The 67,616-nt window shown below is 32.7% G+C and overlaps 12 protein-coding genes and 2 non-coding genes across 16 annotated transcripts; 6 read left to right on the top strand and 8 right to left on the bottom strand.

Moving 5' to 3' along the window:
• Positions 1-294: 294 nt before the first annotated feature.
• LOC102600348 (protein FAR1-RELATED SEQUENCE 5) lies at positions 295-5,269 on the top strand. Its single transcript, XM_015308763.1, has 3 exons — positions 295-1,221; positions 1,971-2,530; positions 4,760-5,269. Exons 1-3 carry the CDS (start codon positions 1,191-1,193, stop codon positions 4,952-4,954), a joined length of 786 nt encoding a protein of 261 aa, XP_015164249.1. The 5' UTR covers positions 295-1,190; the 3' UTR covers positions 4,955-5,269.
• Positions 5,270-6,327: 1,058 nt separating this feature from the next.
• Positions 6,328-10,398, top strand: LOC102600025 (protein FAR1-RELATED SEQUENCE 2-like). The gene is made up of 4 exons (XM_006347238.2): positions 6,328-6,410; positions 7,389-7,825; positions 9,021-9,237; positions 9,786-10,398. Exons 1-3 carry the CDS (start codon positions 6,404-6,406, stop codon positions 9,234-9,236), a joined length of 660 nt encoding a protein of 219 aa, XP_006347300.1. The 5' UTR covers positions 6,328-6,403; the 3' UTR covers position 9,237; positions 9,786-10,398.
• A 2,740-nt stretch (positions 10,399-13,138) lies between these two features.
• LOC102597306 (stigma-specific STIG1-like protein 1) lies at positions 13,139-13,648 on the top strand. The gene has a single exon (XM_006347402.2). The coding sequence runs from the start codon at positions 13,165-13,167 to the stop codon at positions 13,636-13,638; it is 474 nt and encodes a 157-aa protein (XP_006347464.2). The 5' UTR covers positions 13,139-13,164; the 3' UTR covers positions 13,639-13,648.
• A 5,355-nt stretch (positions 13,649-19,003) lies between these two features.
• Positions 19,004-27,305, top strand: LOC102599476 (tRNA-dihydrouridine(20) synthase [NAD(P)+]-like). 2 transcript variants are annotated; one of them, XM_006347237.2, is made up of 10 exons: positions 19,004-19,149; positions 20,106-20,154; positions 20,341-20,446; positions 21,329-21,467; positions 23,123-23,231; positions 23,334-23,470; positions 24,250-24,386; positions 25,185-25,291; positions 25,494-25,621; positions 26,863-27,305. In XM_006347237.2, the coding sequence occupies exons 2-10, from the start codon at positions 20,107-20,109 to the stop codon at positions 26,927-26,929; spliced, it is 978 nt and encodes a 325-aa protein (XP_006347299.1). In that variant the 5' UTR covers positions 19,004-19,149; position 20,106; the 3' UTR covers positions 26,930-27,305. The 2 variants fall into 2 exon arrangements, with proteins under 2 accessions (XP_006347299.1, XP_006347298.1); XM_006347236.2 differs by having other exon boundaries at positions 20,077-20,154.
• A 425-nt stretch (positions 27,306-27,730) lies between these two features.
• LOC102599150 (probable carbohydrate esterase At4g34215) lies at positions 27,731-30,186 on the bottom strand. Of its 2 annotated transcripts, none has more exons than XM_015308762.1 (3): positions 30,039-30,186; positions 28,511-29,192; positions 27,731-28,122 (listed from the first exon to the last, which is right to left on the bottom strand). In XM_015308762.1, exons 2-3 carry the CDS (start codon positions 29,045-29,047, stop codon positions 27,901-27,903), a joined length of 759 nt encoding a protein of 252 aa, XP_015164248.1. In that variant the 5' UTR covers positions 29,048-29,192; positions 30,039-30,186; the 3' UTR covers positions 27,731-27,900. The 2 variants fall into 2 exon arrangements, with proteins under 2 accessions (XP_015164248.1, XP_006347297.1); XM_006347235.2 differs by having other exon boundaries at positions 28,511-29,104.
• A 1,194-nt stretch (positions 30,187-31,380) lies between these two features.
• Positions 31,381-32,419, bottom strand: LOC102598823 (calmodulin-like protein 3). The gene has a single exon (XM_006347234.2). It carries the CDS (start codon positions 32,321-32,323, stop codon positions 31,664-31,666), a length of 660 nt encoding a protein of 219 aa, XP_006347296.1. The 5' UTR covers positions 32,324-32,419; the 3' UTR covers positions 31,381-31,663.
• A 3,014-nt stretch (positions 32,420-35,433) lies between these two features.
• Positions 35,434-39,390, bottom strand: LOC102598488 (chloroplast stem-loop binding protein of 41 kDa b, chloroplastic). The gene is made up of 10 exons (XM_006347233.2): positions 39,079-39,390; positions 38,321-38,455; positions 38,063-38,149; positions 37,880-37,970; positions 37,685-37,739; positions 37,381-37,441; positions 36,723-36,944; positions 36,293-36,409; positions 36,118-36,207; positions 35,434-35,761 (listed from the first exon to the last, which is right to left on the bottom strand). The coding sequence occupies exons 1-10, from the start codon at positions 39,178-39,180 to the stop codon at positions 35,582-35,584; spliced, it is 1,140 nt and encodes a 379-aa protein (XP_006347295.1). The 5' UTR covers positions 39,181-39,390; the 3' UTR covers positions 35,434-35,581.
• Positions 39,391-40,753: 1,363 nt separating this feature from the next.
• LOC102598155 (Golgi apparatus membrane protein-like protein ECHIDNA) lies at positions 40,754-44,495 on the bottom strand. Its single transcript, XM_006347232.2, has 6 exons — positions 44,389-44,495; positions 42,471-42,527; positions 42,184-42,387; positions 41,984-42,043; positions 41,544-41,670; positions 40,754-41,182 (listed from the first exon to the last, which is right to left on the bottom strand). Exons 1-6 carry the CDS (start codon positions 44,401-44,403, stop codon positions 41,094-41,096), a joined length of 552 nt encoding a protein of 183 aa, XP_006347294.1. The 5' UTR covers positions 44,404-44,495; the 3' UTR covers positions 40,754-41,093.
• A 466-nt stretch (positions 44,496-44,961) lies between these two features.
• Positions 44,962-45,033, bottom strand: TRNAT-UGU (transfer RNA threonine (anticodon UGU)). Its single transcript has one exon. It is a non-coding gene; the product is annotated as a tRNA-Thr (tRNA).
• A 942-nt stretch (positions 45,034-45,975) lies between these two features.
• On the top strand, positions 45,976-52,770 carry LOC102597847 (LL-diaminopimelate aminotransferase, chloroplastic). Its single transcript, XM_006347231.2, has 10 exons — positions 45,976-46,144; positions 46,827-46,903; positions 47,807-47,874; positions 48,248-48,364; positions 48,688-48,750; positions 49,328-49,432; positions 49,520-49,570; positions 49,977-50,297; positions 52,006-52,212; positions 52,300-52,770. The coding sequence occupies exons 1-10, from the start codon at positions 46,062-46,064 to the stop codon at positions 52,591-52,593; spliced, it is 1,386 nt and encodes a 461-aa protein (XP_006347293.1). The 5' UTR covers positions 45,976-46,061; the 3' UTR covers positions 52,594-52,770.
• A 432-nt stretch (positions 52,771-53,202) lies between these two features.
• On the bottom strand, positions 53,203-53,274 carry TRNAT-UGU (transfer RNA threonine (anticodon UGU)). Its single transcript has one exon. It is a non-coding gene; the product is annotated as a tRNA-Thr (tRNA).
• A 993-nt stretch (positions 53,275-54,267) lies between these two features.
• Positions 54,268-55,177, top strand: LOC102597536 (tetrapyrrole-binding protein, chloroplastic). Its single transcript, XM_006347230.2, has one exon. The coding sequence runs from the start codon at positions 54,306-54,308 to the stop codon at positions 55,098-55,100; it is 795 nt and encodes a 264-aa protein (XP_006347292.1). The 5' UTR covers positions 54,268-54,305; the 3' UTR covers positions 55,101-55,177.
• A 2,681-nt stretch (positions 55,178-57,858) lies between these two features.
• Positions 57,859-58,503, bottom strand: LOC102597208 (60S ribosomal protein L27). Its single transcript, NM_001425390.1, has one exon. The coding sequence runs from the start codon at positions 58,446-58,448 to the stop codon at positions 58,041-58,043; it is 408 nt and encodes a 135-aa protein (NP_001412319.1). The 5' UTR covers positions 58,449-58,503; the 3' UTR covers positions 57,859-58,040.
• A 3,001-nt stretch (positions 58,504-61,504) lies between these two features.
• LOC102596885 (60S ribosomal protein L9-1-like) lies at positions 61,505-63,290 on the bottom strand. The gene is given in 3 exon segments (NM_001287900.1): positions 61,505-61,785; positions 61,890-62,012; positions 62,859-63,290. Coding segments are annotated over 3 exon segments (585 nt in total). The 5' UTR covers positions 63,234-63,290; the 3' UTR covers positions 61,505-61,698.
• Positions 63,291-67,616: the final 4,326 nt, after the last annotated feature.

Raw genomic sequence — 67,616 nt, 5'->3', positions numbered from 1 at the left:
CCCCCACCCCCACCCCCACCTTCTGTCCGTTCCTGCGAAACCTTCACAACGTGGATTCATTTCGTCATTTGTACGATTTTGAGTAAGTTTTTCGTTTCCGATTCTTTGTTTGGTGGAATCCACAGAAAGTTTGAATTTGTATTAAAAAAAATTGCTCTTTTTGTTCTTTTTTTTCTGTTGGAATTGAGTCCGGGAGAAAATTTTCAAATATTTTTGTGGTGGTTATTGAAGCTGAACTCTAACAAGGGAATAAAACCCTTTTGGGTAATGAACAGAATTTTCTCTGGGGATTATTGGTTTCCCCTGTATTTGGGTATTTTTTTTTAATTCTCTGTATACTGAGTGCTGGAGTTTATGTTTTAGGCTGAAAGTTACAGCTTCTTATGTGTTTGGGACAGTATTAATTTGGAATTTGTCTTTTGAATTTTGAATCAGTTATGCTTTTGGTTACCAATTATTTAAGTTATTGAAAAGATATGATTTTTTTTTGCCCCATTAGCTTTTTAACTGTGATGCTTAGAGAACTCCTAGCTTTTAAGAAGCCTTTGGACATATTAGCAAACATTGGAGTGAAATGGACCTAGATGGAGTGGGATGAGTTTTGAGGATTTGTATGGCAATTCTGAACTAGTTTAGGATTGAGGCATAATTATTGTTTTTGTTGTATAAAGAAGGGAGTATTTGTTTAGTTGGGGATTTGCTGCTGCAAGAGTGAATGATCTTCATCAAGGATAACTTAATCCAAAAGAAGTAAAACCATAGAGGATAAACTAACGTATAAGGCTGACTATGGAGATATAAGTCAAGAGGAGGACTCTTTATGGAGAAGAATTATCACAGCAAAATATGGAAAAAGTGATTGCTGGTGCACTAACCGAGTTAGTTCTCCACATGGTTATGGACTGCGGAGATATATTACAAGTTTATTGCCTAAGTTTCGAATACATACTTTTCTGTAGGTTTTGGATGGCCAGAAATTAGGTTCTGGAAGGATATTTGGTTGGGAGATCTTTCGATTGGCGATTCATCCTGATGTAACTATAGTTCATTGTAGAGCTTGAAAGAGTTTGGAGCATCTCATTTAGAAGGAATTGCCAAGGCCCGAGAGTTTAGAGGACTTGATTAAGCTTATCACCAGATTAGAAGGTAGCAACTGGCTGACCAGCGGGAAAGATTTTTTGAGATGGCTCATGATAGAAAGGCCTTATAGGTTAAATCAAGGTATGAAATTTATTCATAAATGGAGAATATGGTTGTCCTTGGAGAAGAATTTTGAAAAGTGCAGCCTCCCTATGGTGTCATTGCTTTGGTTGAATTGTTTCAAAGGAAGTACCACATCCCATGAGAATCCTAAGAAAAGGGGGATTTATTTGTGCACCTGATGCTTCGTGTGCAACATGGAAACAGAAGTGTATAGTGTATACCATTTATTTATAAATTGCAGAATAACGGCAAAATTTTAGGACATGTTTTTGAACATTTTTGGCATTGAATGGATAATTCCCAAGTCCATACTTTAAAAAGCTGGAAAAGGATATAAAAGTTATCTGGGAAATTGCACCAGTGTTTTGAGGGTAAAAGCAGATCACTTCATCAACTAAAATATCACTGTATTCATTTTTTTATTATTGGTGCAAGTTAAATGATGGAAATAATTCTACAAATCCCGTAGAGTCTATTAGCTCTTTACATCTATGTATAGATTAGTCTACAGTAAGCTCTTCTATTGTAAAATATGGCAACCTCTTGGTACTTTTATTCTTCTTCTTTTAGCTTAAGCTTGTTACATAACTTGTTAGTTGGCATGGGAACTGTAGTCTGATACCGCCCACATCATCTGTTTCTGCTGTTCGAATTGTGACGTATCTGTTTTCTAATTTGGACATCCTTGGCCGTTTGGTTTTTCTATAACCGTTTTATCTGTTGAATTTTATGGTATTAGCAAATTACTGACATAATTGATTCAACAGTGGACTTTGTGGTTGATGATCACGTCAGTGGTGATGAGGAAGAGGGAACAGTTGTGGAACTCAGAACAGTAGATGAAAATTTGATTGGAGGAAGTTCCAGTGAGGAGGCACTTCATCAGGTGCATGATGTCAAGGTGGATGAAGACCTTCCTGAAAGGGAAGACCTTTTATTAGAAGAAGCACAATCTCTGGATAATTCAACTTCAGATGAACCTTTCGTTGGCCTGGAGTTTGAATCTGAAGCTGCTGCACATGCATTTTATAATGCATATGCAACAAGGGTGGGTTTTATCATCCGGGTTAGCAAGCTTTCACGATCTAGGCGCGATGGCTCCGCCATTGGTCGAGCACTTGTTTGCAACAAGGAGGGTTTTAGAATGCCTGATAAGCGGGAAAAGATTGTGCGACAGAGAGCAGAAACTAGGGTTGGTTGCAGAGCAATGATATTAGTTAGAAAAATTAGCTCTGGAAAATGGGTTGTCACAAAATTTGTCAAGGAGCACTCTCATCCATTGTGCCCAGGCAAAGGTCGTAGGGACTTGATCTATGATCAATATCCGGTTAGTTTTTTGCCTTATCTTTATTAAGGTCTTGCAACATAAGGTATCCTACTTTTTTTTGTTCATAGAAGTCATTTAATTTTCTAGACTGTATCATCCTAATATTGCCTTTGATTAAACATCTTTTGTTTGTACCGTTTGATGGAACCTGAAATTTTAAGGAGGCACCATGTATGTTATATGTACTAGTTTTTGGATACCGGCTTTGCTTGTGTACCTCATTTAATGAGTAAATGATTTTTAAAACTCATATAGATCTTATTAAACAATGTGTTTTAGTTTTCAAATAAAATTTAAAGAGAGAAGTGGAAGTTTATGAAAATGATGAATATTAAACTCATTTAGCTAGCTCAATAAAGGAAGACATCTTGCGCCATGAAGGTCTTCAAATGCCTTATTGCAAAATAGAGACACATATGGGGACAAACGTTTCTTCTAAATTGTAATCTTAGTTGATCTCAAAACCTAATTATTAGAGAAAATCATAATTTTTACAAATTTGCCGATTATAGAATTATTTATTTGATGAAATGAATTAATTCTTAAGGGTATAAAAGGCAAAAAAGAGAACATGTTTAGGACTACCAAATGCCGAATACAAATATTATGAAAAATGTGGTTAATAATGCTATTGTCGAGTTACTTATCTGGCGTTAAAAGACAAATAGCAAGGCATGTTGGCAAATGATTTTCAATGATTTGCCGCTTAAGAAATTTTAATTCTATAACTTAAATTTAAAAGCCAAATGATGATATGAAACAGAGGGAAGATGGCTGGCTCTTACTAAAATCACATTAGCATTCAAACTACAGTTACTCTGAGAAACTACAAAGGGTCCTTTATTAGTAAACAAAATTTTAGTTGAATGCAAAGTCATAAAACACCTAGGGTGTGGCCTAGTGGTCAATGAAGTTAGAGGAGAACTGTTTTTGCAATATGTACTAATCATTATATTTCGCACCCCCAATTATTTTATATATTACCATTTTTTATAAGTTCAAATATTTTGTATAATACTAGTGAATAGTGACTGAAGATTATTTTATAAGCTGTTTTCTTTTTATTTTCTTTCATTTTTAGTGCTAGTGTTGCCTATAAGTGAATGATTTCATGGATATATCAAGTGGATGTCAACATAATATGTGCTTTTACAGTCCACCTTCTCACTGTTTTCCTCACAAAGGCAACACCAGCTAAACATTATCCTTCTCCTTTTCAAACTTTATACTGTTAGTATGCTGTGGGAAAATGGTATAAAGGATAGTTCCATTTTGGTACGAGGAACTTACAGTTATGAGAACAAAATGTTGTGGTAAACAAAAAAGGAACAACAGAATATCTTACCTCTATAAGTGCAACCTCTATTTTGCTGGGGGGAAAAGCGTCATAGCTTTTGCCACACTGCAAATATTTGCCCATTTTGCTTTCTTTTATAGCACCATTATCCTGCTGTTCTCTCAGAGCTACCATTTATGGTGGATTGCTAATTGAATTTTAAGAGAAATTCGACAAGAGAAAAATCATTACAAAGGAAAAGGGAGAAATTCGGCAAGATATATCCTTCTATGTTGTTTGGACTCATTATTCCTTGATTGCAAATACTAATAAATGGTAGTCCATCTTTCCATTTTAGGAGTAGTTCTGTAGAAGTGACGCCTTGTTACTTGTGCAAATTTATTCTGTTAACACTCTGTTATGTGGATAAAAGATGATATAAACTGTTTTCATTTGTGTCTGTGGACAGGTTATATATTCGTGAGTCACCTTATCCTTCAATTTCCGTCATCCTTCATAATGATGTTACATGAACCTAGAAATGTAATCCTTTTTGGCTTTTTTGGTGTGCGAGAAGAAGTGTTTATAGAAGTCATGATCGTTGTGTTTTTGGTTGTAATATGCACTTAAAATACTGATCAAGTGGAAGTATCAAATTCAAATTTGAAAACGTTATCTCTAATACTACAATACTTGGAGATGGTAAATCTGTCATAAAGTACATATTATTGTCATCGTGAAGACATTTAAACTAGAAACTAGATCATATAAACTGGAGTGGGGGAAATTAGTCGATTTATCAATTGCCACTTGTAGCAGTAGTTTTAAAATTATTGATTTTCTCTGTCGATGCATGTAAAACTGAGATCTTATGCCTAACGTTCATCTTCAAAGAACTAACTTTACCCGATTTCAGCTAACTCTTGTTTTGGTTTCTCAACTTCTTCCTGCAGAACGAGCATGACAAAATCCGGGAGCTATCTCAACAACTGGCAGCTGAGAAAAAGCGATCTGCAACATATAAGAGGCATTTGGAAATGATATTCGAGCACATTGAGGAGCACAATCAATCTTTGTCCAAGAAGATCCAAGATATTGTACACAATGTAAGGGAGTTGGAGTCCAGAGATCAACATCATCATAGATAGTTTTAGCTTAATTTGCCTTTGTTGATATTAGTGTAGAACCTAAGTTCAGTAAAGATCATAATGATTATTGTCTTGGCTTGCCTTTTTCTCTCTCTGTTATCCTTTTCATTTTCTTTGGGAAGAGTATGAAAAATTTAAGATCAGATCATATCTTATTTTCACTTTTTTCTTTTCCTTTTCCTTTTGGGTAGAATTGTGGAAATGTAGGAAAAATTGGCACAGAATGTCTACTTCTGGTGCTTCCATTGTAACATTCTTTTGGAAAGTTGGAGTCATTTTTTTCCATTTTTGTAAAATCTCAAGTCCATTTCATTAGGTCTTTCCAGTTCTTTTAGATAATAGTAAACTGTATTTCATCTTTCTTTGGATGCTTCAAGGATTACTTTGAGACATATTCCAAAAGGTTTGCGTACACTCTAGACTCCATTTGTGGAATTATATCGAGTATGTAATTGTTGGCTATTCTTTTATGCCCAACTTTTTAAGATTATGTTGGAGTGCTTATGGATGGCATAGTTACATTTGTCAGTCCTATAAGTGGTATCTGCTGGCTCGATTATTCCGAACCAAGAATTTCTTCACGCAGAGATTGAACTCAAGATAATGGTGAAGGAATCTCATCCATCTCGCCATATCGAGAACCAGAGGAGTTGGTAATTTTGTTAAATTTTAACTAAAAAATATATCCAAAAAACTGGAGCAGTCAAACTAAAAATTCTAGTCTTCTTGTACACATTTTGGATCTTTAGTTATATTAAATTTGGTGTGTTGCGCTTCCATCTAAACAATTATATAGTCCACTCAACCAGTAGTGGTTTCAATGCATTAGCTGTAGTTGCTAATTCAGAAATAACTATAATGCATATAGTAGGTATATAATGGTAGAACGTAACAAAATATTACGATTGTCTAAGATAAGGGGATGGAAATATGATAAACTCGGCCATACGCATATTAAAAATTACTAATGATTAAAAAATCAAACTGCAGTGCTAGTAATTTTCATGATTGTATAGTTCAACTTCATTATTTGGACAAAAATGAACAAAAAAAAAACTTAACTAACATAAGTCTAAAATTAATTAGTCTGTAGCCAAACTTTTAGAATCTTTTTTTTTTCAAAAGTCCTTTTAAGAAAAATGAAATGCCTTTAGGTGAGAATCAGTTTGTGTTTGACTAATCAATTTGAAAAGTATTGTGGAGCAATAATTAATATTTGACCGATTTTCTTTTTATAGTTCCTTCCGAGTATATTTTCTCATTGTACTTTTGAGAAAAGAAAAACTTTTTTAAATTTTGAAAAATAATTTTTGCATACTCCAAAACATGCTAAACCTTTTTGTCCATTTTACCTTTTATTTTAGGGCCAAAGTTTTACCTAGAGTATTTGTTCTTTCTTCAGAAACAGAGGAAAATGTTACCTCCAAAACACTCATTTTTCCTCAAGGGATGACTAGTAAGTCCTCTTTCTTTCATTTTTGTTTTTGGGTTTTGGTAAAGATCACTGCTTTTTGTTTACATGAATGCAATTATGTATAAAACTAGCTCAATAACAGAATAAAATTGTTTCTTTTGGCATTGCAATTTCTTCAGCAAGATTAAAGCTTTCTGTTCCTGCAATTTCTCTATTTATTTTCAGTTTTTCCACCATTGATTTAAGAATTTTAGTTGGGTATTGAGTTCGTGAGGATTATTTATTTTCCCATGAAAACTTTTCTGGAATTTGTGTTCTTCCTAATTGCTGCTAAACTTAAGGCAAGTAAGGGAGTTTTCTTGATAGGGCAAAAGTAGGTATATGATGCGTGATTTTGATATAATTTGGTCCATTTTATAATCTGAATTAGTTGTACAAATTTGCTTTCTTGTGTGCATATATTGCTGACACACCCCTTTTCTATTCGGTCTAAATTTGTTTGTCTGGTTTGAATTGAAACGAAGTTCTAAAAAGTAGATAAAGGCTTTTAAATCTTGGGGTCATAATCTAAAGATATGTAAAATGTGCCAAAATTCCCCTTAATTTTGTGGTCTTAAACATGTCACGTGAAAAGTTAGAAGAGTTGCCAAAAAAGGAAAGAGACTCACTTTTTGTAACGGACTAAAATGGGAAATAAGACAAACTAATTGAAATGGGGGAGTTCAATTTTTATGTTTGAATGTATAGTGAAGAAGCAAGTATTTGCTTCATACTGTCACGCATTATCCTGTTTTGATTGATGCTACCAGCTCCAAATACCTTTGAAAGCTGTTTTTAGACCAATTTCCCACCTTTTGTGATGTTGTAAGGCTTGTTTGTGAAAGTTCAAAATTTAAAAATTGTTTCTTTTTGTGGGATTACACTGGGTATGTTGTTGTTGTTGTTTCTTTTTGTTTTACTGTCAATCTTTGTGAGAAAGTCTGCCAACTGAAAGTTCACTTATTTGTTTGTTTATCTCAGTGGATGTGCAAGTTTTAGAGGATAATGGTGCTAGAAGAGTAGAATCGTCTGCAGAAGGACAAGTTAGTACATCTGAAGCTGATAGAAGTCATAGAACCCAAGAACCAAATGAAGGTATGACATTTGAATCTGAAGAAGCTGCCAGAGCGTACTACGATGAGTATGCTGGAATGACAGGATTTATAACCCGTGTTCTGTCATCTCGCAAGTCAGAGCGTGATGGGTCAATTATATCACGTGGACTTGGTTGTAGAGGGATACCAGATAATCAAAGGCCAGCAAGTTTAGCCAATCAAAAGCGAGATAGACAACGTGATGGTTGTACAGCAATGATCCTAGTCAAAAGAGAGAAGCCTGGTACGTGGGTGGTCAGAAAATTTGTTAGGGACCACAATCATCCTTTAGTTATGTCACCTTCCAAGAGACGTCCAACTTTCGTAAGCTTTCTTAGTCTTACCTTTGTATTAACATGTAATAAAAGTTTTTATTTCAGTTTCCCTAACTTTAACCCCTCTCTTTTATCTTCTTTAGGCTCCTTATTTGCTAATTTTCGTAGCTACACAACTAGATATCCACTTTGGATGTGTGTGTTTGCATGCATGAGGCATTGCAAAAATTGTTTACTTGTCTGCACAGCCTCTTTTATGACTGCCTGATTTGTTTGTAGTACTTTAGTCAATATACCCAGAGGTCCCAACTCTCTTGCTAATTGTTTCAAATAAGTAATCCCCGGTAAAACCTAACTATTCAAGAATGCTTGATTTGGTATGCTCAATAGACTGCCGATGGTTATCCACAGTAGTATTACAGTATTAAACTTTCCATTTTTACACATAGAGTTATTTGGCTTGGGTTGTCAAAATTGTATGTAGGATGTGCCACCTCTGGACTCTGGTACTACTCATTGTTGCTTAAGCAGTGGTCATTTTGCTTGGAATCCAGTTTAACGCAGAAAGAGATATATTAAATGCATTAATAAGTGGTCTCATCTAGACTGTGCAATATAACACGAGAAAGATTCACTCTTAAACTTCTAATTAGTACATGAGATTGTGGTGCATCTTGGTTGTTCGTGATAGTGGATAAAAGTGAGTATCTGTGACAGTAGAATCTAAATGTACAGGCTGCCTTATGCTTCCATCACTTTTTGATTATCTCTAATTATTGTCCTGCAATTTTTATGAACTTCTCACCCTGCCCATCCTTTTTGGCAGGAAAAGAGAACATTAAGTGCATGAGAACATATGATTGTAGGAAAAGAAGAATTAAAGTTAGGGAAAAAGGAAAAGCTGCTTTTAGATTATTAAGTGCATTCGTAGTATCGATTCTGCTAGTTTGCAGGGTTTAGTTTTAGAGAGGAAGTTGGTGGTTGTTTCTATGCATAGTATATGACTATGTACATTATTACGCCGAGTTTGACAAGACATTAGTTGGATACTTGGATTAGTACAAAGCATAGATTGACTAATAGGAACTTATGTAAAGATTGTTCTAAGCTTTAAGCAGTCAGGCTACTTGGAGCCAACTTTTGCAATAACCAATTGCTGATGATTTCCCATTTTATACTTGGAGCCAACTGAGGTTTGTTTATGGGACTGTCATAAACTGATACCTTTTGTGTAATTCTTGTAGGATGAGAAAGATAAAAGAATTCAGGAATTAACAGCAGAACTTCGGATCAAGAAACGACTAACTGCAGCATACCGAGAACATCTCCTTAGTCTCATGAAAGACGTGGAAAGCCATAGTGAACATCTGTCTACAAAAGTTCAAGCTGTTCAGAGCATTCTTATAGAACTTGAAGCTAAAAGACAGGAGCTTTCCAATCATAGTAGACACCATAAGTAGGGTAAGCATTTTTTTTTTTTAATTGATATTTCTCTTTTAAGTTTGTAGCATATGTGCTGATTTTCAATGCAACTCCACCTTTATGAGTTTTGCAAAGTATGCCTATTGCAAAGATTTAATTGTGTGGGTTCGATGAATCTTGAAAATTTTGTCCATTTTGCCAGCATCTATTGGTGATGCCACTGGATTTCAATTGCACTAGACATTTGCTGCCTATTAGGATAAACCGTATCATTTCCATGGGTGTGTATAATGGTGCTCTGTAGGAAAGTATAGAAACATTAATTAGTTTCTGATGCATTGTGAGGAATAAGTGGAATGGTAGATTATCAACATGAAACGCAATGCTATTCTTTATTTGTTTGTTTGTTTTGGTTGAATCTTTTGTTTTCAGCTTCATCCTCGAAATATTTGTTGCCGTTAGCAGACTTGCAAATAATGCTTTCAGTATCTTACATGTGTAAAGACCTATACATGTTTACCTTTTTTCAAAAACTTCCACAACTACCTGAATTTTGATTTGACTTGCTCATCTTCTTGCAAATGTAGAAACTCTAGAGTTTATTCCCCTGTCGAAAGTGATTATGACGGACTGATTAGAGCCAAAGATGTCTAACTGAAGGTCATGAGTTGCAAGCTGATACAAGCTTGTGCTTTTGGCTGGGCAGCGGCTACATTAAGTTTAATGAAGCGGATGGGTGCGGCCACCAATCAATATAAGAGGGAGGAAGATCTTTTCGAAGAAATTTGCACAACTTTTTCGCGTAAATATGATGTGGGAATCTCTAGATTGAACCCCTGGTACATGTTATATGTATTTAGGAGCCTGTTCAGAAGTTGTACTAACCATATGCATTTGCTAGGATGGTTGATTCTTGTTTCTTAGATTTCTTAAAGTTAGCATTTGGAATGGAATTGAGGTTTCCAAATTTTAGTTCCTCAACTATTATTTAATGAGAAAAGGGGGCTTCGACCCGCATTGAATGCTGGGCTACTCGTTGAAGATAAAAGTACTTCAAACCCATATGAAGTTTTACCATGAGCGGGTTGTATCCACTGAACAAATATAGGTTCAGTCAAGATTTGCTTCTTCTGATAGGGACGGAGCTACAGTGTATCAAAGGATGGTCAAACAAACACCTTTCATCGGAAAATTATACTATGATATGTGTAAAATGACACTTTATGTGGTTAAATGATATATTGTGGACACCCTTGCCCAGTGTTACCTTTTTCAAACATTTGTAAAAGAGCTCCTAAATTAGCAATTTTGTGGTATAATAATTAATAAATTTGTAATTTATGAAATAATTCAAAATTAGTGGTGCTTATTAAAAATTAGAAACCTACAACTAATTAGATTCCCAATAGATTTATCTTCGACTTTCCGTTTCTTTTCATTAAATTTTTTAAATAAAACTTAAAAGTAATGATATAATTTAAAGTTAATAAGCAAATTCTAAAAGCTCGCTATAGCCCAACTCAAATATTAAAAATCTCCACAAGGAATTCATTTTTGTGTCTTCTTGTTATAGTCACCATATATAGGTCGTGAAAGCTTTGATGAAGCGTAAAAGTAATTTTATTTTAGTGAGTTTTCTCCTCTCTTTCTCTTTTTTTCTTCTTCTGGCTTTATTCGTTCACTTCATTAGATTAAACATGAACTCATTAAGGCTAGATAACACAGCTTGATTTTAAAATTTTTGATATATTTATTCATAATAAAAATCAATTATTAATATTACGTAGTTTGATTTTAAAAGTTTTGGCGCACCCATTCATCAAAATTTTTTTTACTTATATACAATTTCTGACTCCGCCACTAATTTCCTAGCCTTAATTATTCAAAACTCAAAGAGTGTAAGTAAGTTCATTCAAAAATAAAAATAAAAATAAAAATGAGAAAGGGAAGTTTGACCTTTGAAACAGTAGAAAGTGTCTAGGTACATAGAGTAGATTTATATATACATGAACACCTTTGTTTCAGTTCCTTCCTTCATGGAGAGGTAAAACATTATTAAAAAATTCTTAGACATGGTTTTCTTGTTTCTTTCCCTACTCAATTTATAATAACAAAAACATATTCAATGTAATTTCTGATTGATAAAGTATATACAAACTTTATCCTACCTCGTCAAGATAAAAGGATTGTTTTTACATACAATTATGTTTTAAGTGTTATAATATTCAAATTATAAGTTTTACATAAACTCTATATATTTAATATGCATAAGGACACGAATTTAGGAGTGTGACCTATAAACCAAAAAAGGCTATTCATTATATGAAAAATGAAATATGATGTAAAGTTTGTGTAACTTAAAATTAAATATCCAAATTTTAAGTTAAGTGTGTAAATAAATATATCCTAATTAATTGGGAGAAGACATATACTATAACTAGAACATGGCCAAAACAATTTTTTGGAAGCTGCTTTAAATTTTGAAATAAGGAAACTTGCCCATGTTCATCAATTGTTCGAATTCAATGAACTTTTTTTAAAAATTCAACTTTACTCCAAATATTTGATCTCTACTTAATAATATGTACCCCCTACATTTAGCATGTCACCAAATTAAAGGTGTGGTTACATACATAACTAAGGTATTCAATGAAATAGTCAAGATACGAGCAAACTGACTCGGACATAATTTTTATTATTATGGTCGAAAGATTACTTGGAGTCAAAATTCAAAATGTTGAAGCTACACTCAATATGAGTTAAGTTCCAAGAACATGCATGCATTTTGCTTTAGTTTCTTTTCAAATCCTTGATTACTAAGATGTTATAAAAAAAATTAATATTCAAAAAGGTCCTAAAAGTCAAATATTTGTTATCAAATAAATACTTTTCTTGCTTCATACAATAGCCAAGAAACAAAGGCTTTTCCTTTACTTTTTGTACCCATTCAATTTTCAAGGTTCATAAAAAAAAAAAAAAAAAAAAATGTTAACTTCACTCCTCAATAATATACGTAAACGAGTAATATTCCTTTTGCCACTTTATAAACATTTCAAGCAAATTAAACCTCAAGTCCACGCTAATTTAGTGGTGATTTCTAATTAACGACATCATTAACGCCTAAATTACTACTTATGTTTTTACTTGGAAATTAACTATACTCTAATATATTTAATATTGGGAAAATTATATGAAATAACAAACTATTAATTCAAATTAAATGCTATAGTCATAGTTTATTTTAATTGTAATTCGCAGCAAACATCTCTTTTTTTTGCCATCTGATTCGGTATACAATTAGTCATTTTATACATTTTGGTATAAAATGTATTTGTGTTTGTATAAAGCGAGAGAAAGGTGTATATACAAATACAAATACATATATTTTCGTCCTATACACTTATAATTATACAAATACAGATCTTATTATACAAATTACAATGTGTAAATGATTTATACAAAACTGAACAATTTGTATAAAATTGGATTTTTGTAGCGAATTATACAAATCAAAAAGCTCCATAACAAATTTTATATTTGTTATGGAGCGCAATTATGCAAACTATAGTTATAACATACAAATATGATTTTTATATTTGCTATATGAAAGTTGCTCTTTAATATTTTCTTCACAATAATCAACTTCAACTCCGCCATTTAACAAGCAAATATATGCAATTATTAATTCATTAATTCATTTAATATCTTTCATAATTAAGTCAATCTATTTAATTTTTTGCTTCTTCTTCACATTCCTCCCTTTCTTTCTAAAGTCAACTCTCCCATTTTCCCACTCTATTACGAAGTATAAAACCCCTCTCTATATATATGTCTCACATCTTATATCATTCACAAAACCAAAAAACTTCTCCTCCTAGTCAATAACGAAAACCAAGATCGATTTCATCATACCATTTAATATTATCGATAGACCATTAATATTATCAATCAGTTTCACATTCGAAAATGATGAAGTTTATCAAACTCATAGTTATTCTAGCCATTACAATGGCCCTCACCATCTCTCTACTCACCATGCAGCACAAATCGAACAACCCTGAAAATTCAGGATTTCAGGAGGATGAGAAACTTTCAGACGTGGAAGAACCACAAGTGATAACAAAGAGGGTGAAAATAAGTCGATTTCTTGCTCAACAAGAAATCAAGAACCCTAGGGCCGCGGATCACTGCCATAAAGACAACGAAATATGCCACGTGTTGGAAGGTGGTCGAAATTCGACATGTTGTAACAACAAATGCATGGATTTAGGGTACGATGATCACAATTGTGGTGCTTGCAAGAAAAAATGTCCTTTCACAGAGACTTGTTGTAGAGGTCAATGTGTCAATTTGTCTTATGACAAAAGGCATTGTGGCTATTGCAATAATAGGTGCATGACAGGAGGATATTGTTTCTATGGCATTTGTGATTATGCCTAAATATACATCGATGAAGAACTTAGTTGCGCAGATTCTTTCCTTTTGATGCTGTATTCGTGTCAAATTCATCAAAAACACCATTTTTAGTGAATTCGACACGCACCGACATTTTTACGAAGAAAAAGCAATTTATACATATAAAATATTCATTTTTACCAATAAAAGTAATTCACCACATTTAATTTTGTGGTTTAATTAATTACTCCAAAGAAAGATGAGATACGTATATATATATGGTGTAACAATTTTATACAGATTATTTATTAAGAGTGTATATTGATAAGTATTTTTGTAAACAATTTCTTGTAATAGATAGGGATATGCTCATAAACTTGATGCGATTGGTTCAACTTTATTAAACCATTAATTGCTTCTTCTTCCTCCTTTTCTCGTTTTAGTGAGTCGTTTCGAGCGAATAATATATTAAAATACTTAAATTTTCCTGTTAACTATTTCTCCTCCTTTTCCTTCTTCTTAATTTAGCCCAATAAATCACAAAAAATTAGTTCAATAAATATACAAGGTATATACTTCATGTATAGTTAAGCAATATTCAGCTTTTTGAGTGTATCATAATGTATAGTCAGTGTAAAGCTCATTTAGAGATAAGTTACATTTAACTTTTTGTGTGTATCACAATGTATAGTCGTTGTATACTTTCTATAACTTTTGACTATTTTTTATGTACATAAAACATGGCCATGTTTGTTTTAATCCAATAATTACTTTTATTGTATATATTTAAGATTATCCTAAAGTTGAGGGTGCTAATTAGTGTATTTTTATTTTATTTTTAAAACATCATTTACAATGATATGAGTGCTTAATTAGAAGATTTGATCCTGAAGTAGAAAAGCGACGCTAACCAAATAATCAATATTAAAATATTGGAAAAATCGTATGAAATAACAAATTATTAATTCAAATTAAATGTTATAGTCATAGTTTACTTTATTTGTAATTCGCAGCAAACATCCCATTTTTTTGACATCTGGTTCGGTATACAATTAGCCATTTTCGGTATACAATACCCATTCGGTATACAAATTTATAAAATGTATAAAATGCGTTTGTGTTTGTATAAAGCGAGAGAAAAGTGTATATACAAATACAAATACATATATTTTTCGTCCTATACACTTATAATTATACAAATACAGATCTTATTATACAAATTACAATTTATAAATGAATTTATACAAAACCGAACAATTTGTATAAAATTGGATGTATCTAGCGAATTATACAAATCAAAAGCTCCATAGCAAACATAAATTTGTTATGGAGCGCAATTATGCAAACTATAGTCATAGCATACAAATACGACTTTTATGTCTGCTATTTGTGAAATTTGCTCAATAAATAATGCATTTTGCTTTGTACGTATTTTAGGTACACTTTAAGATGTTGTAAATGTCTAGCACATGGTTCTACAACTAAGAACTCAAAAATTTAGGTTCTAAAACTTAAGGGTATACTTGGCGCTTGAATTTAAAATTTCATCGTATTATGTTGGAGTTTCACATATAAACATTTATAATTTTATGAAGTTTTCGAATATTGGAGTTTCATTTGTAAAAAAAATCAAAGTGCAATACATTGTGCTAGAGACTTTTTTTCTGTGCTCTATAATGAATAATTTTATTCAATTTTTAAATTTATTTTGTGTTAAAAATAATACCACTTCTCAGTTACGTTTTAAATTGTCAAATTTTAAATTAAATTAGTAATGTAAATAAATAAACTTACAAGTTTTTAAGTTGTGATATTATAGAAGCTTAATTGTTTTAAGTTTTGGAATTTTGAATTAAACCATCTAAATTTTTATATCTTTCAATAAGATTTTTTATAACAAGAACCAAGGTAATGTATTGAAATAAATGGGTAACATTTTGTTAACTTGAGACAATCCTTACTTAATATAAATAAGAATTACCGGCGAAGAAGTTGAATGATTAAATTTCTCATAAAAGTACTAGAATTATAAACTACTTTAATATCCGACAATATTTAATTTTGTCTATAGTACATATTTTTACAAGTTATATATGATTATAACATTATTTTGAGTCTTTAACTTTTGGGTCATAACACATAAGTTTCAGTCGTCTTAGTTGCCTATCATGTATTTATAGAAAAGAATTTGCGACGTAAGAAAATATATTTTAAAAGAGGAAAGGAAAAATTCAATTACGTAGAAATTTCTGTTGCGCAATTGCTGAAAACGTATTAGTGTCACAATTGACATTTAACGTCTCTACTTTTTATGAGAAAATACAAACAATCTTTTTGTTAATTTTGTGATAGATGATTAGTTGGATCGACAACAAAATAGACATAAGCTGATATCATTTAAAGGAAAACTACCTATCTTGACATACTTAACTACCACATATACATATTTTATCTCTACTTTAAAAATATTACATAGAATAAAACTTTTTAAAAAATATATCATATTTAAAATATAAAAAAATCAGATACACAATCCCTTTAAAAATGATAATGTATAATTATCTTAAAATTACGTCTCCTCAATTAGTAGGACACTAACAATTCAAATTAATTTCTCTTTATTCTTTTCAGCCGTTTCCCTCCTCAATCCCAAAACAGATACCTCACGTATCCCACCATTACTACAATTACAAAATTGCTATGGTATGATTTCGTTATTTTAGAAAAACTTGTTAGAGTTAATTTGCAAAGATTTTGTAAATCCGTTTGGATTGTTAATTATTCATCAATTAATTCTTTAACTAAGGAGATTATTTACACCCCTTTAATTCAAAGTAATAAATCGTGTATCTCGACTTGTAAAATCGATGGATACATGTATCTCGCGAGTAATGATACATGTATCTCAAGGCCGAAAAATTTGAAACTTTAAGATACAAACTAAGTAATTAATGAAGAAGATTAAGTTTATACTTTCTCAAAAAATGAAGATTAAGTTTATAATTATAAAATTATTATGATTTATAAAATTGTTAGATACGCAAGGATCCTCCTGTAAATGGGTTTTTAATTATTTATCAATTAATCCTTTAATTAAGGAAATAAGTTATATCCCTTTAATTCAAAGAGACAAATCGTGTATCTCGACTTTTAAAACCGATGGATACATGTATGTCCCGAGTAATGATACTCCTCTAATTATGGAAATCAGTTACAACTAATTAATATAAACAAATAAAATATGTATCTCGGTTTTAAAATTCGGTGGATACATGTATCTCGCAATATGAATAAATTTGCCATAATTTTATAGTGTATCTCGAACAACTAAACGACCTGAAAATAATGTAGTACATATACATGAGAAAAATGTCTATAGATTTTATAGTGTATCTCGTAAAAATATTATGTATCTTGAATTTGGGTAGCATATATGATTAGTAGATTGTTGTAGTTTGCATTATCTCTCAAAATTATTCCATCAATTCTACAGTTTTCATATTCAATTTCAGATACCCATGAACCGAAATGCCTCAACAATACGGTGATATTCGTCATAATAAAAAAAAAATCGAAAAATTAAAGGTTGAAAAGAATCTTAATTTGATGAAGAAGATGAAGAAGTTCAGAAAATAATTTGATATATAAATCGTTGATGATGTAATGGAGCCATGAATTACGTTATGGTTGTTATATCTCCCATAACTTACTCCTTCAATTAAGAGATTATCTCCCACGATTAATTCAAATTAATTAAAGAACGTGTATCCTATCTTTTTTAACATGTATCCCTCCTTTAAATTTTAATAGAGTCATGTATCTTAGGAATAAAAGTGGTATAGGAAGTAATATTGAAAATTAACGGGATTTCTAGTAATTGGGATGTAAAGTAGTGGGATATATGTAGTTTACCCTTTATTTAAATCATAGGGCGGAACTAGAATAGAAAAAAAGATAGGTTTGGATTGGTTTAGTTTTCTGATCACGAAACGAAGTATAAAAATAGAATATTATATTAAATTAATTTGTCAAAATACCTATGTCAATTATATATTTTTATGATTTGTTAAGCTAATGTGTTTGCAACTTAGAGTTCCACTGTCAACAATATTTATTTGAGTTTTGATTATTTCCTTATCTAATATTTATATCATTTAGAATTTTACGATTAAATAATCACAAGACGATGTGTTTTTCTGAGAACTGAAGACTTTTTTTATGAAATTTATTTCTGAAATGAAAACGTAAGACTTTTTCCATGGAATTTTATTTGATGCAATATATTTATTTTTGCTTAATGTACTAGCTATCTAGTAAGTAGTTTTTATTGCTCTTTTTATTCTGTTACTAAAATTGCCTATAAAAGGTGACTAGTATTGTTGAATTAAGAAGACAAGGAGCAACTTCTTGATGAAATCTAGTTAGGGGAGAGATGTCTATATTATATCTTGGTATTAAATGCAAGTGAAGAATAGTATATACAAAAGATAATTTTGAAAAACTCTTGATGGTAGATTAAAAAATCATCTAACACACAAAATGTGAAATTCTCTATGTCAAATTTTAACACATTTTTGATTTGTTGAATTTTATCATTTGAAAATAAAAAGAACCAATTTTTTTTAACATTCTTAACTTATGACTTTTAACTTATAAGCTACTTTTAAAAAGTCAATCCAAATCTCCTCAATATCTTAGAATAGTTCTTAGCCGGCCATCTTTTTATACTCTTTAAATTTATTTGTTCACAAAAAATAATAATTAATTTGTAGAGTAAATAATTAATTACAATTAAAAGAAAAAAGAAAAATCAATGTATGGAGATCAATTTACATTAATTTTTTTATTATAAAAACCGACCTCCAAAAATTATTTTTTTAAAATATAGTGTCTGATATGCTTAATCATCTCATCAACACCCGTGGAACCTAGTAAAAATGATCCCATTAATAAGATAAAAAGCTCATGCACATGTAATATTTATATTCTCTCAACTAAATATTTCTTGAAGAATAAAATGCGTTAATTTTTTAATATGCATTATCTTGAGAATGGAAAACTCTTATACAAAGAAATTCTCTTTTTAATGGGTTTGAATTCGAGTCAGTAGATTTCAGACATCAAATTAATGTAAATCTATTTTCTTTTTGTTAAAATATTCTTGAAAGTATTAAAATTCTGAAAATATATCAATATTATAACAATAAATTATGCTTGACTAAAATTTTAAAGAGAATCTCTTTTCACTCTTTTTTTTTTTTAACTTTTGAAAAATAACTCCTAGTGTAGTACTATTCAAATTTTTTTATTTTTTTTTGAAAGCTTGATCAAATATTTTAATTCTCTAATTAAAAAGATTTTTTATGCTTTGCCTGAAGCGCAGCTTAGTTCATGTTTTTACTTTATAGCCACCAAATATTGTAAGATGACATTTTAATCGTGTAAAGTTCATTCGGACCCTTCCGCGGCGCCGCTCGTCAATTGCAACCACTCCGATACTCCGCCGTGGTTGGTTGCCGCCGGCTAGGAAAATTCTTCCTCTCTTTTCAAGTCAAGGTCAGTAACAACTGTTGACCTGCTCTTTCTCTTTACTGGTCAGTTTTTATTTAGAGACGAGAGATTCATCTGTATTAAGTATTTTTTTAATCTTTACTGAGCAAATACTGTAAGATCCGAAGCTATATATGTAAATTGTATCGTTGAAGTCTAGTTGTCCCTCGGAATTTGCAATTGAGTGAGTTGCCGAATAATTACAGAGCATCCGGATTTTATTTGACAGCTGATGTTTTGATTGAATAAATTTCTGTTCTTAACTGTCCATATAACGTCAGATCCAAAGCTGTATATACATTGTGTTTCTTAAATGCTAGCCATGGACCATGGCTGTTTCAGGAATTATGTACAACTTGTTACTTCCTCAGTCTATTTTTACTTGTCCAACATTGACTTAACACACGCAATAAATAGAATGACAATTTTGTTATATTACCCTTTCAATAAAATAAAGTCAATAGTTTGGAAAATAAGTATAGATAATAATAAGGGTAAAACCTTTGGGGTGGCCCAGTGGTTCGAGCTTGTGACTTTCATAATGGATATCTCAAGTTCGAAACCCCTTGCCAATGAAAGCAAGAGGTTTGCCTTTTGGGTTGAGTTCGTTACACCGGGCTTGCCTAATGCGGGTTACCTCTCGTGTGTGGTTTGCGAGCTGTTGCATAGGAGTGGGGTTTTACCTTGTGCGCATCCAAAGGTAGCGGCTACAGGTTTTCCCTTGTCATAAAAAAAATAATAAAGGTAAAATGGTAAATTATCTTTTGATTTTCTAAACTGGACTAGTAAAAGTGGACATCTTTATCAAGTGTAGTGGACAATAAAAATGGATGGAGAGAATAATTTATAAGCATAACAGCTATTCCTAACCTGTAACTCTTTGTACAGTATACTGACTATACTCAATTTGGTCAACATATACTATTATCTCTGGCATTGCACTAACTTATCTGCCTTGTCAGAATGATGGATTACAGAAACAAGCTAGTCTTGGCTCCAATGGTCCGAGTGGTAAGTACCTTCAAGTGAAATTGAATTAGAGCAGTCTTGTTTTGGTACTTCATGTTCCCATTTCTAGATGTGTGTGGCTCTTTTTAAATTCACCTGGAAGCATAGTTAAAACTGCTCTTAATGTGTTTTTTACTTTATTATATGATGTTTTTAAATGCCTGTGTATGCTTCATTACTTTTGGTCAGGGTACATTGCCATTTAGGCTGCTTGCTGCCCAATATGGTGCTGACATAACCTATGGAGAGGAGATTATTGATCATAAGATCATCAAATGTGAGCGGCGAGTTAATGGTAATTTCTTGTTCATCCTTTTGCATCTTTCGTCTGTGTTATCCTTTAACATTTTTCATTTAATAAGTAAATACATACTACTTCTATTGAAAGAATGAAACCAACAGTTTCTAAAAATGCCTAGGCACCAAGGACGTGACCAGTCTTGTTCTTATTCAAGACCCTTTATTTGATGAATATAACCTTGCTCTGAATGTGCTGTATATGTCAATTTGAGTACTTCTATATTTCTAATGGATTATCAGATTTAATGCTTTTATGTTAATGAAAGAAGGATGTGAACTCTGAATTTCATCATGTTATGGCTCTCTCTATCAAGAAAATGAGCCTTTTAGTTGAAGAAATTTGATGATGAGAAGTTTTACCTGGATCTGTGGCTTAAATGAAATATTTGAGAGATGATTGAACATTTACTGATGATAGTTAATATCAGAACTTTAAAACCTTGAACTGAATATTTTAGTGTGAGTGTTGATTGCCCCTCGAATACCAAACAAGGGTTTGTAAATTATTATCTAGGTCGTGCATATTGGCATAATATAGATGACATCTGATACCTGATTCAGTAGCTTTCCAAGCAGAAAAGATTTATTCAAAGTCATTACTCTGTTTTTTTAAGGAAGGTAGTATGTTATTGACTTAGCAGTTAGCACTATGCTTTATGCCTTGCAATTTTACTTTACATTTTTATTTTTAGGTATTATGAGCATGGATGAATAGGATTCATAGTCACTTATGAAAAAGAAACGAAAAGATAAATATCATAGTGAAGCCTGCCTTTTGATGCAGGTTACCTAGTATATTTGAGATGGCAAAAGAAAAAAGTTGCTAAACTCGATGCATCTAAAATATTTCTCATGAGTTTTACCCCTTATTCCTTAGATGTCTTAGGGACTACTGACATAGTGGAGAAGGGAACTGATAATGTTGTTTTCAGAACGTGCCCCGAGGAAAGAAATCGAGTTGTATTTCAGATGGGCACTTCTGATGCCATGAGGGCTCTCAAAGCTGCTGAAATAGTGTATGTTCCATTCAGTTCTTTCTTTTTTTCTCCCTTATCATAACTAATCTTTGTACTTTAAATCCTTCTGCTCCCTTCCACCCCCCCTCTCTCTCTCACACACACAATCTGTTTTTCACATGGTCATACACACATCCAGTCTTATAAACAGACAGATTGGATTGGATGCCTATGATGAAATTACACTCTTGTCTCCACTTGTTTTATTTTCAATATGCGTCTTCATTTTTGGTGATATTTCTTTTAAGTAATGTGATGCATTATGTAGTATATCTCTCTTGGTTATGTAAGAACTCGTATGGTTGAATTTATGAACAGACAAGCAGTTTCTCTAGCGAAACCAGATACCCCCACCCCCATCCACACCCAAAAAAGGCAAAAAGACATTCATCTTGAGCAAATACAAATGCCATTAATTAATAACTCCTTTCCGCCGGTTTGGGGGTCCTAATAAGTTTTGTCTTTCTCTCACTGAGTATAGTGACACCTGCATAAGTCTTCTTGTGCCATGAAACATTTTCTTGATAACAACACATCCTATTGGGGTTTTTACAAGGGGTGAGGTAGGGTATATATGTCCTAATTTCCATACTGAACATCAAGGTTAGAAGTGGTCTTGTTGGATTTAAGAGGTAGACTTCATATATTCCCGTTCTCTATATTATACATCAATGTTAGAAATGTTCTTGTTGGAGTTATTTTACTAGTTTGCTTGAGGAACTGTCCTTTTTCTTTGATGAAGTAATGTGTTTTGTTAAAAAGCATCAAGAAGGTGCAACATACAAAAGAAATCTGCTAGCAATTACTAGTAAGGTGAAGTTGCAATTCCTTATACAAAGTGCTACACCAAGTCTAGGGAGTTTACAATCTGAAAAAATGGTCGGTGCTAGTTACAGACTTACAGGTGTCAACTTTATCCGGCAAAACAGACTTAGCAGACACTTTGCTTTGAGGGAAGAGTTTAGAGTTGAAATACCATCAAAGCATCTACTGTTTCTTTCAATCCACAGACACCAAAAAATTTACTCCAGGAATCATTACCCAGATCTTCTTGATGACCTTGTCAACTCTCAAGTGGCAGTGTGGAACCAACTTGAATAAGCTTCCCTCACATGCACAGGCATCATCCAATTCATCCCAAGGAGGAAAAATAGAAATTGTTGAGGAACTGTTTTTGAAGCTGGACTCTGTGCTTTTGCTTTTCATTTTCTCAATGATGTCATATCGTTTTCTGCATTGGAAGTCTAGATTTTTAAGTTTTTTCATGTTGTTAGCAGTATTTAGAATCGACCTTTATGACATTAATTGGATGATGGATATAGCTGATGTTCGTTTATAAATAACAGGCTTGTCAGAGTTAAATTTACTAATGTTGAAGTGCAACAAGCTGCAGTTATATGAATTTGCTTCTTTAACAATTTTCTTTATATTGAATAGCTATCATAATATTCTGTGAATTGCATTCTTGATTCAAGGTTCATGATCTACTTTCTTAAGATAGTGAAGAAACTTCAAAGCACATGCTTGAGTTTCTTTGCTCTTTTTAGGTCTTCACTTCTGACTTAGTCATGAAAGCTTAAACCAGCAATTATGCTTGATATCGGTAGGAAGTTAGTGCATCTGATCGAAATATTTGATGGTCTGTCCCTTTTCAGGTGTAAAGATGTAGCAGCAGTGGACGTAAACATGGGATGCCCCAAGTCATTCTCTATTAGTGGAGGCATGGGTGCTGCACTGTTGAGCAAACCAGAGCTCATCCATGATGTATGCATTTATTGTTGCTCCTTCACCAGTAGGCGAATTTCCTTCTAATACAGCATAGGAGTGTATGTCCTGTTCATAATGTTTCCCTTCTTCTGAACTCAGATTTTGACAACATTGCGGAGGAACTTGGATGTACCGATAACATGCAAAATTAGGTTATTAAAAGATCCGCAGGATACAGTGGAATTGGCACGACGAATTGAGATGACTGGTGTCTCTGCTCTTGCTGTCCATGGAAGGTACATGATTTCTGTATATCTGCTTCTCATGTTCTTTATAAACTTAACCTTGTGCTCTGTCATCAATCAACCCTTTGAATATCCAGTAATCCAGATTGCCTACGTCGATGGTCAAGGTATTTCATATAGTTGTTGGAGTAATTTTGTGAAATGAGGTGGGGCTTGCTGTAGATTCAAACAGTCCACCTTAGAAGCGAGAGAAGAACCATTTAGTCTGCTTCTTGGTTATATTGGAAAGTATTGTCTGTTCAGTATGTTATTGCTACTTTCCCCGACTTCTCTCTCCTTTCACTTTTTGTGATTGTGAATTTTAATTGATATTGAAGTTTCATTCTGAAGATGCCAATTCATGAATTACTAACCACATCTAGGGTTTACAGGATTGTTTTAGGTTCTGATCTTCCTTCCATTTGCTGAGGGGTGGGTAGGTTGGTGCACATAAATGGCTTTCCGTGAATTATGTATGTGCTATCTTTATGTGTAGTCAGTGCTAGATGATTTAAAATACAGAAATTGAACATGCTATATTTGGAAACGATGTCAAAACTGATTTATTGAGGGTGCAATTTGACAATTCTCTCGGCAGCTACTCTTACTATGTCTCTGTTACCACAGAATATGGTCATGGCTCATTTTTGTTTGTTTTTTGTTTGGGATAAGGAATCATCACTGGTTGCTTGTTTGAGATTTCTCCTATTTTGGGCTTTTAACTTGAAGTCGAGTGATATTAGTATTTCCTCTGACTAGCAAATGTGGCATCATTGTTGATTGAACTACAGGAAAGTTCCAGACAGGCCAAGAGATCCTGCAAAGTGGAATGAGATTGCTGATGTTGCTGCCGCTCTCTCTATTCCGGTTATAGCAAATGGTGATGTTTTTGAATATGAGGATTTTCAACGTGTTAGAAATGTAACAGGTGTGCTTGTACTTCTTATAATTGCTCTTTGTTCTCATATTGTTCTCGGATGAATCAGTTTGCACTTTCTAGGTGAATTTTTTTAATTTGGATATTAAATAGATCTGAGTGTTTGGTCCAATATGACAATAAAATTATATGTTATGAAGATAAATGTGTCTTTGTCGTCCATATATGGGTATATATGTTTGATTTTCATCAGATGTCCATAGGTTTAAGGAAATGGAATCAAATAGCTTATATATCTTTTGATGTGTGCATTGTGCTAAGGCACTTGATGGTTCTTTCTTGTAAAAGACGTATACAGACATTTTGTATGCAGCAATTTTCCCTTCAATCAATGAGATAACTAATTCTATAAAAAAAATGTAGAAAAAAGCTTGAATTCTTGCTTCTGCATATTTCTTTCTTTTGCTGTAAAGAACTGTGGATGCATTTGACAGTCTTGTAGATGCTTGCAGTTCAGGCCCTTCCAGAAAAGCCGTCACACCAGTTTCGGGTCCTCCAAAATGTGTTATATTTGGAGGAGATCTGACATGGGGTGAGGTGATATTTTTAGAGGATCTGGGCAACATAGCCTCCAATTCAGAAGTTATAATCTGAGAGATGCTGTTGCCTCAGAAATACAAAATTAATCTTTGTAGGCATTCTTCCTTGTGACACATCAATCAATGAACAATCTGTATGTGAAAAGCATTGTTCATATTAAGTTGATGATGGTTTTTCTATCTGTTTTATGAATATCTATATGGTTGTTTCTGCTTATGTTTTGCAACATGTAGCAACTTTATTTTATAGGTGCTTCATCTGTGATGGTTGCAAGAGGAGCCATTTGGAATGCTTCTATATTCTCTTCTGAGGGAAAAATACCATGGGAAGATGTCAAAAGAGAGTATGTGAGAAAGGTATTCGGCCTGTGAACCAGATGTGAATCAATCTCTTATTACATGTTAAATGAACTCTAAATTAAGTAGCCACTTTGTCCATCCAGCATATAAATGAAATAGACTAAAATATATACAACATTTGTTTGAAATTGAAGTCATTGACGTCCTATATGCTTTTCACTGCAAATGTAAGTAACAGGTCTGGGTGCTTTGATTTCAGAGTATATTGTGGGATAATGATATCAAAAGTACAAAGCACACCCTGAAGGAAATGATAACGCACTATTCTTCCCTTGGGCGCCCGGAGGGGCTGGCAGTAATTAAATCAGATACCTTGGCAGATCTAGCGTAAGTTTTTCTATCTGCTGCCGTTACTTCCACCCGTAGTTACATGTGTTGGGATTAAATTTAGTTGCTGTTCAGTTAGTTTCAGAAGTAAGTTGTTCATGTTCTGATTCCTATTATGGGTAGTTTGGATGTTGTTGTCTGGTATAATGTATGACATCTGCTTCACCTCATCCCCTTGCTTTGTTTTCTACATAATTGCATAGTCTGCTCATTCTAAAAGTTGCTCAAAAGTTTCTGACTCAATAAAAACGAGGATTTAAATTGTGAAAAGGTGCATGAGGTTCTTAATCTTCTCTTTCATCCTTGTACCATTATCCACTTTGAGATTTGTCCAACATTGGCAGAGTTCGTAAGTCGTCCACAACCTTTACTATTATTTTCCATTGTTACAACTCTTCACATATAAGCTGTGGATGGATATAACTAGCCAAGTAACTATGATTGGACTAATTAGTTGTGAAATATGCTACATAGAGGCCCTTGTTGTTCTGGTTAGTGCTATATTTGATAGGAGGTAACGAGAACAAGGAGAGAAGAACATTATTTCTCTCATTTGGCAAAAAAACAGTTACTTATTGGAAGGAGCAACACCTTTTCCAACTCCTCTGTAAGTGGTCAAAAATGAGTTTGAGAGGGCATTTGGAAGATTTCATCCCTAGAGGTTTCTTCCTTCGATAGATAGCTACATGTAAAGCAGTACTTACTACTTATCCAAGATGATCTTCCTAATAAGAAGAGGAGGAAGATTGTGATTTTAATAGATAGTTCATGCGCGAACAGTAAGTAGAATACGCTAATGATCTTTCTTTGCTAAATGGGGTGGTGGAACATGTTCCTTTTGGGTTTGGGATAGAATTGTGTATTGCTGATGTCAGGTGATGTAATATTTATTTGTTTGGAGGGGTTATACTGTATGTACCACTGGTTAAGAATTTTGGACACTTGTCGCATGCATCATGTGGCTACTTCAAAAGAGAGCAACGGGGAATGTCTATGCGTAGTTTTATATTTTAAAAAATTGCTTAGTCAGAGAATGATACTAATAAGTAGGGAGTTGGTTGTATTATCTGTCTTGCATGCTCATTTGCTTCCAAGGCGCTTACGCCGACATAAAAGTCATGTCAACTATACTAAGATTCTAATATATGAACTCGTCCTCAAAACATATTTTCCCCTTCCTCTGGGTGGGTCTTCTGTGGAGAGCCTAATATTTAACTGACTGCCTATTTATTGTCTTTCAGGAAACTTTATGGCGAAGAGGAATACTACGAATATGTCTCAGAGAGTCGGAGGAAGCAGATAACATAAGATACCCTCACTAATCATAGAACTCAATACACCAAGATGTCGATGAAACTAGACAACCAGTTATAATTTATAAAGCTACTAGTGGAGTGTTCTGAAGCAAGAGATAGAGGCGGAATTTGCCCATGAGGTTGCTAATGAGTTGAAGAGTTGCGTAGTTCTGACTTCCTTCCGTGTGATGTGACTATACCGACTGATATCTCTTGTTTGAGTTTGAAGTAACATTCCACAGCCGCTGAACGAATCCATCAGTTTGAACAATATTCATTGTAGGCTATACACTAAATTGAACTAGTGGGTTACCTTACCTGCATAAACCAACACGATAGCTATGTATCCTTTGGATTATAAGGGGTACCCCATTGAAGTTTTTGCTTTATTTCCGTGGTTCATGTTGCAGACATCATTTGCAAATTTAATATATTTATGACTGAAATCATGTACAACTAATTTTTTTTGTAGTAGTATAAAGTCTAAAGACGATTTGCATTTTGATAGAACAAATCGACAAGGCTGCACACATACCACCTTCCTCAGACCCCATTTATGTGATTACATCGGGTATGTTGTTAAATAAACCCATCGACAAAAGCAGAAGAATTTCATACAAATTCCTTCTAGTGAGGTGTACATAAAGATCTTATGATTAAGAATTCCAGCAGGACAGAGATGTCCAACTCAAAGTTATTGCACAAGTTGCTATCTTTAAAGTTTTTTGAAATTAAATTTGCATATTTGAAAACTATGTAAGTATTATATGTCGCAATAATTGTACAATACAAAATATTTGAAAGCTATATGATGAAATGCAGACAAGGAAATACTCATTTTAAATTAAAGACATGAAGAGATACAGAAAATGAGTCAACTTACTTCAAAGTAATAATACACTTATATGAGCGCTCACTCACGTTATGTTCATGAGCCAGGACTAAATAGTTTTTAGTTTACATACACACAGTACAGCAAATTTTTCAAGATGAAGCAACACAAGGTTCTTGTGGTGCAAAATGGGTTAAATATGCATCAGCCAACATTTGGCCTAGTTTAACTTGAGACTCTGTTGTTAAATGGAGATTATCTCCCTTTAGCTGCAATCCCATGGCATCAACACATACAACATTTGGAAGATCAATCGCCTTTTGCGCTTCTCGAATCTTTTCAATATACTTCTCATCTCCTGATGCAATTGCAACCTATAGGACAATGCAATGCAGTTACAGAACATGTGAAAATGTACCACTACTTTGATCCATGAAATTCCCAACTACAATTGCCAAAATCCTTGAAAAGTGTTGCATACATCAGCCAGATTTGAACTGGCCTCGTGATTTTACGTAACACTCTTTATGATTTTCTAGGCTAGTCAGTTAAGTTTCACAACAACTGCATAGGGAAGAAAAGGAGTGTATCTTGGTATCGATCTTATTCATTGGTTTACTATCAAAACTTATTTATTGAACAAATGCATAAAGAACACTTACTTTCTAGTATTCAACGTTCAATGTTGAGAAATGCGTGATAATAATGTTACTTATTTCAAACATGCATCATCTAGGCTTGAAGCAAACTACATTAGCTAACCTGAATAATTGGCAGAGATGGCAGATGCAAATCAGCACGAACGTCATGTATTAACTTCTCCATATTAGCCTTATACGTATTGACACAATGCTGAGATAATGCATCACTCTCTCCTTGATACCAAAGCAATGCCTTGATTTCTCCTCCATGACTCATGGCAGCTCTAGCTCTCTTGACCATATTCACATACAAGTGTTGCCCGTGTGCCCACTCCTTTATCGCAGTTCCACCTACAGCACATGGCACTAACCCAATAGCTTCCACTCGGTCCTTGATTGCATTTGCAAATGACATTCCAGGTCCAACACCACATGTCTTCTTGGCATCAATGTCATGGTGGAGTGGCTCACGTGCCACCTCATAATGGAGGTGTGCACTAAGACGGAAAATTCTAGAAGCATCAGGATGGCACTCGTTTGGTACAATGCCATCCCAGTGATGCTTTTCTACTCCACCACGACCAGCCATGTTACTTTGGCCAGATAGAATGAATACATTTTTGGGGGAATAAGCTACATTTTCCAGGGTTGAGTCCATAGTTCAGAGTTCAAGATGCTGTTTCAGTGCTGTGATTGAAAGCAGTTTTTTCCTAACCTAAGATAAAGATGGTGAAAAACTCAGAATCCTTCAAATTTGAACTATCTATTTGTAAATAATTCTTCTAAATTCAACACCTCTGCTGCTGTTATACAGAAAAATCATTTATCAAAAAACTAAAGCAGATGCGAATCATATTGAATACCCTTCTTATTTATCAGAAGGCTGATGATATATACACTTACAAGCAAAACAACAGGAAAATCGATACGGATACATTCAATCAAAACGAATAAACAATCCATATGCTTTTATAGCAGAAACTGTGTTTTGACAAAACATAAACAACAACGCGTCAATCCCAAACGCCAGCTATATGAATCATCACTGGTCCATCTAAACTCCGATGCTGATTAATCCAATCATATATTCACTCTTTCCAAAAAAAAAAAAAAAAGAACTCTTTAAACCTCTTCCCCTTCCTAATTCCATCTTAGCATTTCATATCCAAAACTAGACACACATTGTTTGTTTTTTAACACAAAATCTATAGAATATCACCTAGATCGAGAATTATACAACTCGCAACATCAAAAAAAAAAACTTGAAAGCATAATAAAAAACAAAAAGACACTCAAGCCAATTGTTAGATTATTACTGAGAGATTAAATTCTACAAAGCATCCAAATACATTTAACAAAGCTTTTAAACAGCTCCTAAACCATCAATTGTTAGATTATTACCTTAAATATTACGGGAATACAACCTTTTTCCCATTAACATCAACTTACCCACTAAATTACACATAATTAATGAGATTCAAACAATGTACGATAAATTAACACAGAAAATTATAGCTGTCAATGCTAATGTAAGGGTTGATGAAGTTAAAATTTTAAAAAAATTCAAACTGAGGATCCAATCAATGGAACACCACATACAAAAAATTGAACTAAATCGGCGAAGCAAATCGGCAAGGGAGAGGAATTACCAGGGACTTGAGACTAAGCAAAAAATCCAAGTAAATTCTCCAAAGAAACTGAATCCGAATGAAGAATATAATAATTGCGGAGAAGATGAACAAAACGACGTCGTAAGGTCACTGATCTATTACGAGTTGTTTGGTTCATAAACAAACAGCTATACAGAGATCAACAAAAATAATGTGGAATTTTTTTATAATATAAATTTTAGGAATAATTTATGGAATTTGAAATTTCAACAAATATTTAAAAATTTTATTTATCATTTTTTTATTTTAAACCAGATAAATTGGTATGGAGTTTTAACTTATTTTTTGATTTTAAACTTAAAAATATTCATTTATAGTGTTAGGTACGGAGATTATTTTTTTTATATATAATTGTGGTATTTGAGTCAGCTTACGATCATCTCAACTAATTCCAGGAAATATCTGTCAGCTCCCATCAACACTTTTTTTTATGATTGCAATATATGATTGAGCATCTCTAAAAATTATTCAAATAAAGCACCACGTGATATACATGCTAGGTAGTATACACCAATTTAAAAACAAACTTAGAACAAAAATGAAATGTCTAAATGATCATTTTATAAGTTGATATAATTATCTTACAAACGGGTGCAAATTAGGCATGACCTTATGGTCGAATACTAAGGTTTATGTGCAATCAAAAAATCATCATTAATAATCCTTTACGTAAAAAAATGAAATTGCACTTAAAGATTTCCTTAATATTAAGTAATGGTTCTATTTAAGCAATGCAAGCTATATTGCTTACCTATAAACACATACTTAAAGATAATTTAAAACATAATCGGAACTATTGTAAATTGCCATAATATACGATTTTGTGTTAAAGCAAGATTTTTTTTCTACCCTCCATAGATATTTGTATGATTTTTATTGATTTTAGTTATGTTTAAGTTCAATCTCTCAGTCTTTACTAAAGAACTATCCATGTTCGTATAATTTTTATAAATTTTGATTGTAAAAGAGTTCAGCCTCTCATTGGGTCTTTATTAATGATTATCCACATTCTCAAACTTTTATCATATTTTTAAAAAGTGATCACGGACGACTTCTATTAATAAATGGCTAATATGACATGCGTTTTGATTCATTATTTGTATTTTTTTTTTAAATCGAGTTAGAATTTCAAAATATTTAAGAATATTTTACCAGAGAGTGCTTTCCTTCTAATGGGTCTAAGATGCCACAAATTGAATTCATTGAACCAATCATTTAAAGTTCTCAAGGCAAAATGATCATGCACCAATAGATAAAAAAAACAAACAAATTAATCTAAGAGTTGTAAAACATACTTTATACCTTTAGCTAATTCGATAAATTCTTCAATTCTTTTTCTGGAGATCTTTTATGATGCAAATTTTTTCTTTTTGAACCATTACATAATGAAAGCTTAGTACGCCTAACATCAACACAATTGGAGGTAGAAGAGAAGCCGAACACAATTAACAATTGAAAAAATAAAATAATAGCAGTAACAATTTATTTACATGTCACAGCCTATGACAATAAAAAAATAAAATAAAAATTATTCTTTGCTTCTCTATTTTATAATAAAAATAGTGGGAAAAAAAACGAAATAATTAAAAAAAATAAAAATTAAACTAACTCAATGCAGCAAAACCACCTCCTCTCATCATCTGCTTAAACTCTGCAAAATTAACCATTCCATCTCCATCAATGTCCACTTTGTTAATCATTTGTTTACAATCCTCTACCGTTCGTCCCTGTTTTAGCCCTAACGATGCGAGAACAGATTTCAATTCATCAACACAAATGAATCCATCGCCATTTTGATCGAACACATTGAATGCCTCACGCATATCTTCTTCTTCGTCGCGTTCATCCATGATGGTCTGGTAAAGCGAACCGAACTCATCTATGTCAACGCAACCGTCTCCATTCACATCGATCTTCTCGATCATCTCGATTAATTCCGGATCTGGTATGAATATCCCCATATTCTCTAACGAATCGTTTAATTCATTCTTCGTTATCCGTCCGTCGCCGTTCCGATCGAAGATTTGGAAAATACGTCGGAGTTCGTCTGAGTCCATTCTCTTCTGAATATGCGATTGAACGGCGTCGGAAACGGAAACAGGCGATTGTTGTGGCGGCGCCGGTGACCGCGAATGGAGGTGTTTTTGGTGGAACCAAGATGGAGGAAGGAAGGAGATGAGTTTTTTTGGGAGTAAGGAGAGGAGGATTGGGTTGAAGAGATTGTAAATGAAACGAGTTTTGAAGAAAATGGCTGGGAATTGCATTTGGTTTTTAGATTGTAAACTAATGAGGGGTGGTTGTAGTTTTTTTTGTTTGAGAAAAAATAGGAGACAAATTAGGAGTTATATAAAGTGCAAGTTTGGAAAAAAACCAAATAATTAAACTATTAAGAAGGAGTGGATATTAATATATAAGGTTAAGATATGTGGTGTGTTGTGTTACTGTCCACGGGTTTAGGCTTATTTGTATTTGATACAGTACTAGTCATATTCTTATAGTTTTGTGTGGATTTGATGCACTTGAGCCGATGGTACATTATATCCTCTTTAGACACACCTGGTGGAATTTCACTATTAACTAAGTATGTTGTGGTATTATTTTTCAATATAAATACAAAATTTGAACCAAAGTTATTAAAATGATGATTTCGCTCTTGCGTATGTGAACTGACTCCATTTGAACATGGATAGTTTCACCCTTGTCCACTCGATCTCATTTAGCATTACACTATATAATCCGACAATATATGAAATTTTACACTATTAAATCGTTTATAATTATTATAATAGGTCATTTACCATGTATTGTTGGCCATCGATCCATGAGGACTAATTTTATCCGACCTACAAAATAATTTGATTTTCACAACTCTAACTAATTTTCAAGTGAGTGTAAATTTGTATGTATATTAGTTAATCCTCTCGCCACTTGATTAGCTGACTAACTTGTACAGTTGTACTGTATAGATGCGTAATCTTTGCACTACTAAGATTAGACTTACATTAAATTTTTTTGTATTAAGAGTAAGCTGAGTTTAATATTTCATTAGGAGAATTTTCTTTTTATAATATGAGAGGATATTAGAGCTGTCATAAATTAATTAGATCTGTCAATTGCGCGTTCGATTTTAGTTGCGGATACGGAGTGGTTATTTATTTTATTACAAAAAATATAATTATAATTTTTATAATAAGAGGTGGGATTCTCAAAAAAACGCGTTGTAATTATTGGTTGATTCCGTTTACCTAAAGTTTTTTTTTTTTAATTTAATGCTATCCAACTGGGAACTTATTAATAATGAAACGTAATATAGTACCCTTGCTACTCCGTATTAAATGATTTGACGTTGCAAATGGTGTAATTTATCTTCTAAAAAATATCAAATTTTAGTAAAAAAAAGGCGAATATGAAAAAAAGTTTAAACATCCATGTTGAACTTTGGACAATTTAATTATTTTGAACAATGAAAAAAGCCTAGAAAAATTTAGTTAATATGAAATAGGGGAAGTATTTTTTAAAATAAATTTGAGAGGTCAAAAATTTAACTAAAAAAGTTCATTATATTTCATGTTTACGTCAAAACTTAATCACCCAACAATATATATCCACATTGAAAGCTCTAATAAGAAATAAATCTTATTAATTGAGCTTTTTCACTCCTATAGTGACTAGTCTTGTTGAGCAATATAATTTGGTAATAACTCAAACGTCTAGCTAAAGTTGTAATTTGTGAATATAATATACTCATCTTATATTAATCATTTTATTACTATTCCTAAACTTGAATTATAAGAATATATTTTTGCGCGTAAGCTACATTTTCGTGAATCAATTTTCTTCTGAAAATAGAAAAGAAAGGTCGTTGGTGTTGAAATTTAGTGGAATAAGTTTACTTAACCAAGACTTAACATGCTTGATAATCCAATGTTATGATTTTGTGTGATATTTAATATTTATAAAAAAAAGTGATTGAATTATAATTTGTTTTTTCATTCGACGTATGATACTTGCTCCTTGTTTGGATCCCCCATTAATTCGATTTTTCTATGTATAAGATCTATTAAACGAGAGAGAACTTTTTTTTATTTCAAGTTTGAATTTGAGATTTTTAATTAAAGGTGAAAAATTTAAATCTGACAAAAATGACCGTAGCTAACGGATCTTAAAAACAAAGTCCAACAAAGAGGTCCCTACTTAAATGAATTTAAGCTAAACAAATCGACGCTCCAGCTTGTGGGGGCAGTTTTTTTTTTTTTTTCATCCAATATTTTGTATATATATTTTGAAGCTCGATTAATTTAGATTTATAATATTTAATAACTTTTGATTTTGAGGATAAAATGTTTCATATAAAAAATAATTTCATTCTCAAACTCAAATTTGGAGACTTCAATTGTCAATAAAAACTACTTGTCATTTCATCGTAACTTTTGATGCGGACAACTTACTGAAATGCTTAAAATGGTGTGGCATGCAGCACTATAATCAACTAAAAATCTACTTATACATCTTATGTTTACATCAAATAAATAAAAATATGATACGTGATATTAATTTAATATAAACATCCGAAATAATATTTATCCTTTCAATTATATTACAACAGAAAGTAATCCGACCAGAAACTTTATAAAAATGAACGTTGTTAACGGATCTAAATACAAAGTCAAATAATAGCTAATAAATTATATACGTTGGGGGAATGAAATTGGGCGACGTAAAAAGCCGGCCAAAACGCGTCATAATTGGGTACACCTAGCGGCCAGCAACTATATGATAAAAAAATTATTTTACGTTTATATCAAATCGATAAATGACAATTATTTTTTGAAAGCTGGCAAAAAAAATAGAGTGTGCGTGCTATGCCCTCGCTCTTTTAATATTAACACTCGTGTGACCACGATATAAATTGTGTCGCCCATGAATCTCTATCGAATTTTTTTAAAGGCATTACATACATTTTTAGCATTTATTAAAACCAAATGAATATAGACAAGAAAGTTGGAAAAAAATCTGAATTTTGTGGTTATAAATTAAAGCTTTGCGGATCTTACCGCCTAAAACATGTCATGTGAAAAGTTGAAATTAAAAAATTAACAAAAAAGAAAAAGACATTCTTTTTTAAACGGACTAAAAAGAAAAGTAGGAGAAACAAACTGAAACAGAGATAGTATTATATTCTAACAACTAGATTGAAGCAAAATAACATATATTTTTTTTAGGAAAAAGACATTTTTGACTCAATAAAGTAACAATCGGAGCATTTTTTAATCAAACTATTAACGGCAAGGACATTTTTTGACCAAAATATTTTATTCAACTTCGCATAGTTTATACAACCGCGACACTATACCCCCTCCCCAACAAAATGTTTATGGCAACATGACAATACTTGTTATTCATTTCATCTCAGTGAAGTTAATATACAAGGAAAATTTCAAATAGTTTGGCCACTAAAGACTTGTGAACTTCTTGGAGGAAAAGTAAGAAACCAAAACTTATAAAATGAAAAACAGGAAATCCTAGCTCTGGGGAACTAGTTTCTTTTCAAGAATCATATCATCTGTAGAGAAATCAGCTGCTTTCCTGAATGTTCCCCGTCCGAAATCTAGGTTGTAAGAGTCTGTAAGACCTTCCACCAGATCAAAATCCGGTTTCCATCCTAGCAGAGCCTTTGACTTTTCGATTGATGTAAAGAAATGCTGTAGAATTTCGATGTTAAAACCAACGAAAGACATAGATAGACTAAAGTTGGACCAGAATCCGATATTAAACAGACTACTAACAACTTCAACCAAGGAAATAAACCTTCTCGTAGTATTTCGTTTGGACTACGATTGATTGTACTAAAATGTGTGTTTTATTCAAGCACACAAACTCATGTAGAATACTGATGTGTGTTTTAGGAAGAGACTAAGAAAAGACGCGGTGAACATGTTGTGAACCTTTACTGATGATTCACATTTAGTTTGGTTATATCATTTTGATTCTTTGATAAAGAATGTCTCAAATTTCAATATGAATGGTAAAAAACTGAAATCAACACACTAATGTTTACCTGGTCACGGAATGGGAATGCTTTCTTCTTGCCAAAATCGAACTCTTTAGGGTTGTAATGAACAAGCTCGGGTTCAGGGAAACCACCAGCCTGGATTAGGAATATTGACAGTCAATTGTACATCATTCAAAGCTTTTAGAAGCAATATAAGCTAACATTGACCAAAAAAAATTACCTTGGCGCAAGCCTTAGCTAATCCATCAAATGTGACATATTTCTCTCCGGATATGTTAAATACTTGCTTGCTTGCTTTCTCATTTCCAAGAACCTGAACAAAAGCCTTTGCAAGATCCTGCCAATATCAACCAAAAGCAAAAATATTATCACGTAGACACAGGGTTGTGATTCTTATTTGAGACGATTACTAAGCTCATTATGTTATAATGCTGTTTAACTCGAGTATTGCCTGAAAGTAGACCAAGAGTACATTGCTCCTACTTGAAAAGACATATTTCCTGGTCTTTACTAAATGGAGGCCACTTGCGAAGATTGAATACCTAGAGGACCTAAGCAAACATGTCTCCGTTGAACTTCTAGGGTGATAGCATTGCTTGAAGCTTACACTAGAAAGATGTGAACTACTCTTTTAATATGTGCTGACTAACCTTCACATGTCCAAGTTGAGTTATTTGCATCCCTGAGTTAGGAATTGGAATTGGGCGACCAGCTTTCAATCGGTGGAAGAACCACTCTTCAACAGGATTGTAGTTAAGTGGCCCATAAATATAAACAGGCCTTAGAGAAGTCCAATTAACATCTCGTGATACTAACAAGCTCTCTGTCTCAAGCTTTCCTTTATGCCTGCTCTTCGGGTCACCTGCATCAACCTGTTGACATTGGGCAAGATGTTTTTGTTAGCCTTGGAGAAAACAACTACATAAAGAATAAGGGACAAGATAAGACCAAAAATTAGAAGAAAGGCTGAAGCAAGGTGCAAATAGGACCGAGCAGATAAGCTGCTATTTGTTACACCTCAGAGATAAACAAACTATGAAGTCTAATCTCTCTGCCAGCAGACAAGGTTCAATAATAAGAATTTTGTAAGTGCCTCCAGTCTAACATTATTTTTAAGAACTTGGAACTGAAATATTGACAATAATCTCCTGTGTAAAACTCCTCCTTCTTTGAGCAAAAAAGTTGTTTTTAAGTGTGTCTACTAACCAAAATGACAGCCATGTGTTGTTGTCTATTCTTATTAATTACCTAGTATCACAAGTAGACTGAAAATAAGCTCAAAAAATAATCATATGCTACTAAACTGACCTCAAAATGTGGTAAATAATCAGTTTTAAGGTATACACCAGCTGAAGAGCAGTATATGTACCTGAGATTCATAGGGAAGTTAAAATGATCAGATAAAAAGGAATACCACAATCCGGCCATTCAAATAACGTTTACCTAGTAAAGAGTGGCTAAGCCAGATGAATGCGATCAATTCATGACCAAATATTGTAAAATAGTTCAAGCTAATGGTATAGTAGTAATGATTCCTGGTACAGAATCATAGCAGAAATCCATCCTCATGGCAAATCGTTCATGGTATGTATTACGAGGATTCACAGCTTACTGTTCTAGATTAGGTAATGCATCCAATATTGGCTCCACTTCAGTTGCTTCACGTCCTGAATAACAAAAGAACAGTTCATGAACAAGAGACCAAAAAGGAGGAAAAAATAGAAACATACTTCTACCAGAAAAAATTGTTTGTAACGACAAGAAAACGGGGAATACATTGTGATATAGAATAAAACACCATTAGTACCATTTATGTCATATACAACATCATAGCCCTCTGCAGAAAGACTACTCTTCACAAAATCGAAATCCATTCTGTCACCCTTCAAGTGCAATAACTGCAGTTGGAACAAAAAATCTCATTACTTAGTGTAACTTAAATCATATAATCGCAAAGCTTTAAATAAAGCTCATTTAATATCCAACATACCTTAGAGGAGAAATCAGCATAATCCTGGTCTGATTCACCTGGTAATTGTTGAGATATTGGAGCTTTTCCTCTTGTGAATAGAGTAACCTGCATTTGTGAATCATCATAAGATCGTGAATTTTCAAGGAAACTTCTAACATCAAAGGTTATAATCTTCACTCCAAAGGTTAAAATCTTCGCCTGGTAACAATTTGGACGACAACGTAGAAGTCGAAAAATGATTTGAACTTTAAAGAGAACTTAAGCCAGGTTGATTACCTGGTGGCCTTCTTTCACAAGAAGTCTGGATAGAAACACACCAATGAATCGTGTGCCTCCCATTATAAGGATTTTCTTTTCACTCGAGGCTGTAACTTGCAATGCTCCTTTTGACAGGCATGGTTTCCTCTTATACTACAACCATCATATAAAAGTAAACCAGAAAAACCTACCATATCAACTCATTATGCAGCAAAGCAAAAGCAGCAGCTTCTTGATACATATAGAATATGAATAAGCATCAATTCTCAGCACTCTAAGCAATTAATACTCACTCTTCTTGTCTTGCATAACCCAAAAATTACCATAAAAAGAGAAAGATAACAATATCACACTAGCACCCAAGGGTGTGGCCTAGAGGTCAATAATCTGGATTGAGAACCACGAGGTCTCAAGTTCAAATACACAAAGTGATTTCTTCCTATTTATCCAAGACTTGTTAGACAGAGTTATCCTACATGTAGTGGTGGAATGTAGTAGCTACCCCGTACCGACTAATTAATCGCAAAAACTGGTCAGGATACCACGTTATAAAATTAAAAAAAACATTACCACACAATAGACACATATTATAGCCTAATGTCTAGTAAAGATTACATTTTTATAATCTTCTTGAAACCATAACAGATAAAGGTGGGATTTTTATGCAAATTATGAAATACTAGCTAAACCCCAAGTCAGTATTCAAACAGAGTGACAAAAAAATTCTACCCAAACCCACAAAAAGCCCAACATTTCCTTTCTGGTAAAGTGGGTACCTGAAATGAGGAGATCAATCTGGCACCATTGAAGTCAGAATGGGAAGAAGGGAGAACAGAGAAAGAAGGCTGTTTGGGTTGAATAGCAACCAAACTAGCCATATTGTTGCTGATTTGTTGCCTTTTCCTTCCTCAGTGTGAAGAAGAAATTGGGGCAGAGAATAAAGAAGAAGGAGAAGGGCTATGATGATTTTCTTGTTGTCCATTTGTTCTTCTTCTTCTAGTGATTATGATTTGTTCTGGCTTCCTCTCATTCTTACAATTGAGATAAGACAGAGACCCCACTTAGAATCCCTCCACAATTTTCAGTTAGGTATCCACACTTGCCTCAGCCTTTAGTTCAAACAAAACCATAGCCTCTCAATCTACCCATTCTTGATTGCCACATAATGACAATGTATAAAGCACTTTTTAGTTTTTGGTCTCTACTGTAAGGGGTAGTTTTGAGGATAAGCAAAATTAGTTTCCTTTATATTCCCTCCGTCCCTTTTTATAAATAGTTGGTCTATAATACTCAATGCATAAATTAGCATATTGTTCCTTTTTCACCCTTGTAAGGTATTAGCATTGAAAATATACATTTGGTCAACTTAGAAAAGTTAAGTAAATGATTCATGTTCATTGGTTAAATTAATTCATGTTCATTGATTGAAAACTTGAGTTTCAAAAAAATTAAATAAGGGTAGAAGGGTAAAGTTACATCATTTCTTAATGCAAGTGCAAAGTAAAACTGTGACATATAAAATGGAACGAAGGGAGTATTATCTCAGCATACTGGGATGGGATGGTTGGAGCATGTGACGAGGAGGTACATAAATGTGTTATTTCGAAAGTATGATTAGATATGACATATATGACATAAATTCAGCTTTTGAGAACATAATTCTAGATAAAAAAGTATGTTGGTGAAAATTAGGATACTAGGTTAATAAGTAATTGAGCATGATTGCACGTTAGGAAGGGGATAATCCCACATGCTCTTGTTTTTATTAGTATTAGTATTTAGTAATTGTGTAGTTTTTTTTTCTTTAATGTTTTGTTTTTGCTATCCCTTGTTCCATTTGCTCCCCTTTTCGAATGACTTTGCTTTTTGAGCTGATGGTCTATTGGAGCTATATTGTTGCAGTTACCTTTTATCTTCACGTCATTCTTTCAGGTTCTGTGGTAGAACCCTAGGCCCGTCTACGTGGCTCCACCACAAATCAAAATTCCCTTTTAGTTTATTTTATTTTCAAAACTAGTCTTCCATTTTCATGAAAAGTTGTGACTTTTATGAAGAGTTGCGACTTTTATAAATTATAATTATAATTATAATCACCCCCAATTCACCTAACTATAGTCAAGATCACCTTTAAAAATAATTAAAAAATCAAGACATAGTCCTGGGTTAAATCTCTTCAAGATATTGTAAAGAAACTAATCTTAAAATATCATAGGACCAGAAAAGGAAGGAAAAAAGAAGAAAACGAAACAGAATAATATACACAATGAAATCTCACATAAGTGGGGTCTAAAGAGGACATAATGTAATTAGTAACCTTGCCCCTACCTCGTAGATTCCGAAATAGCCTCAACTCGAGTAGCACATATCAGAGTATATTAGAAAAGGAATACGAACCCCGCAAACAAATGGAACCTCTCCCCCATACCCCCTAGTTGCACTTGCTGCAGAACGTGAATGGCAAATTTCAGAATCATTTATGCATATAGCCCATATATCTATTCACCAGCTGCGCGGTGCGAAAAAAATTACAATGAAGCAATTGGATTCGTGAAAACTGAAAGGAACAAAAATGTTTTCCCAGTACGTTCATGTTCTGCATGTACAAGACCTCAATAAAGGAGAAGTCCAAATTAACACCATGTCAAAATCTCCTAAGCATCCCTCCGATATGTGCCATCATAATTTCACAGCGTATACAAACCACCATTATATAATCAATACATGATTGTTCATAGAGGTGGACACTGACGACCAGTTTCCTCCCACAACTAGCTGGTTCTGTATTAATTGATCAAACAACACTAAATGCCGACTGTAGAGTAGAGGAGAACCGAGAAGTGAGAGTCTGGGTTGCAAATGCTTGAAGCTGCTTCTTAGCATCTGGATTTTAGAAAGAGAAAAATATATATGAAGATTAAACAGTAAAGGCGTACTGGAAAGCAAAATTCAAAAGGGAATAGTACACAGACATCTGATCATGACTACCAAACACAAAAATGAAAACTGAAACAAGCAGAGCAAGACAGAAGCAACAACATACATACATACATACCCACATACCCAGTGAGAGCAAGACAGAAGTGAATAAAAGAATACACAAACTAATGAGGGAACCTAACAAAATCTACCGTCATACATTTATGGTCTTGCATGAAAACTAGAGCACCCAAACAAAGTAAAACTCCAGTGGTAAAGATACTGTCAGAGGCAGAATCAATAGAAGTTAAGAGTAAGTACACACCTTTACGGCATCTAGTAAAACCAACAATATTTGCGACACCGAGAGTCAAGCAAACTCCAACAACGAGAAGATAATCAGCTTGGAACCTAATGAGGGAGAATATCGCGAGAAAGAACCAAGCAACAGCCTACAACAAAGTACACGGATTAGCTGCAACACATCAACGGCTAACTATTTCACTTATGCAAAAATAAGGCACAGATGGAAATAAAATAAGTTCTACACCATATGCTAGAATATCTTTGAAGTCTGAATCCTAAAAAAGTAAAAGCTGAAAACAAAAATCGAGAAGCCAAGGTGTGAAGGGCCATTGTTCTTATCCACACATATTTTGTTGTTTGTTGCCGATTTTTCTTGTTTTCTGATTGTACAGTACATGTGCTCAATTTGTTATGTTGAACATTAGAATAAGAAACAAGTGTGATAGAGTCTTCACTTACTGTTAGGTACAAAGTCCACCAAAACAGCCAGGAATCCTTCTTGTTCATGCGAGCCATCGACTGAAAGGAGAAATGAAGGAAAAAGGTTTGTCCAAGGCAACAAAGTTAATCATTAAGACTAAATGGGCAAGCACTTCTAAAATAAATGATTGTCTGAAGGTAAAGATGTATGCTAAGGAACCTGAAACAAGATTACCCACCTCTTGATCAAGGCACTCAAATCTCCACACACTCTCGCCATTGTCATCTATTTCATTCCACCACCTTAAACCCACAAGAATACGTCCACTGACGTTCTTAACCACCCAAAAGTCAAGAGCAGCTAAAAGAACAGTTATCACAAAGATGATAACAAAACTATCAACAAATAAAGCTGACAGAATATAAAACGCTAATGCTGCTGCCTGTCAATGCAAAGAAAATGTGTTAAATGAACACAATTACAACCTAAGACATTAAAATAAGAAGACTATGTAATAAGCTAGACCTTGAAGAGCACATGGAAAAAACATATCTGTGGGTGTGCATAGTCCTCCCCTGCAGGCTGAGAAAGAATGTGACAGTTTAATTAACTTTATGACAGAATCAATCAACAAATTCTATGTGCTCCCTCCTTTCCTTGCGGCAGAGAGTGTTTAGGGGTGTAAGGGGAAAGGACCAGCAAGGGTAGTAAAAGAGAGAAAACAAGAAGGGAAGATCATCTAAAATAAGTAACAGAGAAAAGTAAGAAACTAGAAGGCCACAAACTCCTCTAAGCTATAGAGTATTATGTATTAAAAGGTTAAACATTTTTATTTTAAAAAAAAGAAAATTACCTTCGGGGACGTCCGATAAAAAATCCTGTTTTACCTGCAGGCTTATCCTAGATCATATATCCCCCTTTTATCCAGATGATTGATCCAAAAGGAATGAACTTAAAGATTACATTAATAACAACACAACTATCACTCAATCCCATGCTAGTTGAGATTGGCTCTATGGATATATTTCCCTACATTAAGACCAGTTTCATTCCAATATTCAATAGTTTGGGATTATCTACCGCTAGAGTTCTCTAGATTTTCTACTAACATACGAATATATAAACAAGGTAAAAAGGGGTAAAAAAAAACTACTATAATGTTTGAGCTAATGTAAGTGTACCAATATAATTAAGTTCTAATCATGTTGCTCGGACACTCCAAAATTGTTGCCCCACCTGTGTCGAATCCTCCAAAAACCCACTACTTTTGGAGGACCCTACACACACCTGTCGACATTTTGAAGAGTCCGAGCAACATAGATTATAATTACAACTAGCCAGTATCTTCTATATGAATCTTTTACTTCTGTCATTTTCTCTCTAAAGTTCAGATGGATTTTGAGGAATTATACGTCTTATGAAACAACTTTCATCCATGTGATTCTATCCTCTAAGGTAAGTGTGCTAGACTGCTAGTTGTACCTTATACTAAACCAAACTAAAACTTAACCACACCGATCATGTAACTGACATGATATAGTGGGACTGTGGGACTTACCTGACATCCAAAATTAATAGCACATTTCTAAAAATAAATAAATAAATATAGGTATACAAAACAATCACCAAGCTCCATTCCCAAGCTAAAATGATTGGCTAACAAGTCTTCTACATCCATTTTACAATATTTGGGTCCAGTTCAAGTAAAAAATCTGTTCCTTGAAGCAAATTAGGATTTCAACATTTAGAAGATTTATCATATGATGATTTCTTTTACACTAGACATAAACCAACTGCACTCTACCTCCTGGATGTGAAATCCGTGCAATGCTCACATGGATTTGAGAATAGAACAAAGCAGGAATACTATGCCATTTCTCAAAAAGAGATGCAACTACATAAAATAGGCGATCAATGACAGAACTTAAAAAGCCATCTATAGATTCTCTATGCCTAATCATTTTGATCTTGCTTGGTAAACAAGGGGATCAACATGAGGGAGTAATCGACTACTCGTCCCATACTAAACTCATCAAATTGTGACTATGACTCCATAATTATCCTTAAGCCTAGCATCAACAAAACTAGCACATCAACACTTCTTACTAATTCAATTATTTCACCAAGATTTGCAGTAACAATTAATCCAACTAAAACAAATTTTACACCTACCTGATTATACAATTTACTAAAGCGGAAATTTTCAACTCCCAAAGACAGATCCGTAACACATGATATGCAGTAGAAAAGTAATGGAAACACGAAAATCCAAACAAACGAGTAAATCCACAGATCAATTAAAAGAATAACGAGCTCAAACAAAACCCTAGCATCAATGCAACAAAAAAACAACAATTGTGAGATTTCAAAGTATCAATTGATATCGATTTGATTGTACATTAGATGAAAAAATGAATCAAATAACGAAAAATATGAAGCTTACTGGGTTAAGATCCATGTCGAATTTTCAAATCAATTGTCCTTAGGATTTCGCCTGATCTCTCAAATGAAATTGTTTCGTAGAAATGAAAAATTGAGCTGTTTCCTAATTTTTAGATTTGGCATCCGGAAAACTTTTGGAATTCTAGAAATGTACCCAAGACTTCTTCTATTTAGGAAATGCCCCCAACAACTTTATTGTTCTTCCATTCTAGTCTCTTGTAGAGTGGTTGGTAGAATTTAAATCCATCAATTTTATAAAGGAAATAGATGGTTTCAATTTTTATAACATTACCAAACTTTAATTTATTAATTATAGGAGCTACTATGAGACTACTATCAATTGAGACATAATTTGTCGAATGATGATTCAATATTATGATTTGATATAGTATCTTTTAACTTGATAATAAATGTAAACTGCCTAGTTTTAAGTGAAATTGGATATTTTTTAATTAATTTGAGAGATTTCATTCAACTGAGGGACATATTTATCAAGTTTTATAAATGTGGGGATAGAATTGACTAAATAAAAAGCTCATAGAGGATGAACAAAAAAACAAAAAAGAAAAGAAAATGCCCTCACGCAGGATCGAACTGCGGACCTTCAGTTTACAAGACTGACGCTCTACCACTGAGCTATAAGGGCTGTGTTTGATAAAGTTACGTATAAAACTGTAATAAATACCTCAAAAATATTTAAAGGTTTGTTTATAAAATCCTATGAATCATAGTATTAGAAAATTTGTTTGGTGTTACACAAATTGCTCTCGAGGTGATTTTTTTAATTTGCTTTTTATGTATTTCGTTCTTTGATACTTGTGAATTTTGTATAAGAAAACTATATGGTCCTTGCATTCAAGAGTGTGATCTAGTTGTCAATGAAGTGGTTGAGAATCTTGAGATTTCAAGTTCAAAACTTAGTATCAAATTAATCGAGGTGCGTAAAAATCAATCCAAACATCATAGTCATAAAAGAGATCACATTAATTCTCACATATAGCATTCGCAATCAAATCTTTTTTTTTCTTTGTAGAGTTGATGAAACTATACCTTAAAAGGTTAAAAAAATATTTTTATTCAATTTTTTAGTACTTTCTTTTAAAAAAAGTTCTTAGTTGGATTGGACCCAACAAATTCATTTCTCACTGTGCTACTTTAATTGTGAGTGTGTTTGTATGAAAACTTTGAAGAAGAGTTCTCGCATTTTTTAGGAAAAAACTGTTTTTGAATCAATACACATACAATAAGAGAACTTTCCAATTAGATTAATAGTATTTTTTATCCAATAATCAATGATAAGTTGATTTTGATTCTTTTTATATTTTTTTTAAAAATATCTAATATTGGAGTCAATGGATCAACAACCAACTAAATTTATTTATATTTTTAATCGACATTGTACAAACTTATTGCAGTAATTATCAACTATTTTTATACTATTTAAACTCTACTCAAAATAAAAACAGTTGCAATAGAATCTGACCAAAAAAAATAAAATAAAATATTCAAGTGATGAATAGGTAGTTAGCAAATTCCAAATAAATAAAATAAACGAATTAAAAATAAAAATAAAAGTGTTTCAATGGAGCAAAAGGGCAAGAAGATTAGGGTTCTTTTAAAAGCAGCTTTTGGGTTTGAGGGCTTTACACCAGTGAGCTACTACACAAGGAAAAAATGGCAGCTATTCAGCAAAGTCTTTCTACTTCAATCTCTTCATCCACCTCTACTTTTCTGGGTCAGAACAAACTCCGTTTCAGGTACCCAATTTAATCATTTCCCATATTTTCTTTCATTTTGTTAATTCAGTTACAGTTTATTATTTTATTTGAATCTTCATCATCTGCTTAGTTATAGATATTATTGGTCTATATTGCTGGTAAAAATTCAATCTTTAAGCATTAAACGAAGCAGTAGAGAAGAAATGTCCAATATAGGTTCAGCATTCTGACTTTGTTATGTATTTTCATAGGGAAGAAGGTAACAATGAGTGGTTTGGTTGTTTTTGCTGTTCGAAATACATGGGAAAAAGTAGTTCTTTTTTTCTGTTGGTTTAACCATGAACTGATTATTGGGTTTTTTTATTCTCCCAAATTCATGGGGAAAAAGGTGACCTTTTTGTGGTTTGTACTGATTCTTGAATTTGTTTCTTTATAAATTGTTTAATCTAAAAATATTTGTTTTTGTTTTTTCTTAGTGTTCTCATTTTGACTAACACGAAGCTAAGGACTCTCCTTTTTTCCATAATAGACAAAGTTTCCTGCATTTATAGCATTTACGTGCTAGGATGATTTTAGTAGTGTATGAACTGACTGAGAATCTCATCTGGATTGGTAGTATAACAAGATTAACTGCATTGACGGGAACACAATAAAAGGCTATGGGTTGCTTCCTTAATACTTTGCTCATTCTAATGTAAAAAGTGTGCATTAATTGTTTCAGGAATCAGAATGTGTCAATGCCAGGCAAAACCAGTGGTATTGTCAGATGTGTTGCAACACCCTCTACGGAGAAAACTTGTAAGCCTTAATGTTAATGTTGTTTTCCAGTGCAAACTGTATCACTTTTTATATATATATATATATATATATATATATATATATATATATATATATATATATATATATATATATATATATATATATATATATATATATATATATATATATATATATATATATATATATATATATATATATATATATATATATATATATATATATATATATATATATATATATATATATATATATATATATATATATATATATATATATATATATATATATATATATATATATATATATATATATATATATATATATATATATATATATATATATATATATATATATATATATATATATATATATATATATATATATATATATATATATATATATATATATATATATATATATATATATATATATATATATATATATATATATATATATATATATATATATATATATATATATATATATATATATATATATATATATATATATATATATATATATATATATATATATATATATATATATATATATATATATATATATATATATATATATATATATATATTGCCAAGTTGAAATGAGAATAGTAGACTCCGAGCCTGTGCAATGTGGATCAGTTAGAGCTTTTGACAATTAATATTGAGAACTTTAAACTAATCAATGTATTGCATATAAATTACTTTTAACTCGCTGAAAAAGCAAATTTAAGACTCAAAACGTTTGCTACATGCACGTTTTTGAAATGCAAGAATTGTAAAATTATTGTCTTTCGACAACAACAAGAAGAAAACAACTGTCAGTCTCGGTGAGGTCTTAGTCTCACCTGTATCAGTCCATTCATATAGCTATGCAATTTCTTAACATTTGACTGCGCTAACGAAATTTCTGTGTGTCTTGAAGCTTACAAGACACAGGTCTCCCGCAATGAAAACTTAGCAAAGCTTCAAGCTGGTTATCTGTTTCCTGAGGTCTGTATTTCAACTGGTTCATTTTCATTAAGTTGATTGCTGTTTATCTTTATTTTTAAGTTACTTTGCAATTGAAGATGTAGCATTGCTTTTGGGAACATGCAAATAAAATATAGATTTAGATGAAATTGCAGTAATTTGGAATTACTATAAGCCAGTGAGCAGACTTAGTTACCTGAAGCAAAATTATTTGCTTTTTTAGCTGAATTTGGATGGCTAATTTTGTACCTTTACCTCTCTAAGCTTCCATCCTGAAATAGGAGAAATAATTCAATTCTTTATAGTAATACACTTAAAGAGAACCCTTATTTTGTAAACCATCTCTCCCACTTGCTAGGAGTTAAGTTCTAAACACTATCTTTGGTGAAGTTAGATCGCAAGAAGGAGATCTGCACACATGTTGAAACATCCTGATGCTCAAATTATAAGCCTTGGAATTGGTGACACTACCGAGCCCATTCCTGAAGTCATAACTTCTGCCATGGCAAAGGTAATACTGATGTCCTTGTTTGTGAATTTTGTAAAGAATAGGATACAATTGCTATCTCTATCATGCTGTAGTTTTTTGTTATTTTGTGTCCTATTTTGCCTGACCAATGATGGGATTACTAACAAAAATCATGTAGCTGGTAACATTTGGTTTTATACTAAACATGTTTCTAAATATTTCTGTTGATAGATTTCAGCATATGCTTACATAGACTACCATTGAACTTGATAAGAAGTTTGTATTTTTAATCTATTCTGCTTATTGAACTATAAGTCGGTAACTTACTTCCTGTTCTTGATTTTGTTTTCTTTGCTCATTTGCAGAGAGCACATGAACTGTCAACATTAAATGGTTACAGTGGTTATGGTGCTGAGCAAGGAGAAAAAGTAAGTAGTGCCCCCTCTCTTCATATTTCAGTAATATGATATTAGCTCTACTATTTATTGTCCAATCCTTGTTTCTCTTCCTTCTTTTGCTACAGCAATAATGGTTCTGGCCTTCACTGATAGTTTGTCTTTCCTCTTTTTATACCAATTTGATTGTTCATTTGTCCTTTTCTTTCCTCAAATACATTGCAATATTCTTTATTCAGTTATCCACACAATAAAGTTAAAACTTCCTCTTTTTTTCATAACGTCAAAAAGGGACGTGCAGCTGGAATTTCTGAAGCATTTAAAAGCATTTCTATTTCTTGGATCAACAATAATCTATTACTGCTTTGCGATTAGCTTTTTATTCAACAAATTCTTGGTTTGCCTACTAAGTTAAGAAAAAGAGATGTGAAATGTTTCATGTTTGGGTGTTGTCAAGCATCATTATTTTGGATCCTTATTTTAAGATCATAAGAGAAAATTATTCTTTGGTCGCCATATTTTTTATTCATAGCATTTAATCCATGATTCAAGTGTAAAGTCAGCTGTCAGAATAACTCTAAGAATACATTGATTGTTTCTGCATGAGCAGCAACTTAGAGCCTCCATTGCTTCTACCTATTATGCAAATGTTGGACTAGAAGAAGATGAGATCTTTGTTTCTGATGGTGCCAAAAGTGATATATCTCGACTTCAGGTCTGGTTTTCTCTGCATTTAATGGGCTTTTCAAATTACTGAGCTGTCTTTCACTATCAGTTTATGAATTTCTTGACTGTATTGCAGGTTCTTTTTGGGTCTAATGTGAGTATGGCTGTGCAAGATCCATCATATCCGGTAAATGTTTCAGGCTTATTCCTCTGTTCTTCTCTATTATAGTATTATGACACAAATGAAAAAGAGTAGTTCGAGGGCAGCCAGATGCTCATCCAGGATACCTGAACATTGTAGATTAGCCATGCCTATTTTGTTTTATGATTTCTCACATCATTGTGATATTTAAGTGAAGTGGTGCTATTTAATAACTTAGCACTAATTTTTATACTTTGTAAAGGTTATTGATATGTCTTTTGTTATTATCATTATTGCATATAATTGCACCTTTTCCTTTTATTTGGTGTAGTCTTTTTATTATCTGTTGGACTACTCCTTGTTTTCTTACTAGGCCTTGGAGAAAGGCTCTCTTATGTGATGCTGTGTGTAAGATTCTGAAGTATTGCCTTGATTGTTGTTTCTACTGTAGGCTTATGTGGACTCGAGTGTTATTATGGGTCAAACTGGTCAGTTTCAGAAGGATGTGGAGAAGTATGGGAATATTGCATACATGAGATGTACTCCAGAAAATGGGTTCTTTCCTGATTTATCCAGTGTTCCTCGGACAGACATTATATTTTTCTGTTCGCCTAATAATCCAACTGGTTCGGTGGCATCTAGGGAGCAGCTGACTAAATTGGTGCAATTTGCTAAAGACAATGGCTCAATCCTTGTTTATGATTCTGCATATGCTATGTATATATGTGATGACAGTCCAAAGTCCATCTTTGAGATTCCTGGAGCCAAAGAGGTAAGTTCAAATCATGTTGCTTGGTCAACATTAAGCTTTACTTTGTTTTCTAGTGAAAGCTTCTGCTATCATTTGGTCAAACCCTGTAGCATATAACAGTATAATATAGATGACAAACTCATAATGTCCGTGTATCAGTTTGTTAGCAGTTACTTATCGGTACATTGCTACTATAACGATCCATCTACTTCTAGTCTTCTATTACTCTTTTTAATCCCATTACAGCCATACCGCAATTTCATGTTACTTAGAGTCGGCATATGCATTCTCACCATTCATTTCACTCTATTTGGACCTATTTCATTCTAGTTAATACTAATTTGTGGATCTCAAACAGTAGAGGTTCTCTATATCTCCTATTGAGACACAAATCTCTTAACAAACCAAAAAGACTCCTAAGTATTGGCCTAATGTATGCTTACCTTCTTCATGACTAAGCATACTTCCAGCCTAATCGCTATTGTCTATATATATCTTATGCTTACATTGTACCCAAATTTACGCTAAATTTACATGGGTGATGGATCCGAAGGATTTTTGGTCCTTCTGGACTTCTTTTCGTGTGATTTTAGATCTACCTCATTCTCTTTTAAGTACCTTCAGTCATCATGGACCTCAAAATTAGTTTTACTGTTTCTTTTTTTATCAAAAAGCACCTTCAATCATCATAGTTTTACATCCATCGACCGATGCATTTGGAACCGAGACCTCATGGTTCTTAACCCACTTCATTTACCATTAGGCCACACACCCTTGGGTGCTTATACCTTATTAAAAAACTTAATTCTAACATTGTAACTCTCTCGATTACTCTTCATAGTTCAAACTTTCGGTAACACCCGTACTGGTTTCGTCAATTGGCTCAATATTGTTTGCAAATAAGAAACTAGGGTGTCCGAAAATACAGTGGAATATTATGGCTATTCTTTCTAGTCTATGCATGTCTATTTTCCTCTCGGCTGTTCTTTGTAGTCTGTGCATGTCTATTTTCCTCTCCAATTAACAGACTAAATATAATTTGGAAAGTTTCCATCACCGTTTGACTTGCTTCAGAAAGGACAGAAAAGTTAGAGAAAGAGTAGAATGGGCAAACCGCAAAGACCTCATACTGTTTTCCATTGGTTAGCTTATCATAATCATGATAAACAAGTACAGGCTAAATGTTGGACAAAAGTATGGGCTGAATGCAGATCTTCATGGTTATCGGAAACTCTTTTGTATCTTCATGACATTTTTATATTTGGTATATTCGTGGGAAAAATGCCATGGGCAGTCTATAATGAGACTTTAACCTTGTTTATTATCATTCTTGCATTCGTTGGGACCATTCCGTTTAGTTCCCCTCCTGCTGCTTACTTTTCTTTTGCCATGATTGACTAGAGCTCATGGTCATCTAATTCATCTTCTTCCCCTGCTCTTTCAATGACAGTCTATACTCTATAGTAAGGTCATCTCAAGTCTATTCAATCCAAGTTCTTTTTATCCCCTTGTTAATTCCAGGGATTTTCTTCTGATCCTTCTTGCTCACACAGTTGTCTTTTAGTAGAAGTTTCAGAGCTTCTTGTTATAGAGTTGTAAGGTTTTCATTTGACTTTTGTTGTGCTGCTTTTTCTCATCACCCGTGGTATACAAAGTCTATTGAATGATTCTAACGTTATGAACGGATTGTTCCATGTGATTCAGTGAGCTTATTGTACTGCACTTGCAGGTTGCCATTGAGGTTTCATCATTTTCTAAGTATGCTGGGTTCACTGGAGTTCGTTTAGGGTGGACTGCCATTCCCAAAGCACTCCTATATTCTGATGGATTTCCTGTAGCAAAAGACTTCAATCGCATTGTTTGTACATGCTTCAATGGTGCATCCAACATTGCTCAAGCTGGTGGTCTGGCTTGCCTTTCACCTGATGGTTTCAAGGTCAGCTCCCTATTCGCTTAATCATAAAGAACATCATTTAATAGGCTCAAGATTTCAATGTGAACGTGTGTTGACTTTGCATTTCAGGCCATGATGGACGTGGTTGGTTACTATAAAGAGAACACACAAATCATAATGGACACATTTAACTCGCTAGGTTTCAAGGTGTATGGAGGTAAAAATGCACCCTACGTATGGGTACACTTCCCTGGACGAAGCTCATGGGAGGTTTTCAGCGAGATACTTGAGAAGACTCATGTCGTTACTACTCCAGGCAGTGGTTTCGGACCTGGTGGTGAAGGTTTTGTGAGAGTAAGTGCTTTTGGGCACAGGGAAAACGTCATAGAAGCTTGCAGAAGATTCAAGGAATTGTACAAGTGAAGTAACTCGTTCGCCTGCATATCTATGTGAAAAGATGCAGCAAGTTGCACTTCTTGCATTCATTGAGATACTGTTTCTTGAGTACTCTTTAACATTTTGATCATCCTGTATGGAATCTGTTGCTTTGGAAGAATAAAGCTTATTCTATGATTGCCAGTGATTGATTCCTCCTCGTTATATCAATTGCCATATTAAAGAGTAATATGAAGTTTGAAACTTTTATTTTACAAAGTGTCTGGTGAAAGAAGTGGTAAATAAAATGCAACACTTTTTTCCACAATCAAACATTAGCATGACAAATCAACTTGAATATCCATTAAAGTGAATAAAATCATCACATCTTCGAAAGTTGGTCAATGAATGGTAAATAATTAGGCCAATTTTGGTGATTCCACCTTTGAAAATAAAGCAAAATCATTAAAACCATACAATTTGGTTTGGCTAAGCAAATAAGTACAAGTTGGTGTGTACAACAAAAATAAACTAATACACCTATGAATTACTCTCTGGAGTTTAGAAAGTAAAAAAGACAAAGAAAGTAAGACAAACAAATCTAAACGGGGAGTATGATGAGATCACGGACGGCAAAATAATATTATGTTAAAAAAATGCCCTCACGCAGGATCGAACTGCGGACCTTCAGTTTACAAGACTGACGCTCTACCACTGAGCTATAAGGGCTTGTATGTCAGCGTAGTGCAAGTTTACTATTTAGATCAAATTTAAGGGAAAAGGTGAAGGGAAGCCAAATTGACAAACAAATTACTCCACAACAACAACAACAACAACATACCCAGTGAAATCCCACTAGGTGGGGTCTGGGGAGGGTAAAGTGTACGCAGACCTTACCACTACCTCGTGGAGGTAGAGGGTAATTTGTAATTGACAAACAAATTACTCATTAGATCTAATTGAACTATTACTAAAAATGTTTTAAAACTAGATATCTTATTTATTGTATGTTAACTTCAAATTAGTGGTAGACCACAACAAATTAGATCGTCATAATCACAATTTATAAAAGAAAAAGAGTTAAATATACTCTTAAACTATTCAAAATGAGTCAGTTTTGTCCTCTTTTACATTTTTAACGTATTTTTTTTTTGCTCAAATACACTGTTTACCTAACAAAATAGATCTAAAAATACCCGTCTTACCAAGATTGTTCCAAACTAGCTTTGGAAACATGTGAAAATTGTTTGAAAATTAGTGGTAGACCACCACAAAAATTCTACTTACTCATAATCACATTTTTTTTTTACAAAATACATAGAGGGGTAGCTACTTCACATTTAATGGTCCTACTTAATAGTATGAATGGTGGTCTACAAATTTCCTTACTTGACAACAACCACCATAAAATCACAATGAATAATTTGTAGAAAAATTTTCCATACCACAAATTTAGAATTGAAATGAAAGAGAAATAAGGTATCAAAGTGTTAATTAATAAACAACTTTGTATTTTCCTTTTAGCCATAGAGATAGATAGAAGATAGTGATAGAGAGTATCCAAACTCACCCAAACCTAGCCAATCTCATTCAAGCACTATATTTCCTTTGATGACATCTTTCTTTCACTCTCACTCATTTCTTATCTCATCCACCCCACCCCCCCTACACCCCCTTACCCCACCCTTCTTATATCTTAACCAAAATGTCCCACACTTTTTTTCTTATCTTTTTCTCTTCACTACTAAGCATTAAGCAAAATGGCAACAAATTCATTCAACTCCATTCATACACTAAGAAGAAGGCATTCTAGAGATTGCCCTTGCCCTTTTTCTTCCTCTTCTTCTTTTTTCCTTAAGCCAATTACCAAAAACCCCTCCTCATTCTCCAATCATAACCTCATAACTTTCTCTGTTTCCTCAACTACCCCTACCACCACCACTACCACCACCACCACCCCTACCACCCCCTTCGATACTCTCGAACAACACTTAATTTCTCAAAATTTCCGAGAAGCAGACGAGGAAACTCGCCGTTTACTCATCGTTTTAGCCGGAGAAGCAGCAGTTAAACGAGGATACGTTTTCTTCTCCGAAGTTCAGTTCATTTCCGAATCTGACCTTAAGGAAATCGATTCGCTATGGAGAAAATACAGCGACGGCAAATTCGGTTACAGTGTTCAGAAGAAGATATGGAATACGAAAGTGAACAGAGATTTCACGAATTTCTTCATCAAAGTTCGGTGGATGAAGAAACTGGAGTCGGAAGAAGTGGATCAGTACAATTACAGGGCTTTTCCGAATGAATTCATTTGGGAATTGAACGACGAAACACCGGAAGGACATTTGCCATTAACGAATGCTCTGAGAGGAACTCAATTGCTGAAGAGCATTTTTACTCATCCAGCTTTTGTTGAAGAAGGAGATGAAGAAGAAGAGAAGGAAGATAGTAGTAGTAGTATTAATTCTGGGGGAGATAAAGGGAATGCTAAAAAAGGGGGTTTATTTGGAGGTTTAAGGAGTAAATTATTTAGTAAACCAGATTACAGTTTTTAAATTTTTGAAGAAACAAAAAGTTTGTTTATTAATCAAATCAGTACAAATTATGTGATGATAAAAAATTGAATGAATTACAGTTTTTTTGTTTAATGTGTTTTTATGAAAAGTAAAAATGTCTGTTGATTATTTTCAAATTTAATATAGTATATATATGTAGCTAAATGAGTAATAATTTTCACATATTTGTAGATGTTCATGAAAAATTAAATTTTAATTAATTGAATATTATAACGTAACGTGTTTGTATCATGTGTTCAATTTAGTCTTGGCATTTTTATGTTGTCAGTGTCACAATCTTTTATTTAAATATATATTCATGTTTGAAAAGGGAAAAAGGGACAATTTAGCGACGTTAACGAAGTTAAAATGACTCTGGCTGGCATGTATGTACTTTAATTTGAATGTTTTATGTCATTACTTAGTGCTAACATCACGCCTTATTAGATTATTTGCTTCACTCGTTTATTCACACGATCGATTTCACATATGAATAAAGAAGGGTTGTCGAAAATCAATTGAAAATAACATTTGTCTCATAAAAATAGGAGTAAAATTTAGTATATCTTACATTTCTCAAGCTTCACTAGTGTGAAATGAAATCCAATTTGTTGTTTACTGGTAATTCGTTAAAGAACTCGAATTTTCTACATTTACTGATTTGATGACAAAGTTAAAAAAATTAATTCTATAAATATTACATAAATCCCACTAATTTTATAAATTAATTACTTAGATACATTTTAGTTTGTCATATGATGTATCTTGCTAGATTTTGGTGCAGATAATTCTAGATACATGTATCTCAAATACATGAAGTCAAATTTAGGTATAATTTGTTCTTGATACATTATATCCAAGTGAATCCGCACGTATCTAGAATATATTGCAAATCTTTCTCACCCCGCTCATCTTTGCTTGGTCACTCTCCCATTTATTTGGTATCCTAGATATATGTGAATCAATCTACGTATGTCTCTCATCTCGCTTGTCACTCTCCCATGTATTTGATATCCAAGATATATGCAAATCAATCTAGATTTGTATCTCATCTCGCTTGTCACTCAGCCATGTATATGATATCCTAGATATATTCAAATCAATCAAGGTATGTCTCTCATCTCGCTTGTCACTCTCCCATGGAATTGATATCCTAGATATATGTGAATCAATCTAGATACATATGGATATCTAGTGTGATCCATATGTATGTGACATAGTACAAGCTGATAGCTTAAATAGTAAAATATCCAAAGAGGGAGACAACTCGAACCTTAACCACTCCAACTAAAAACCAGAGGGCTCACGAATGCTTTTCTATAAATCGGTGGAGACAACTCAAATCTGCAATCTATCCGAGGACGACAACAAACTTATAGATGTATATGTACAACATTTTCACAAGCTACGCAGAAACGTTCATGAGAAAGAACACCTAATGACGTTTAAAATCATTTTGTTTCAAGAGTCCTGCATATGAAAGGTGGAGCAAGACTCATATTGAGTAGGTTTTAGCCACTTTTTGAACCTTATAAATACTTTACAAACTAACTTCTCCTTGCAACTAGACGCACACAAGCACCATTTCATAGAGGCCATCATCAATTCCATCAGCAGATAAAAGAAATAGGCACTTAGGTGCAATTCCAGCATGTAGCAAATCCTTGTCAGACACATACTGATGTGACAAAACTAATTGGTCATATAATTCACCTGGAGAACTATTACAATCATTGCAATAACATATTTTTTCACTAGACACTTGTAATGGATTTATAATACAGTTTTAATATATTTTATTGATAACAATGTATTAAACATATGATGCACATAGATTGGAATGAAAGCGTTAAAGGGTGCACTGCTCTAATGAGATTTAGAAGTGTGGAATGGATGAATGTGACGAAGAAAAATGGAAAAACAATCTGATGAACTTCTACGGCTCAAAAAGGCTTGAATGATAGTAAGGTTCTCTACATTTATCTTGCTAATAGACCACCTGGGCGAGAGCCTTCTAACACTTAGTTGATGTTAAAACACATATGCAATGTCAATAAGACCTGGAGATAGTAGTGACTGAGATTCAAAACAATCCTAATTGACTTTGAAAGACAAATCATTTTGTGTATGGACCCATAGGAGGAAATATTTTAAGGATTCACATAGCCAGACAAAGCTAGTATAGGGATTGAGTCAAGACATGATGGAATGATTGATACCCAATGGGGAAATAACCAACTATTTTCAACTTGTGATCAGTGATCACCAACAAATGGCAGACGTACTCACATAGCAACAGATATGTTCGAATAAATCATTAAGCTGCATTTCATCCTGATGGGCTATCCTATGGAAGAAGATAAACAAAGAAAACAACAAGAAGGCAAGGTAGTCTGCTAATTCTATCCCAATTGCGATACGGAGGATGAGTCCTAGTGCGATGCACTAGCTATGTTGAAGTTGTTGTGGGGTGTACTAAGGGAGAGAGGAGTAAACAAAGCAAACAACAAATTGCTTATTCTTAGAAGCATTAAGCTGATTATCTTTGGGATTATGAGTCCCATAATCTATTGCACTACGGACGATGATTTCACTCCTTGATTAAACAAAATATACATAACCATTTATCCATTCCTAAGAAGACTCAGTAGAGTCGGTTCTTAAAACACCAGAAACTGTGCAATTGGTATGTTACACAAATAATCTGCAGTAATTAAAACAATATAGAACACACACCGAAAAATGCAACACAGGATACTAGAAACAAACCATTATAAAATTGTAGATAACTAAAACAAGAGCCAGGAATTATCCATCAATAAAATAGTTCAAACACAAAAAAACAGCCTAACAGTATCTTTGATAACAAAAACAACATCCCTCAAAACTCTTTAATACTAAGAATATTACCATTTCATCAAAATCGGATTCAATCTTCGCTCAGAACCTAAGCTTAGTAAAGAACCAGCGATTTTTCCCGGTCTTGAACCTCTCCTCAAGCCTAGCCTTGGTCTCCTTTGCAGCGGTCACCTTCTTGTCGCGTGCCTGAAGAACATCAGCATTGACAACATCCTTCAGATCCACATCGAGTGTGTAACGAGTTGGCATGATGTGGTTGTAGTTCACGAGCTTGATGAAAGCCTTGACACGAGATTTCTTCGCCTGCTTCTTTGCTGAATCCTTGCGGATCACCTTCTTCGGGTACTTGGAGATACCTGCAACCAAACAATGGCCATATGGCCTGTCCCTTGTTCCTTCATCAAATGCCCTTACGATCACAGCTTTCCGGCCGGCATATTTGCCTTGAAGAAGGATAACAGCCTTGTTTGGCTTCAAAAACTTCACCATCCTCGCCGCCGCTGATTCCTCTCTCACACACTATCTCTCTCGGCTGGATGAAATGGAGTGTAAAACCCTAACGTTTTGGCTTTATAAAGCCCTAGTTCTCAACGGGTTAGAATGGAAATCAAAGCCCTAGTTCTTAATGGGCTTAGGCCCATAATTTGTTATTATTGCATTGGGCTTTGATAAAATGGACCTTCTCAACCAAAAGGGCTGATTTACGTAAATAGCCTAATATACACCACCATTTAAAATTTACCCCCATTTTATGAAGTTATGAAGAATTACCTTTCCACAAATATTAGACCGGAGTCTAATGATTGATGTATATTGCTTCAACCTTATAGATAAAATATTATATTGTCGTTTAATATTGGCCAAACACATATATAGATCCTTAAACTTGTCCCTAAATTTCATTTTGACACTCCAACTCAACTTTGTTCCATTTTAACCCTTCAACTCCATTTTTTATGTTCCATTTTGGCACTTCTAAGTAGGGGTGTGCATTCGGTTTTTCGGTTCGGTTTTGTGTTATTCGGTTTGGGTTTTTCGGTTTTCGGTTTGAAAAAGTATAACCCAATTTGAACCAAAAAAAATTGGTTCGGTTCGGTTTTTCTCTTTTCGGTTTGGTTTTTTTCGGTTTGGCTATTCGGTCGGTTATAACTTATTTCATAACTAATTAATAACATAATCAAAGTTATATTTGCATGCTTAAAAAATAAAAATTTCATATAAGGAAAAGTACTAATTCTAGTTCTGCTAATTTTTTTGTCATGAAAGTGCAAGTAATATGTGATATTTATAGTTATAATGTAAAACCTAATGCCTAAAATTTAGTGAAATAGGATGGCAGTAATTTGATATGGGCCTAAATATTACAACAATACTGAATTATTAGTACCCTACGGCCTACATAGTAAACCTAAATATTATATGTGTAATTATTAATCTATTTATATATATATATAATTCGGTTTTTTTCGGTTTTTCGGTTTTCATTTTTCTAAATCCGAAACCAAACCAAAAAACCAAACAAAGTAACTTATAAATCCAAAACCAAACCAAAAATCCCAAAAACCAATCCAAATTATCTCTATTTCTTTTATGTACCATTTAACACAAAATACTAATTTTATGATTTCTTTATTTCTATATATGTTACTGCAATTTTGCATTTTAAAAATCAACGATCATCTGTTAATTATTGTAAAAAATTAAAACTGACGGATTATCATTGGTTTTTTTTATAAAAAAAGTAACAATTTCTTTTTAAGAGTTTTCCTATATTTTTGAGTGAAAAATAACCGACAAAAATGTGTCGATTTTCTTTCTTAAAAAAATCAATGACAACCCAACAAAGTTTATCGAGTTTCAACATTTTTTTGTAGTGTTATTAATTAGCAATGAACATGAGTTTTTTTACTCGTATTTAGTTGAATGAAAAATTAGAAAGTTGATATTTGAGTTAGTCCAAGTAGATTAGATATGAAAAAAATATGTGATGTTATTTATATTAACTAATTGTTTTTTAAAAAAAATCAACACACTTTCACCGATTATTTTTTCACACAATAATGTACAGAAACTCTAAAAAAAAATGATGTTCATCCATTATTTTTTAACACAATAATGGCATGTGAAGTACACACATCCCACTTTGTTGATTCTTTGGAAAGAAGCGTCAAAATGGAACATAAAAATTGGAGTTGAAGGGTCAAAATAGAACAAGGTTGAGTTGGAGTGCCAAAATGAAATTTAGGGACAAGTTTAAGGATCTCCATATGTGTTTGACCTTTAATATTTGTAATGACTTACAAAATTGTAGATTTTTATCTAACCTCTTCTCATAAAATTTTGAATTTCTTCAGAATTTTTTTAAAAATATTGTCTATCGAAAATAACCCCTCTAAACAATTATCCTGAAAATTTTCACAACCAAAAAGCTACAAGGCTTGTTTCTAGTTTCTACACTTTCAAGGTAAAAATAATGTAATGTGTGGTGAAAGAAAGAAATACTAGTTTGGCTATCTTTAGCAAAAAAATAGGAGATAAGTAAGATAAGAGTGGCTCGTCGTGTGTATTGTGCATGAACGATAAATCTTTTGCAAGATGAATACAAAAAAGACTGTATTTCATTAACCAATAATAATTGTTCTAAAGTAATAAGGATTCTCGCGAATTAATTTACATCACCTACACCAACAGGTAAGTATCATCGATTTGATTTATTGATTTTCAATTTGTGCACATGCTAAACTGATAACCAAATCGACAAAATATTTATTACTATGATTTACGATTCCACATATAAGAAAATGCACATATAATCATTTTGTACACAATGTATAGAGTTAGAAGCAAGAATAAAAGTGCAACATGGATTTTCTTATTAATCACTTTTGTTTAAACAACATAATTGTTTGAATTCCGTCTAAAACTCATAGAAGCAGGAACAGAAGTGCAAACTTTTGTTTAAACAACACAATTGTTTAATTCCGTCTAAAACTAATGCAATAAATTGCAGAAACAACATAAATGTCTTAATCACAATCAAATTTGAAACTGAGAAAGGAGGAGTACTAGTTACATAACCTTTGATATTCAAACAATAGTGAAATTACATAACCTTTGAAAAGAGAAATCGTCCCAACAAAAGTTAAATTTGCATAGTTGAATAAATTTCAATACTTGAATACTGTGGAAAACTGACAGTCACATGAAGCATGATGACATATGACAAATATTTCGAGTGCTCACCATCAACTCATTTGTCTAGCAACCTTTAAAACAGTTAACAAAATTCACATAAAGATTGGAAGCTCTGCAATCCTAGAATATTCAGATCATAGCACTAGCAACATTGACAAGCTGTGACACTGAAAATTTTCAGTTATTTCATTCAGAACATTAGTACCGGAAAATACTTGGGAAGAATATAAACACTACTTGGACAATTCGCAATGGGTATAGTTCGGTGTGATACTGCAAGTTATGCAAACTCAAAAGCTATGATATATAACATAGTAGCAACTTGGGATCAAACAATTTTCACTCACAGATAACGAGAACAGAAACATTTGGGATAATTGAAAGAACCACCAAGGCCAATTTGTCAACAAAATTTCAAAACAAGAACTAGAAAACTGAAATTCAAACAAGTCTGTAATATATAGTCTCCAAAAGAACTTAAAAGAGATGGTAAAACGAGCAATTGGGATACGGTCCATCACCAACATGCCTACTTCTAAAATACTCATTCTTCTTCAACAATTTTACCCTTCTCACTGACATAGATACCATCAAGAAACTTTCGGATATCCTTGTTCTTCACATGGCATTTCTGTACAACAAAATACAAAATAGAAAAGTTAAGTAATGCAAATTCAAATTGATAGCATGCAAACTCTAAATGTTCAATGTTGGGAGATAGAACATAGAGATTACTTGGTTAATGAGGGCTGCAGAGCGAGAAACGAGCTCAATGTCATTTCCATCCAATACAAGCTCGTCCTTAACCTTCTCAGATCGAACAACTGTTACTCCATCAAGCATGTCAACTTTCCTAACCTGATACACAGCCATAAAACCAGTTAAATCTCCAGGTACTACACTACAGCAAATGGTATAGATAATAAGCAGTGAAGAATACATATGACATTGCCATACGTAGGAACAAAACCTAGCCAAGAAGGGTCCGACTAAAGCTGGGTTTTTACACTAACACCAGAAAATGATTCCTTAAAAGACGTAAAATAATCTATGACACATCACAATTCTTTATCAAATAACCAAATTCTACCTCATCCTTAACAATTACACTAGCTGCTAACTATTTCAGTCAACATCTCAAAGTTCTAAACCTACCTGAATAAAACTACTCTTCATCGCATACAACATAGCAGCATTATTAATTGCAAAATTACTTTTTCGAACAACTTATAATCACTTTTAACCATAAAATAATCATTGAAGTAGTTCAACAGAACTATGAAATTGATATCAGAATTCAAACACAATATAAATAGAATCCTGTCATTCCTTTCTGGACAGGTACAGTTTCTCAACTTTCTTTTCTTTTAACTTATGTTTGACAATAATTCCAAAGCCAATAAATATCACATTTAACTATAAAAAAATCACAAGTACAACAAAAAACTAAGCATAAGGATCACAAATTAACTCTTATATTTATATAAAACTGATGCATTTCTGTCTAATGGGCATCCATTTTCGCTCAAATTTGTATCTAATCTAGTATACAAGAGATTGAATCATTTCATTGAACACACAAAAATCCACAGAAAAGAACTATAATTAAGCATAAATCCAGATCACGTAGTAAACGATCATGTTAACAAACTAATGCATACATTTCATTCATACAAAGAAAAATAACTTTTGAAAAAACATTACCTTCTTCTCGCCAAGGAAGTTACGGATCTCAATGGCCTTGTTACCTCCGGTGATGGAGGCATTGATGGGAAAGTGAGCATACACAAAACGCATCTTGTATCTGTATCCCTTGGTAACACCAATGATAAGATTATTAACATGGCTAAGAGCGGTACGGATAGAAGCAGTAGCCTTTCGAGATCCAAACCAGGAATCAACCTTCAGCTTCTTCAGTCCAGTTTCCTCGTCCTTGATCAGCTGGAAATCGAGATTGAGATGCTTGAAGTTTCGCACAAGCTTTCCCCTTGGTCCTTCAACTTCGATTTGCTTTGCCTTCACCTTGATGGTGATGCCGTCTGGGATATCCATGGTTTCCGATGACAGAATTGTCTTCATCTTCTCTAAATTTCTCTCACACTCTCTCTCCTCTCTCCGACTCTGTGTGTGAATATGGCGATCGCTAAAACCCTAGCAGCGATATGAAACCTTAGAGAAAGAGCTCTTAAATATGCTATGGTACTTATTGAAACCCTAGTTTCGATGGGCCAAATTACCCAACCCAAATCATCAGGCCGATTAGGCCCAATTATTTTAATCGGCCCTTTTATTATAGAAAAATTACATAACTAAACTAACATATTATAGTTAATTATGTTTCATAACTATTAATTATAAAAAATGGTTATAATTGAATAAAATGGTTATATGGTGTGTCCTACGTATTGTATTAAAACGTGTTAGTTCTCTTTCATCCTTTATACAAATCTAAACGCACTCTCTCTTATCACACCCACTAATCTATCTCCTAAAATCTCTCACTTCCCTTAAATAACTTAACGAAATTATAATTAAAATTTTGAAAAATTCATTCATCCAATTTTGAAAATTGAAATTTTGAAAACTATAGCTACACAATCCAATATTGTATAATTATACAACTAAATTTATTATGTATTTTGTATATGTATATTTATTTGGTTTAAACTATGCTTTATTTGTATAAAATATTTCATAATTTTAAGACACATACAAGTATGTTTTGTATACTCAAATACAAGTATAATGTATGTAACAACTTGTTTGATTTATACAACTCAATTTATACAAAACCTATAATATATAATTTATTCATAAACATATACAAATTGTTATGCATCATATTATTTATATGAATTGATACACTTTAACTACAATTTTTTTTTGTAACTCCATACATATACAATTGTTATATACAATGAGTCATGTTTTTTACGCCAAGAAGAAGAAGTCATATTAGGTAAGAAATTCTAATTAGATATAATAACCATGAATTAAGGGATCATTTTCTTTTTTTCTTAACTGAAGTTGCCGCATCATTTAAATAAACTTGATAAACAATTTGTATAATCAATTAAGAAAATTCAAATTATACAAACATGAATCAGTTTGACCATTCAAACTATAGCTAGACTACGTAAATAGGAAAACTCTAGCTAAAATGTCTATTATGTTTCACATCTTAGCTATTTATGAAATTTTTCCTATAATGGAGATATTTCTGAAATTAGGCACAAATAGCTTGAACCGATGGACTCGAGTTAATAGTTCGAAAGTAAAGCCCAAATAGGGTAACATGATAGGTTTAATGTAAAAATTTAGGAGGTGGACTATATTGATGACGACATTTAATTTGTCCCCGTTTTTAAAAAAGTTTGCACATTTAGTCATAAATGTATTGTTTGAAGTTAGGTTTTACATGACTAAAGTTCAATTATTTAGTACTCACTTTAACCAAGTTCATACACATATAACTGAAATTGAAGTAAAAATTGTTGAATCGACACAATGATTACTGATTTCAACTATTTGTAACTATATCCATAATGCCTAAAGTTAGATTTCGTTATGATGGACTTTAGACAGCAAATTTGAAGTTGTATCAACATGTTTATACATGTAACCAAAATTTAAAAACAAATATAAATTATGGAGAACTTTCACATATAGCAAACATAAAAATCATATTTGTATGTTATAGTTATAATTTGCATAATTGCGCTCCATAGTAAATTTTATGTTTGCTATGGAGCTTTTGATTTGTATAATTCGCTACAAACGTCCAATTTTATACAAATTGTTCAGTTTTGTATAAATTCATTTATACATTGTAATTTGTATAATAAGATTTGTATTTGTATAATTATAAGTGTATAGGACGAAAATATATGTATTTGTATTTGTATATACACTTTTCTCTCGCTTTATACAAACACAAACACATTTTATACCGAAATGTATATAATGGCTAATTGTATACCGAAAATGGCTAATTTTATACCGAATCAGATGGCAAAAAAAGGGGATGTTTGCTGTGAATTACAATTAAAATAAACTATATGGCTATAACATTTAATTTGAATTAATAGTTTGTTATTTCATATAATTTTCCCTAAATTAAATGACGATATCAAAATGGAGTATGGGCTCATGAACTACTGAGTGATGAGCTTGTGGTCTGTGTGGAAATGAATGGGCCAATGATAAATTGTATTCATATTCAAAGAAAGAATAGGAAAAGTGACATGAGAACAATACTACCTCATTCAAACACCAGTCAATTTCCACTTGATGAATTTAATTCCACTCGCTCATCCATGGGTTGCTTTTATTATTTATTATCTTCAACCTTATTCTATATTTGATGGAACGATGTGGAAAAAATAAAGGCTTGCATTAGATATTTTTTTTCTGATAAAATTATATCATTTAAATATAAAAGTAAATTTTATAAAGTAATGATTAAATAAAATACGGTGCACGGGACAGTATGTCCTAAGCAAAGACAGACAATAACGATTGTCGAGGGGCCATTGGGCCTAAGGAATATACATTGTAGCTAGATATAATTAGGTTGGGACGAGTAAGTATGATATGTTGAAGCCTACAGAGTGACACACCATATAAGAGAATTTTCACGTTCAAAAGATAAATGTAGCGGAGATAAGGATGCTTAGATGGATGTGTGTCATACTAGGAGAGACAAGATTATAAATATATGATGTAAGATGGAAATGACCTCCGTGATGAAACATGATGTGGGAAACGAGCTAGATTGAGATGATTCATGCATGTAACAAGGAAGAACACAAATGACCCAATGAAGATATGCTGAAAGTTGATAGTGATGTGTTCAAGAAAAGGTTTAGATAGATTGAAGATGAATTGGGAATAAGTAATTAAATATGAGATGACACATTTTTAACTCAACGAAAATACGATCCTAGATAGAAAAGTATAGATGTAAAGAATTAGAATTGGCTTTAGCAGATATATCATAGTCAAGCATTATTTCTCTCTTTCTCGTAGGAGTACATGGTTCTAGTTTAAAGCATATTGTTCATTTCATCATCTTCTCCTAAAGAGTGTCATTATTTATTATATTTTAATTATATTATTTTCTAATTGTATTACTATTTTTGTTTTCTTTACTTTGGTTATATTGACTTTTTTGTTGTTGTTGTTGTAAGGCCTTTTCTTTACTTTTTTAATAGTATTTTCAGCATAATATTTATTCGTGTTCGTCAAATTTGTTCTTGAAAATATTTTTTTTGAGTTGCTAGTCCGTTAAAAACAAACTCTCTAACTCACACATGGTAAGAATTAAATTTACATATAACCCAATATTCACAAATAGAAGAACTTACTCGAGATTTCATTATATATGTTGTTAAAAGAATTCAAATGATTTCTTATGTATATATTTTTTCATATGAATAAGTATTTAGCAATACGTCTTTAGTAATATTAGCAACTAGTAGTACTTTTTATTATCGAGATAGTGACTTTGTAAAATTATAATCTAGGGCTGCTAACATGCCTCTTTAGAAAATGCCGTCATTCATGAAGTAAGAGTTCTATTGGAGTATCTATATAATTTTGATTAGGTACGAAATTAAAGAAATATGAAAAGATTTTAATATGTTTTAAAATTATTTTTAAAATTATGATTTAAAAAAAAAAACTACATTCTTTGTGGATATTTGTCAAATAATTTTTTATTTTTTTTTAGATTTACTAAAAAAAAATGCGTCGGGGTATAGTATTTTTTTAATTTTGTGAAAAGAGTGAAAGAAAAAGTTGAAACGTGGTCGTCCTAAAAGACCAATAACATTGTGCGTATGAGAATCAATATGTAGAAGATTCTGCTTTCTTTTGAATATTTTTAAGTTTACATTGACCAAATCCCATTATTTAATTTTGAAAAATCAATTAAAGCCAAAAGGGTCGTTTTTATTCGAAACAAGGATATTCTGTGTTTATATTTCCAAACAAAATTGTAATTTCATCTACTATATTATAAAACAGAGTTTAGGGCCAAGTATAATATATAATATTCAAGATTGGGACTTTTCCCAATCTTGAATATTATTTATTATACTTGTGGGACTTTTAAAATTCTATTTTATTACCCATCTTCTATCTATCTATATCTATCTATATTTTCTAATTTTTTTCTATTTTCTATTCTATTCTTTCTATTTTCTATTTTCTATTCTACTATATTTTTTTCTACTATATTATAAAAGAGAGTTTAGGCCCAAATATATAATATATAATATTCAAGATTGAGACTTTTCACTATATTATAAAAGAGAGTTTAGGCCCAAATATATAATATATAATATTCAAGATTGAGACTTTTCACTATATTATAAAAGAGAGTTTAGGCCCAAATATATAATATATAATATTCAAGATTGAGACTTTTCACTATATTATAAAAGAGAGTTTAGGCCCAAG

This window comes from Solanum tuberosum, unplaced genomic scaffold (assembly GCF_000226075.1).
Source record: "Solanum tuberosum cultivar DM 1-3 516 R44 unplaced genomic scaffold, SolTub_3.0 scf00087, whole genome shotgun sequence".
Classification (NCBI taxonomy): Eukaryota; Viridiplantae; Streptophyta; class Magnoliopsida; order Solanales; family Solanaceae; genus Solanum; species Solanum tuberosum.
The sequence above is the reverse complement of the archived record's forward strand: the minus strand, read 5'-3'. Positions and strand labels throughout refer to the sequence as shown.

Excerpts from the sequence above, each read along its gene's own strand:
- LOC102597306 (XM_006347402.2), top strand. The coding sequence starts at position 13,165 with ATGATGAAGTTTATCAAACTCATAGTTATTCTAGCCATTACAATGGCC.
- LOC102600348 (XM_015308763.1), top strand. The coding sequence starts at position 1,191 with ATGATAGAAAGGCCTTATAGGTTAAATCAAG. Across the intron at positions 1,222-1,970 it reads GCCTTATAGGTTAAATCAAG|TGGACTTTGTGGTTGATGAT; the intron begins GTATGAAATTTA and ends TTGATTCAACAG. Across the intron at positions 2,531-4,759 it reads TGATCTATGATCAATATCCG|AACGAGCATGACAAAATCCG; the intron begins GTTAGTTTTTTG and ends TTCTTCCTGCAG.
- LOC102598155 (XM_006347232.2), bottom strand. Across the intron at positions 42,388-42,470 it reads TTTTCCATGTGCTCTTCAAG|GCAGCAGCATTAGCGTTTTA; the intron begins GTCTAGCTTATT and ends TTGCATTGACAG. Across the intron at positions 41,183-41,543 it reads TTTTACTAGATGCCGTAAAG|ATGCTAAGAAGCAGCTTCAA; the intron begins GTGTGTACTTAC and ends TCTAAAATCCAG.
- LOC102597208 (NM_001425390.1), bottom strand. The coding sequence starts at position 58,448 with ATGGTGAAGTTTTTGAAGCCAAACAAGGCTGTTATCCTTCTTCAAGGC.
- LOC102597847 (XM_006347231.2), top strand. The coding sequence starts at position 46,062 with ATGGCAGCTATTCAGCAAAGTCTTTCTACTTCAATCTCTTCATCCACC. Across the intron at positions 46,145-46,826 it reads CAGAACAAACTCCGTTTCAG|GAATCAGAATGTGTCAATGC; the intron begins GTACCCAATTTA and ends TAATTGTTTCAG. Across the intron at positions 47,875-48,247 it reads CTGGTTATCTGTTTCCTGAG|ATCGCAAGAAGGAGATCTGC; the intron begins GTCTGTATTTCA and ends TGGTGAAGTTAG.
- LOC102600025 (XM_006347238.2), top strand. Across the intron at positions 7,826-9,020 it reads CCAAGAGACGTCCAACTTTC|GATGAGAAAGATAAAAGAAT; the intron begins GTAAGCTTTCTT and ends TAATTCTTGTAG.
- LOC102598823 (XM_006347234.2), bottom strand. The coding sequence starts at position 32,323 with ATGCAATTCCCAGCCATTTTCTTCAAAACTCGTTTCATTTACAATCTC.
- LOC102598488 (XM_006347233.2), bottom strand. The coding sequence starts at position 39,180 with ATGGCTAGTTTGGTTGCTATTCAACCCAAACAGCCTTCTTTCTCTGTT. Across the intron at positions 37,971-38,062 it reads ATGCTGATTTCTCCTCTAAG|TTATTGCACTTGAAGGGTGA; the intron begins GTATGTTGGATA and ends TTCCAACTGCAG. Across the intron at positions 36,945-37,380 it reads ATTATTTACCACATTTTGAG|GTTGATGCAGGTGACCCGAA; the intron begins GTCAGTTTAGTA and ends CAATGTCAACAG.
- LOC102597536 (XM_006347230.2), top strand. The coding sequence starts at position 54,306 with ATGGCAACAAATTCATTCAACTCCATTCATACACTAAGAAGAAGGCAT.
- LOC102599150 (XM_015308762.1), bottom strand. The coding sequence starts at position 29,047 with ATGGACTCAACCCTGGAAAATGTAGCTTATTCCCCCAAAAATGTATTC. Across the intron at positions 28,123-28,510 it reads CATCTCTGCCAATTATTCAG|GTTGCAATTGCATCAGGAGA; the intron begins GTTAGCTAATGT and ends ATTGTCCTATAG.
- LOC102599476 (XM_006347237.2), top strand. The coding sequence starts at position 20,107 with ATGATGGATTACAGAAACAAGCTAGTCTTGGCTCCAATGGTCCGAGTG. Across the intron at positions 23,232-23,333 it reads AACCAGAGCTCATCCATGAT|ATTTTGACAACATTGCGGAG; the intron begins GTATGCATTTAT and ends TTCTGAACTCAG. Across the intron at positions 25,292-25,493 it reads AAAGAGAGTATGTGAGAAAG|AGTATATTGTGGGATAATGA; the intron begins GTATTCGGCCTG and ends CTTTGATTTCAG.